At 37.8% G+C, this 72,089-nt stretch overlaps 2 protein-coding genes across 6 annotated transcripts; one reads left to right on the top strand and one right to left on the bottom strand.

The window, feature by feature from the left end:
- The first annotated feature begins 17,394 nt into the window (after positions 1-17,394).
- Positions 17,395-42,821, top strand: CSTF2 (cleavage stimulation factor subunit 2). 3 transcript variants are annotated; one of them, XM_081277852.1, is made up of 16 exons: positions 17,395-17,523; positions 18,726-18,804; positions 19,156-19,325; positions 19,911-20,047; positions 20,525-20,644; positions 20,931-21,068; positions 23,692-23,815; positions 27,701-27,760; positions 30,517-30,576; positions 30,760-30,846; positions 31,225-31,366; positions 32,701-32,876; positions 33,146-33,438; positions 36,885-36,980; positions 37,756-37,881; positions 40,097-42,821. In XM_081277852.1, the coding sequence occupies exons 1-15, from the start codon at positions 17,466-17,468 to the stop codon at positions 37,876-37,878; spliced, it is 1,863 nt and encodes a 620-aa protein (XP_081133978.1). In that variant the 5' UTR covers positions 17,395-17,465; the 3' UTR covers positions 37,879-37,881; positions 40,097-42,821. The 3 variants fall into 3 exon arrangements, with proteins under 3 accessions (XP_081133978.1, XP_081133979.1, XP_081133980.1); XM_081277853.1 differs by lacking the exon at positions 30,760-30,846; XM_081277854.1 differs by lacking the exons at positions 30,517-30,576; positions 30,760-30,846 and having other exon boundaries at positions 40,097-42,820.
- A 422-nt stretch (positions 42,822-43,243) lies between these two features.
- NOX1 (NADPH oxidase 1) lies at positions 43,244-66,505 on the bottom strand (the record flags this gene model as incomplete). Of its 3 annotated transcripts, XM_081278319.1 has the most annotated exons (13): positions 43,244-43,370; positions 45,549-45,673; positions 45,859-46,005; positions 46,433-46,595; positions 46,809-47,044; positions 55,035-55,127; positions 57,459-57,591; positions 57,676-57,857; positions 57,961-58,109; positions 58,418-58,502; positions 58,903-59,007; positions 64,132-64,227; positions 66,375-66,505. In XM_081278319.1, the coding sequence occupies 13 exons, from the start codon at positions 66,417-66,419 to the stop codon at positions 43,244-43,246; spliced, it is 1,686 nt and encodes a 561-aa protein (XP_081134445.1). The 3 variants fall into 3 exon arrangements, with proteins under 3 accessions (XP_081134445.1, XP_081134444.1, XP_081134443.1); XM_081278318.1 differs by lacking the exon at positions 45,859-46,005 and having other exon boundaries at positions 66,375-66,419; XM_081278317.1 differs by lacking the exon at positions 58,903-59,007 and having other exon boundaries at positions 66,375-66,419.
- Between the last annotated feature and the right edge of the window lie 5,584 nt (positions 66,506-72,089).

Below are 72,089 nucleotides of genomic sequence, written 5' to 3'. Positions count from 1 at the left end.
AGCTGTTCACAGCTGTGACCAAAAGACCTGACAAGAACAATTGAAGGAGGAAAATTTATTTGGGGACTGATGGTTTCAGAGTTCTCAGTCCATAGATGGGTGATTCCATTACTCTAGGCCAGAGGTAAGACAAAATATCATGGTGGAAGAGTGTAGTAGAAGAAAGAAGCTCATAACATGAAACCAGGAAGTAGAGACAGAGACTCCTCTCACCACTGACAAAATATATACCTCCAAAGCATGCCCCCAACAACCTACCTCCTGCAGTCATATCCCACCTGCCTATAGTTATCACTTAGTTAATCCACATCAGTGGATTAATGTGCTCATTAGATTAAGGTTCTCATAACCTGATCATTTCACCTCTAAGCTTTCTTGCATTGTCTCACACACAAGATTTGGGGTGACACCTCATATTTAAACCATACCATATACCCTTGCAATATGTTATAAAAACACTTGGTGTAATGCTTCCACTTTTGTGCTTTTTGGCCAATATTGACTTAAATATTCAGAGTCTTTTATCGTTCCTTTGGATTTTAGGATTTTTTTCTATTTCTGTGGAAAAAGTCATTAGAATTTGGCAGGGGTCACATTGAGACTGTAAATTCACTGGTTAATATGGATACATTTTTGTGGTGCAAGATATTGAACACAGGGCCTCATAAATGTTCTGTAAGTGCTTTACCACTGGGCCACACCCTCAGCTCAATGTGTACATTCTATCAATTTTATATGCATGTTCTTACTAATCCAGAAAAAAAAATCTAGGGACAGGCCAAATAACCACCATAATTTGAAGTAGGGATAAGCATAATTGATCTTTTGAGATACTATCAACAGCTATCATGTGATGTGAAAATATCTTTGCTCTGTGTTAGTGACAAAGTTGCTGTTTTTGTTAAAAAGACTGTGACACGTTGACTATATTTAGTTGGAAATTGATCAAAATAAAGATATATTTTTCCCACTAAAGTCCATAAGTTAACCTGAATTCTATCCATAAAACTCAAGGTTAAAAACATTATAACAGAGAGTTCATTAACAAGTAAAAGGGGGTTGGGGTTGTGGCTCAGTGGTAGAGTGCTTGCCTCATATGTGTGAGGCACTGGGTTCAATTCCCAGCACCACATATAAGCAAATGAATAAAATAAAGGTCCATCAACAACTAAAAAAATATTTTTAAAAATTAGTAAAAGGTGTGTAGGAAAAAATATTTAATTGGTGAAATCATGTTCCAAGTATGTGGAATAAGGGGCTGGTGGTGTAACTGAGTAGAAGAACTGTGCTTAACATGAACAAGGCCCTGGGCTCAGTCACCATCACTCCACCAAAACAAAGTGAAATGGCTAGAAATATTATACAGGTGCCTCCACCCTTGCCTGAATAGCATATAAAAATTTGACAAGTCAACCCATGTCTCAGCTTCCTTTGGAGTGCCATCTGGGTCTCAGATACCGTGTGGCCCTATGCCCAACCACGTGGTTTACACCTGCCAAATGATCACCCATAATAATAAATGTTGTGTTTAGCTAGAACAAGTTGGGGCAATTTGTAAGACAGCAAAAATAACTAATATGTGGAGGATTTTCTTGACCCAACCAGAAGTTAGGATGATCTGATACCATAAAATTAAGCTATTTCAGGTGAAACTTTCATGAAAAGAACTTATAGGAGTTCATAAAAATCAGGGAGCATGTACTTGACCCAGTTCATAAGAAGAAACTATATGACTGTTTTTGTCCCTGATTGCTATAAATTGTATGCATCATAAAATTTAGTTTGATAAAATAATGAAGGTAATTACTTTCATTTCAATATTCTACATAGTAAGAAGGTTGTGGAAGAAGTAATGTATAACCCTCACCAACTTCTAATCTTTAGAACCTACCCAAATTTATCAAAACTGAGTTTTGGTAAAGGCATTTGTGAAGGCCTGCAAGGCACTAGATAACCTGACCTATATAACTCTCTGAACTCCTTCCTAACAACCTATCCTCACTTCTCTACAACAAAACTGGTATTATTCCTTTACTATATTTCCAGACAACAAAGTACCACAGACTAAGTAGTTTAAACAACCAAAATGTGTTGACTCATATATCCCTCAAACATCCTGAGGGATGTGAGAAAGAATCTGTTCCAGATCCATCTCCTAGCTTTTGGTGGTTTTCTGTCAATCTTTGGCATTCCCTTGGCTTGTAAAAGTCTCTGTCTTCATTTTTGCATGGTGCTCTCCCAGTGTGCATGTCTGTATTCAAATGTTCCCCTTTTATAAGAATACCCAGCAGAGAATCCTGGGACAAGATACAGCCCAATGCTATACCCCCAGTGATATACCTTCCTCAGCCATTTCCACCTTCCCACACAGTCACCACCCAGTAAAGCATTCAAATTACTAATCCATCAAATGGATTAACCCACTGAGGAAGTTATCGCCATCATCATAGCCTAAAAGTCCCACCTCTGAACCTTGTTATATTGGGAATCATGCTGCAAACATAAGCTTTTGGGGGCATTCCAGATCCAAACTTTGCCCCGGACCCTCAAATGTCATGGCAATCTCAAACTGAAAACTACATTAAGTCCATATCCAAGAGTTCCCATATTTTAACAGTTCCAGCATTGCTCAAAAGTCCAAGTCCAAAGTCTCCTACAAGACTCAAAGCAAAGTCCTAGTTGTGACCTCCAGTATAAATCAAAAGTTACATGCTTCCAAAATACAATGGTACAGAGTAAGCACTGCCATTCCAAAAGGAAGGAATTGGGGCAAAGAAAAAATGAGACCAAAGCAAGACAGAAAATCAGCCAGGCAGGCGTGCCCTGTAGCTATTGGTCCAGCATCCAGGACACAAGGTGATCAAATGAGGTGTGGGCTTTGGCAGCCCTTCCCCTTTGGCTTTGCTGGCTGTAGCCCCCATGACTTCTTCTTTAGCCTGGCTCTGCTCACTTCTTGTAGCTTTCCCTGGCTGACAGTTCACATTCCTGGCATCTCTTAACTTGTGTAATCTGCATTGCAGCTTCACTTTTATTCTCACAATTTCACACATCACCCCTTCAGGGGCTGCTGTAGGGATCCTAATCCATATACATTTCACCTGACTTCTCAGGCCTTTCTTTCAAATCTGAGTGAAAGCTTCAGTGACACCCTAACCACAGCATTCTGCATTCTGGCATAATTAGCACGACATAGAAAATGTCAGGATCTGCCACCAGCTCAAGCAGTAGCTTGGCCCCCTTGAACAACTACTATAGTATGCACACAGCAAAACTCCCCTTCTCAGTATCAATTTTTTGTGTGTGTACCAGGGATTGAACCCAGAAGAGCTTTAGCACTGAGCTATTTTTATTTTTTATTTTGAGGTAGGGTCTCACTAAGTTGCTTAGGGCCTCACTAAGTTGCTGAGTCTGACTTTGAACTTGCAGTCCTTCTGCCTCAGTCTCCTGAGCTGCTGGGATTGCAGGAATGTGCCACCTCACCAAGTATCAATTTTTGTGTCAGTCAGCTTTGCATTGCTATGACTAAAACACCTGAGAAAAACAACTTAGGGAGGAAAAGTTTATTTTAGGATCATGGATTCAGAGGTCTCAGTTTATGGATGGCTGACTCATTGATCTGGACCTGAGTCAGATGAGAAAAACAACTTAGGGAGGAAAAGTTTATCTTAGGATCATGGTTTCAGAGGTCTCAGTTTATGGATGGCTGACTCCATTGCTCTGGACCTTCTGAGATGAGGCAGAACAACATGGTAGAAGGGCATGGTAGAGAAAAGCTGTCCAGCTCAGGCAGCCAGGGGAGGAAGAGGCTGACCAGATAAACCCTTCCCTGACATGCCCAAGTGACCTACTTCCTCCAACTAAGTCCCACCTCCAAATAGTTCATTCAACTACTAATGGATTAATCCAACAAATGGATTAATTCACTGATGAGGTCACTGATGAGCTCTAATTATTGCCTACAAGCTCCACCTACAAACCTTGCTGTATTGGGGACTTGCTTCCAACACATGAGCTTGGGAGCATTCCAGATCCAATCTATAACACATCTCATATGTCACTTCCTTGAAGAGGCCTTCCCTGATCACCCCATTTTATGTGTCTCTCTCAGAATGTAAGTTTCATGGTGACAAGAATCTTTTCCATCTTATTTACTTCTGTGTCAGTCCATAACCAGTGTCTGTTTCAGTTCAAATATTTAATAAATGTTTATTACATGTACAATTATGTATTAACCAAAGAAGATAGATGAACACAGATCATACAAGCTTTGTAAATACTTATATGATATACTCCTGTAGATATATATATATATATATATATATATATATATATATATATACACTATGTATATAAATTTATTGATTTTATAATATTGTTACTTCAATAAAATTTAAATTCCATGAAAAATTAAAGAATAAACATTTCTTGAATGTACAGTGATTGAATGCTCACTTTGTTCTCTGATTGAGTCTCTGGAAAGTACAATAGAATCAAGTTTTCCCTGAGGGAAATGGTGCTTATCTAAAACTCCTGAAGATACCCATTTCTCTCCCTCTTTGAATAATTCAATCTTATCTAAGGGACCAATTATAAAACAATAAAATAATTTTACTCCTTTCTCCAAAACTTACCTGTTTTCACTCTACTTGTACTACCAGGAAACCACCTGGCAGCAGCAGAAATAGGATCAATGGATCAGTTCCAAGGAGAGAGATGTTTTCAGGCTTTACTCAAAGATTGTCCATCACCTGCTGTCTCTTCTGCCTTGCTAGTTCTTTACAGGTCCAGGAGGTACACATCAATGGGCCTGACTCGACTACCTATTAGGAAAAAAGAGAATCCCTTCCATTGAATCAGTGGACTCAGAAAAGGCCAAGGAACTAAGAGGACTTCCATCTAAGATTTTAAAATGTAAGACCTTGAATCAAAGCAATGGTTATATTTTGTCTCTCATAAGTTTTTTGTTTTGTTTTGCTTTGTTTTTAAAGAGTTGTCCACTTTGAGTTCTGGCCTGCCTCAGAGTAGAGAGGTGAAACCTAAACACCTCCCAGCTCCAGCCTGTAGGACCTATGACAGGTGCTAAGATAAATTGATATCTTTTTTTAAATATTTTTTTAGTTGTCAATGGACCTCTATTTTGTTTATGTATATGTGGTGCTGAGAATCAAACCCAGTGCCTCACATGTACTAGGCAAGCACTCTGCCTCTGAGCCACAACTCTAGCCCTAAATTTATCTTTACAAAGTCTCTTGGCTTTTTTTCATTGGTGTTTGTTTTCCCATCTCCTTAACAAAGAGGTTTCTAACCGACATCTTTGATGTTTATCTAACTAAAATTGGGCCTTTCCTGTAATAAAATTGGAGAGATTGTTTGTGAAGATTCAAGCAAGGTGGAGAGGAAAGTTGATTTTAAAAAATCCCTCCCTTTAAAAGTAGGGAGGAAGTTTGATGTTTAAAAGCTACTTCCCTTCAAAGGCAAATCTTCTTAGCTGGATACAGTGGAGCATGCCTGTTATCCCAGCTACTTGGGAGGCTGAGGCAGGTGGATAACAAGTTCAATGTCAGCCTTGGCTGCTTAGCAAAAAATGTCTCAAAAAATAAAAAGGCTTGGGATGTAGTTCAGTTGTAGAATATTGTTGGGTCCAATCCCCAAAAGATAAAAAAAAGACAAATCTTCTAAATAAAGGGAAAAGGGAACTTAAACCATTTTTTGAGATCAGTTCCCAACTTTCTTCCATTGAGTCTCCCCAAACCTGTTTAAGTCAGTGGTTTTAAGTCCTTGTGGGTTGTGGACCCCTTAGAGCAATGCACATAAATCACCTGGTGATCCTGTTGAAATGACAGTTCTAAGTCAGTGGTTCTGGGGAGAGAATTGGGGTGAATCAAATGGGTCTTTACTCTTCCCCCTTTAGGCACTTACTTTGGCTCCAGTCCATTTCCCAATGCCCAACCCACTCCTCTTCTGCTGTTTTTCAGAGTGCTCTGCTGCAGCACCCTATTCTAACTACCTTTTTTGCCAGATGCATCTGTTACAGATCTTTATGGTTTTGCCTCACCTTCAAATTGACCTCTCCTAGCTTCCTTTCTCTCTGGACATGCGCTGTATGAAAATATGAGAATGGGTTGATGAATTACTTCCCTCTCTCTCTCCTGGACAGAAGAACAACTCCTCACCCCTTCACCACCATAAGGTAACAATCAGGAGTTGAGGAACAGAGACAGAGCTTGTCAGCACTAGAGCTGAAAGTAAAAGGATGCCATGAAGTCAAGTAGGGGTCAGGAAAAAGCAAGATGGTGAAGGAAAAGAAAAAATATAGAGAAGAGAGGGAAAGGAATCCATAGAAAGGAGAGAGGAAATCCACCTCAAAATATGCCCCATTTTTTCTTGTAGTATGTTGAGTTGGTTTCTGTTTTTTAAGTTACAGGGCACATTCTAGGGCTGTGGTGAGGAATATATACAATTAGCATCTTATAGTAACAAAAAAGATAAGGAATTGCTCAAACAACCAAAATTGTGGGGGCAGGCCATAGGGACATAAAAGACAAACTGAAAGAACTCCCAGTGATGTCTGAATAGTACATTATAGTTTTGTTATGTATTCTTTTACTTTTTCATTTTTGTTTTCTTTTTAATTTTTTCCTTTTTTCTTCTTTTTTTTCTTTTTTTCTTTTTTTACTCTCTGTATATATATTTTCCTCTCACTTATCTGTTTCCCCAGAGTCTCTTTCTCTCTTTTCTCCTGCTAAGAGTCAAATTCTTTTGATTTATCTTTCACACTTCTTATGATCTAATACCACTATATTCTCACCTCATACCTCATGAACATCCCATCCTACACCACCCCTGTTCTTGTCTACCATTAGAAATGGTAGATCCTTTTGCAAACCTACTGTTTATATTGTAGACAATAATTGAGCACATCATTTCTGTTTATTGTGACAAAACTGTAAATGTCTTAATAGGTGCTATTTGATTTAAGGCTGCATATTGTTTGCACTGGGTGCTGTTAATATTTATCTCCCCCTTAAAGGTGAGGTATTGGAAACCTACAGGGGCACTATAAGTCTATAGGGTAGAAACATTAATATCTCAGATCCACAATGCTAGATGGGAAGACACACAACAACATGAAAAAACAAGAGAATAAAGTGTCCCAAACAAACCAAGATGCTATAATAATACATTGACATTAGAATAAATGTCAGAGAAGGACTTCAGGATGTGCATACTTAAACTGATCTGCAAAGTAAAGAATGATGTAAGGGAACAAATACAGGTAGCAAAATATCAATTCAATAAAGAGATAGAGATTCTGAAAAAAACAAACAGAAATCCTTGAATGAAGGAAACAGTAAACCAAATTAAAAATTTAATGGACAGCATCATCAACAGACTAGATCACTTGGAAGACAGAGCCTCAGACAACAAAGACAAAATATATAATCTTGAAAATATAGGTGAGCACACAGTGAAGATGGTAAGAAACCATGAACCAAATATCCAGGAATTATGGGATAACATGAAAGGACCAAATGTAAGATTTATCGGGATAGAGGAAGGCACAGAGATACAAACCAAAGGAATTCACAATGTCTTCAATGAAATAATGTCAGAAAATTTCCCAACCCTGAAGAATAAAATGAAAAATCAAATATAAGAGGCTAACGGGACACCAAATGTACAAAATTACAACAGATCCACACCAAGTCACATTATAATGAAAATACCTGGGATACAGAATAAGGATACAATTTTAAAAGCTGCAAGAGAAAAGTACCAGATTAAATATAGGGGAAACCTCAAAACTAGGAGGTCCTGGAAAAACATATTTCAAGCTCTGAAATAAAATGAGTGCTAACCAAGAATCTATTATCCAGCAAAATTAAGCTTCATATTTGATGACAAAATAAAAACTTTCCATGATAAACAAAAGTTAAAAGACTTCACAGTTAGAAAGCCTGCACTATAGAACATACTTTGCAAAATATACCTTGAGGAGGAAATGGGGGAAAAAAGAAAACCAGCAAAGGGAAGAACTACACTAAAGGAAAGGACAATCAAAGAAGAAACTAAGTCTAGTTAAAAACCCAAAATAAACTAAAATGACCAGGAATACAAATCATATCTCAATAATAACCCTGAATGTTAATGGCCTAAATTCATCAATCAAAAGACATAGACTGGCAAATTGGATTTTTTAAAAAGACCCAACAATAAGCTGCCTTCAAGAGACTCATCTCACAGGAGAAGACATCCACAGACTAGCGGTGAAAGCATGGGGGTAAAAACATATCACTTGCATAGACTGTGTAAACAAGCAGAAGTTTCCATCCTCATATCAGATAAAGTGGACTTCAAGCCAAAGTTAGTCAGAAGGGATAAAGAAGGACATTTCATACTGCTTACAGGAATCATACATCAAGAAGACATAACAGGGCTGGGGATGTGGCTCAAGCGGTAGCGCTCGCCTGGCATGCGTGCGGCCCGGGTTCGATCCTCAGCACCACATACCAACAAAGATGTTGTGTCCGCCGAGAACTAAAAAATAAATATTAAAAATTCTCTCTCTCTCTCCTCTCTCACTCTCTCTTTAAAAAAAAAAAGAAGACATAACAATTGTAAATATTTATGCCCCAAACAATGGAATATCTATATACATCAAACAAACCCTTCTCAATTTCTAGAATCAAATGGATCATGACACAATAATAATGAGTGACTTTAACACAGCTCTCTTACCACTGGATAGATATTCCAAACAAAAACTAAACAAAGAACTATAGAACACAATAATACAATCAATAATTTAGACTTAATAGACATATATAGAATATTTCATCCATCAACAAAAGAATACACTTTCTTCTCAGCAGCACATGATCCTTCTCTAAAATAGACCACATGTAATGCAACAAAACAACTCTTAGCAAATACAGAAAAATAGAGATACTACCCTGCATTCTACCAGATCATAATGAAATGAAATTAGAAATCAATGACAAAATAAAAAATAGAAGCTACTCCAACACCCAGAGACTAAAAAATACACTATTGAATGACAAATGGATAATAGAAGAAATCAGGGATGAACTAAAGAAATACATAGAGGTAAATGAGGATAGTGATACAACATATCAAAATCTCTGGGACACCATGAAGGCACTGCTAAGAGGAAAGTTCATTGCATTGAGATCATTCATTAAAAGAATAAAAAGTCAAGATATAAATGACCTAACATTACATCTCAGAACCCTAGGTAAAAAAGAACAAATCAACACCAGAGTAGTAAACGACAGGAAATAATTAAAATTAGAGCTGAAATCAATAAAATTGAAACAAAAGAAACAATTCAAAAAGTGAACAAAATGAAAAATTTATTCTTTGAAAAAATAAATAAATTGATAAACCCTTAGCCACACTAACAAAGAGAAGGAAAGACAAAACTCAAATTACTAAAATTCATGATGCAAAAAAGAACTATCACAGCGGACACTATTGAAATACAAAAGATAATTAGAAACTATTTTGAAAATTTATACTCCAGTAAAATAGAAAATCTCAAAGACATCAACAAATTTTAGATACATATGATCTACCCAAACTGAATCAGGAGGACACCATAATTTAAACAGATCAATTTCAAGTAATGAAATAAAAGAAGCCATCAAAAGCCTACCAACCAAGAAAAGCCCAGGACCAGATGACTTCTCACCAGAGTTCTACAAGACCTTCAAAGTAGACCTAATATCAATTCTCCTCAAATTATTCCATGAAATAGAAAAGCAGGAAACCCTTCCAAACTCATTATATGATGCTAGTATGACCCTTGATACCAAAACCAGACAAAACACATCAACAAAAGAAAACTTCAGACCAATATCCCTGATGACTATAGATAAAAAAAATTCTCAGTAAAATTCTGGAAAATCACATATAAAACCATATTTAAAAGATAGTGCAGGGGCTGGAGTTGTGGCTCAGCAATAGGCACTTCCCTAGCATGCATGAGGCACTGGATTGTATCCTTGGTACTACATAAAAATAAAATAAAAAGTCATTGTGTCCACCTACAACTAAAAATTTTTTTTCTTTCTTTTTTTTATTTATTTCTTACATGCATGACAATAGTGGAGTGCATTACATTCATAATTATCCATTAACAGCACAAGTTGTTGTAACTCTGTATATAAAGTATGTTCATACCAAATTATGCCATTATACATGAGCGCTCTTATTTTTTGCATACAATTCTTAATACACCTTTATACCACCATTGATAAATGTTTACACCAAATTCACATCTTCATACATGTATTTTGTATAATGATGACCCTCTCCTTCCTCCACCCTAGCTATTCCCTTTCTCCCTCCCTTTCTCTCCCACCCCTATTCCCTAGCTAGAGGTAATTTTCCTCCCATGCTCTCCCTCCCTACCCCACTTTGAGTCACCCCCTTATATCAGAGAAAATATTCGGCATTTGTTTTTTTGAGATTGGCTAACTTCACTTAGCATAATCTTCTCTAATGCCATCCATTTCACTGCAAATGCTTAAAAAAAAAGATACTGCACCATGATCAAGTGGGGTTCATTCCAGGGATGCAAGGTTGGTTCGACATATGGAAATCAATAAACATAATTCATCACATCAATACACTTAAAGACAAGAATCTGATGATCATCTCAACAGATGCAGGAGAAGGGCTGGGATGTAGCTCAGTGGCAAAGCATCTGCCTTGCATTCGCAAAGCTCTGGGTTTGACCCCCAGTTCCAACAAAGACAAAAAAAATAGAACCCCACCCAAAAAAATAGTTGCAGAAAAAGCATTTGACAAAATACAGCACCCCTTCATGTTCAAAACTCTAGAAAAACTAGGGATATTAGGAACATACCTCAACATTGTAAAAGCTATCTACACTAAGTTCAAGGCCAACATCATTCCTCTAAAAACTGGAATAAGACAGGGATGCCCTCTTTCACCACTTCTATTTAACAAAGTTCTAGAAACTCTAGCCAAAGCAATTAGATGGATGAAAGAAATCAAAGAGATATGAATAGAAACAGAAGAACTCAAACTATCACTATTTACTGAAGACATGATTCTATATTTAGAGGATCCAAAAATTTCACCAGAAAACTTCTAGAACTAATAAATTCAGAAAAGTAGGAGGATATAAAATCAATACCCATAAATCAAATTCATTTCTATACATCAGTGATGAATTCTGTGAAAGAGAAATTAGAAAAACTACCCCCACTCACAATAGCCTCAAAAATAAAATGTTTGGGAATCAATCTAACAAAAGAAATGAAATACCTCTACAATGAAAACTATAGAATACTAAAGAAAGACATTGAAGAAGACCTTAGAAAATGGAAAGATCACCCATGTTCTCAGATAGGCAGAATTAATATTATCAAAATGGCCATACCACCAAAAACATTATACAGATTTAATGTAATTTCTATTAAAATCCCAATGGCATTCCTTATTGAAATAGAAAAAAAGCAATCATTAAATTCATTTGGAAAAATAAGAGACCCAGAATAGCCAAAGCAATCCTTAGCAAGAAGAGTGAAACAGGAGGCATCACAATACCAGCCCTTAAACTATACTACAGAGCACTAGTAACAAAAACAGCATGGTATTGACACCAAAATAGACATGTAGACCAATGGTACAGAATAGAAGATACAGAGACAAACCCACATATATACAGTTATCTTATAATAGACAAAGGCACCAAAAACATACTTTAGAGAAAAGATAGCCTTTCCAACAATGGTGCTGGGAAAACTGGAAATCCATATGTAGCAAAATGAAATTAAATCCCTCTCTCTCACCCTGCACAAAACTCAACTCAAAGTGGATCAACAACCTAGGAATTAAACCAGATATCCTGCACCTAATAAAAGAAAAAAGTAGGCCCAAATCTTCATCATGTCAGATTAGGCCCTGACTTCCTTAACAAGACTCATAGAGCACAAGAAATAAAATCAGGAATCAATAAATGGGATGGATTCAAACTAAAACCTTCTTCTCAGCAAAGAAAACAATCGATAATGTGAAGAGCGAGCCTACCAAATGAGAGAGAATTTTTACCACATGCTCATCAGATAGAGCACTAATCTCCAGGATATATAAAGAATTCAAAAAACTTAACACCAAAAAAACATAAAGCCCAATCAATTAATGGGCTAAGGAACTGAGCAGACACTTCACAGAAGATATACAATTGATCAACAAACATATGAAAAATGTTCAACATCTCTAGCAATTAGAGAAATGCAAATCAAAACTACTCTAGGATTTCATCTCACTCCAGTCAGAACGGCAATTATCAAGAATACAAGCAACAATAAACATTGGTGAGGTTGTACATTGCTGGTGGGACTGCAAATTGGTGCAAGCACTCTGGAAAGCAGTATGGAGATTCCTTAGAAAACTTGGATTGTTTTGACCCAGCTATCCCACTCCTTGGTTTATTCCCAAAGCACTTGAGATCAGCATACTACAGTGACACAGCCACATCAAAGTTTATAGCAGCTCAATTCACAATAGTTAAACTATGGAACCAACCAACTTAGATGTCCTGTAACAGATGGATGGATAAAGAAAATATGGTGTGTATATATATATATATATATATATATATATATATATATATATATATATTCACAATGGAATATTACTCAGCCTAAAATAAGAGTGAAATTATGGCATTTGCAGGTAAATGGGTTGAGTTGGAGAATATCATGCTAAGTGAAATAAGCCAATCCCAGAAAACCAAAGGCAAAATGTTTTCTCTGATATGAGGTTGCTGATCCTTAATTGGGCAGGGGAGCAAAAGAAGAAGGGAGGATCTTTGGATTGGGCAGAGAGAAGTAAGGGGAGGGGAGGAGGTATACATGTGTGAAGGATGGTGGAATGAGATGGACATTATTATCCTATGTACATGTATTATTACACAAACAGTGTGACTGCAACACATACAGCCAGAGAAATGAGCAGTTGTGCTCCATTTGTGTACAATGAGTTGAAATGCATTCTGCTGTCATATGTAACTAATTAAAACAAATTTTTAAAATTTTTAAAAAGAAATAACAAATATTGGCAGAGACGTCAACAAATTGGAACTTTTTGCACTGAACAGTGAAAAATAGTACAGCCACTTTTGAAAATGGTATGACAGTTCCTCAAAAATTAAAACATAAAATTACCATATGATCCAGCAGTTCTACTTCTGGATATAAACACAAAAGAATTCAAAGTAGAAACTCAAAGTACACCCATGTTCACAGCAGCTTTAATCACAATAGGTAGAAGTTGAACAAACAATGGATAAAATATATGGTACATACATATAATGAAATATTATTCAGTCTTTAAAAATAAATAAATTTCGACACATACTACAACATAGACACACTTTGAAGACATGCTCAGTGAAATAAGTCAACCATAAAAGGACAAATATTGTATGATTCCACTTATATGAGGTACCTAGAGTAGTCAAATTCACAGAAACAGAAGAAAGGTGGTATCAAGGAGGTAGGAGAAAGGAATGGAGAGTTAGTATTTAATGGGTATAGATTTTCATTTGGGGACAATTTTTTAAAGTTCTAGAGATGGATGATGGTGACAGGTGCACAACCTTGTGAATGTACCTCATTCCTAAAAATGGTTAAAACTGTAAATTTTAAGTTTGTGGGTGCATTTTACCACAATAAAAAAGATAATCCTACTAAAACTATCTCAAGGGTTTTGCAAGAATCAAATTCGATTCATGTAGATAAGACTTAATCTATACATCCTGTCACAAATGTTAGCTCTTAGTCATTATCACTCTCTTTTCCCCAACCTGATGACATTATCCACATGCTCTACCTAGCCATGCTTAACAAGCAACATACAGTTGGAGTTTGAGTGCTATCTGGTGATATTTACCTTCATTTTGCTAAACCCTGGATGCTATGTCCTAGGTAACAATATCCCAGAGTTCTGGTTCTGAAGCAGAACAAAATCATATACTCTACACTTTTCCCAAAAATGGTAATAAAATACGTTGAGTCATTTGCAGTTTCTTGGTTATACTTGACAATAGATACAGTAGTAAAGCAGCCTCTGGCACCAGAGCAACCTGTTTAAACCGTGCCTTAGCTGCTTGTTGTGGGGCAAAAAAAAAAAAAAAGGTACTTAAACTTCTTTAAATGTGTTAATCAGCAAAATATTAGTGGTAGGCAGAAGTTGAGATGGCCTCCAAGAGCTAGGCACGGTGGTGCAAACCTGTAATACCAGCAGCTTGGGAGGCTGAGACAGGAAGATAGCAAGTTCAAAGCCAGAGTCAGCAACAATGAGGCACTAAGCAGCTCAGTGAGACCTTATCTCTAAATTAAATACAAAATAGGGCTGGGGATGTGGCTCAGTGCCCCTGAGTTCAATCCCCAGTACCCAGAGAGAGAGAGAGAGAGAGAGAGAGAGAGAGGGCTTCCAAGATTTCCTGACCCCCTGATGTATTTGCATGCATAATTCCAAAAATCTCACATGATTATAATGGATTTTACTCTCATAATTTGGTTGATCTCAACAGATTATCTGGGCAGGCCTGACCTAAACACAAAAGCCCTTTAAAGGCAGAATACAGAGTTGATATGTACCTCAATGGTAGAGCACTTGCCTAGCATGTACAAAGCCCCCGGTTCAGTCCCTAGCACCACAAAAAACAAAACAAAATAAAATAAATAAAAGAGTATTCCCCAGTTGGTTACAGAAAAGGAAGCCAGAGATTCAAAGCATAAGGTTTCAATGTGCCATTGGTGGTTCTGAGATACAGTAGTAGCAGTCTGCATACAAGGACAGAGAGAACCTTCTAGGAGCTGAGAAACACTCCCCTTGAAAATAATCAGCAAGGAAACAAGAACCCCAGTTCCATGATTACAAATAACCAAATTCTGCCAATAAATATGAGGTTGTAAGCTAATTCTTTCTTCAGAGATTCCAGATAAGAGTCCAACACCCTGATTCTAGATTTGAGACCCTAAGCAGAGAACTAACCAAGTCTTCTGACTAGAACCCATACTTCCGATCTATAGAACGAAAACTAATAAATGAATGGTGTTGTAAGCCACTAAGTTTGTAGAACTACATTACAGAGCCATAGAAAACATATAATGATGCTGGGTGCAGTGGCACACACCTGTAATCCCAGTGGCTGGAGAGGCTAACGCAGGAGGATCACAAGTTCAAAGCCAGCCTCAGCAATAGCGTGGCACTAAGCAACTCGGTGAGACCCTTTCTCTAAATAAAAGAACAAAAAAGGGCTGAGGATGTGGCTCAGTAGTTGAGTGCCCCTGAGTTCAATCCCAGTACCAAAAAAAAAAAAAAAAAAAAAAATCTCATACAATGAGGATAGGACAAATGCTCAGTAATTTTTTTTTAATTGGGATCAGTTGTAAGCTAGTTAAAATACAGATTTTTCCATGCAAAATCTGGCAAAGCAAGAAGGCCTTCAGATCCAAGGTCCATTTTATCTAGTATGGCTTGATATTAACAGTGTTTTTCAAGGGGAGAGGACATTATTTGCATTTGATGGGGTTAAGAGGCTCATTAAGTAGGATCTGCCCTGGATCTTCCAGTCCACTTACCATCTCTGGAGAAGAGTTCCCAGTAAGAGTGCTCATCAATTCATTGCAACAACCCAAAACACCCTTCCAAACAAGGGATAGATCTGGACTGAGAACATTGAGAATTGCTGTAAGGGAAGTTTCCTTAAATGTGGTTGTCCTGGGCTGGGGTTTTGGCTCAGAGGTAGAGCACTAGCCTAGCATGTGTGAAGCACTGGGTTCAATCCTCAGCACCATATAAAATAAAATAAAGATATTGTGTCCACCTATAACTAAAAAATAACTATGGTTGTCCTAAATTTTACCATAAAAAATGTAGTTGTCCTAAATTTTACCACAAAGCTATCTCAGTAATTGCAATGCTACCAAATTGCTTGACTCTAAGAATCACCAGGGGCACCTATTTAAAACAAGGATTCCCAAGTTTCTTGCCTGGAATCATTCCACAAAACTCAGTTGGAACTACGCAGAAATCTCTAATTTTACTTAAACACCTCAGGCGAACCTTCTGTTCATCCAAGCTTAGAAAATACTGTTAGAAATATACTTAGCCATACATACATTTAGCAAAACACACACACACACACACACACACACACACACACACACACACACACATTGGAACAGTGACTCACACCAAAACTCTTTGAAGTCATGCCTTGTATAGAAATGTAAATCTCATACTGGACAATTCTATTATACAAGATGTTCTCTAGGTCTCACAGCAATTGTAAATGGTACCCAAGTCATGAAAATGGGAGTCCTCTTCCAAAACTTTCTTTACCAGAATTACTCCTTGAAATGATATGCTTATGCTCCATGGTGTAAAGCAGCACTTAGGTTTTTCAAAATATTTCTCACATTTGAAGCAAGAGCTTATATACACTCTTTTAATACGTGTGCAATAAAAACGTCAGTGCCTCAAATTTTACTATATCTGGCTTTCTCTTTTCGGAGAGTAAAATATAACTCTCTAAACTCTTTTTTCCTTCTCTATCTAACCCGGTTCTCATTAGGTATTCTACTCTGGATTTCCTCCAACCCCGGCAGGGTCTGTTTTTACCCAGATTGGTAACTACAGCAGTACACCATATCCCAAAAATATGGATGGGCACCAGAGTGTGATAACACCAGTCAATGTTTTCTGTTCTATTTCCAAACCCTGCCTTCTAATGTGGTCTCCTGCAGCGCTCCACCACTACAAACCCCAGGAACCCACAGGCCACATGAGAAATACAGGGGTCTGTTCTCTCTTAGCATCCCCATCTCCTCACTAATGTTGGCGCACAGACATTTGTGCCACGCTCATTCTCAAAATTCTCTTGGCTGGCGCAATGTTCATCTCAATCCGCAGTCACAACTTCTGCAAAATAATAGGACGAGCGCCTCTAGGGTACACGCCTCTGGGCAGACCGAGCATTACCCTCCACCAATAGGACGAAACTAAAATGAAAGTGTCAAGGATAAAAATGACTTCTCTGTTACCAAGGCAAAGCTGCTGCCTCTCTATTTATTATGGCCGACTAATACTTGTGTCAGCCAAACAAAAAACGAATAATAACAAAATTCTGCAGACTGAAAGCCTTCAAATTCGCCTAGACCCGCCCAAATTCCGTTTGGAACGTAGTTAATCACAGGACGCAGCCAAGCCCTACAGAAGGTTAGTCCTTTCGAGCAATTACGCCAGCCTGAGGCTGACAAAATGACGTCAGGGGCGTGGCTCTGCGTCCGCTTCATTCAGGCGCTTCCGGTTCACGCGTGGTACGGAAGCGTGGTCGGCGCTCGGCTCACGCGCTGTACGGAAGTGTGTTTAGGCGCACCGGAAGCCACCGGAAGAGAGCGATGGCGGGTTTGACTGTGAGAGACCCTGCGGTGGATCGTTCTCTACGTTCTGTATTCGGTGAGAGGAATTCGGTGGAACCAAGCATCTGGGAGGGACAGAAAGAGGCAGGGGAGCAGCAAAGAACCCTGCACCTCCCACCTCCTGGATCGCCACGAAAGCCGGCGTTGGGTCGGGCTTGCAGGGCTCTCTGCCTATCCAGTGGGGGGTCAATCTGATGGACCCGTGAGCAAAAAGATGCTTCCTTTTCTTTACGGTCTTGTAGATTTTCCACAATATCATTGAGGGAGTTAGACTAGCCTTCATCTTCTATGTTTTTCCTTTTTCATTATCAATTATTTTTTAGAAGCAGGCACATGGCAAAAGCGCCTCGGTGTTCTGTATTCTAGGATGGAGATACCAGAAAATAGAGTATATGCGGAGAGTATAGATTCCTGAGCCCACTTCCCGCCCTTTAATAAGGACTTAAATCCTTTGCTTTTTATCCATAACATTTTAGTTCATCCATAGTTCTAACGGCCACCTGGCATCTTGAGGTGGATTGCAAATGAATGAATGAATGATTAAGACTTTGTCCGAGGAATCTTAAAGAGGATTAAACTATTCTGAGTAATATTTTCTGCTGGAATAAGTTAATTTTAAAAAATACTTGTGGTGGGCTGGTGCTGTGGCTCAATGGTAGAGTGCTTGCCTAGCATGTGTGAGGTACTGGGTTCAATCCTCAGCACCACATAAAAATAAACAAATAAAATAAAGGCATTCTGTCCATCTACAGTTACAATTTTTTTTAATACGTTTGGTGATTTTAAAGCACCTTTTGAAAAGTACATGACAAAACAGTTCAGAATAATTTCCTCCACTCTATTCATGGTTATTCTCCTGTAAGTGTGTGTACATGTAGAAATATGGACATTACATACCTGTTTTAACATAATGTGTTTTTAGTAGTCACTGGTAAAAGTTGAAGACCGTCAGGTACATACCAGTCTTTAAGTATTTATTTTTGTCAAAGTTAAGGAATATCTAACACTGTTAGATCTGTTGGAGAACTCCTTGGGAGTATCTACACTTTTTGTATTTAGTTTCAGTGGTTCATTTCCCTTGTTAAGAGGTCTGAAGAAACACATGGAAGTGCATTTTTGGAGAACACTATTTTGAGCCAGTTGTTTTATATTCAGTGAAAGTAGAAATTCTACTGTTTACTTTCTCATTAAATATCTAGGCTACAAACTCAGAATTTTAATATGCTATCTGTTCCTTAGTGGGTAACATTCCTTATGAAGCTACTGAAGAGCAATTGAAGGACATCTTTTCTGAGGTTGGACCTGTTGTTAGTTTCAGGTGAGATCCTCTTCTTCTTGGTGAGAGAGTCTTATAAACCGCCACAAATTTGGCCTTTAGTAATAATGGCAAGGTTTTTTTTTTCTTTTTACTGGTAATTTTCACATGCATTTTATTTTTGTTAGCAACTTTATTGAGACATAATTTAGGTACCATATAATCCACATTCATTCTTACCTGAAAGATATGGATTTTCTTTTTTTTTATTTCAACTGTTTTAAATATACTTCAATGATGCAGTCTGTTATAAAGCTGTTTATCTTACAAAGGGCCAAATTAAAGCATGGCAGTATTAGCAAGAACCCTGTATGTGTGTAGCATTTGTGCCTGATACTTGGTTTTGCTCTCCAGATTGGTATATGATAGAGAGACAGGAAAACCAAAGGGTTATGGCTTCTGTGAATACCAAGACCAAGAGACGGCACTTAGTGCCATGCGGAACCTGAATGGGCGTGAATTCAGTGGGAGAGCACTTCGAGTGGACAATGCTGCCAGTGAAAAGAACAAAGAAGAGCTGAAGAGTGAGTATAATCCCAGGATGTATGCATTATGAATTAATACATACGTAGCAATGAAATTTTTTCCACTTATGATGTTTTAGAATATGCTAAAATGGTTAGCCACACAGCTTTGTTTGACCAGCCTGAGGTACTTGAATTAGGAAAGTACATATCTTTGAGAAACAAGGTAAAGTTGACTTTAGAAATCCTTCTGTTAATTTCCAGTTAAAGATGAATTCAGGTCCACCAAGATAATAATTGTGCTGTGTCATTACTTCTATGACCATGTTGTCAGATCTGTAACTGGTAGGGGTACTAAGGCTTTTTTTTTTTTTTTTTTTGGCTTTTTTATCTCTTTAAACCTTTTTTCTTTTGAAAGAGGTCAGTATGCCTGATTCCTTAACATTGACCATCTAAGTGATCATGGTCCCAGCTGTCTGTCCTCTGAGAACATAGAGAATATAGAAGAGATTTTTAAATCATTTATTTCTCAGCTCCAGAGAATTTATCTATTGGTTCTTGTAGCAACCATGGAAAATAAAAATAGATACTTAAAATGATTTAGCTGTTTTTCCCCTAACTTTCTTGTATTTTCTTCCTGATCAGGCCTTGGCACTGGTGCCCCTGTCATTGAATCACCTTATGGAGAGACCATTAGTCCTGAGGATGCCCCTGAGTCTATCAGCAAAGCAGTTGCCAGTCTTCCACCAGAGCAGATGTTTGAGCTGATGAAACAAATGAAGGTGGGAAGAAACATTAGGTTATGAATAAAGCAATTCACCTCAGATTTTTAAGGAGTTAATTGAAATTTAATGGAAATAGTTTCGGAGCTCAAATAGAATGTGTATGTAGATACAATTTTATGCATCTTCAATATGCCGTGTGAACAATATATTTTACATTTTGTACAGAGAGCTTTCTATTTATACAAAAAAAAAAAAAAACACCTACTCAAACAATCCAGCTTGTTTTTGTAGCCCCCGTAGATATCAGATATAGATATTAAAAATACAGCTTTATCCTAAATGATAGTATTATGGAATTTGAAATGCCTCTTCCTGCCATTGCTAAGATTTTTGTGTGCCATGTAAAAACGAATGATAACTTAAAGAGTCCCTTGAGTATTACATTTGTCAGATGTAATACACAAGCTCTAAATCACCATCGATTTCTAAGTAATTAAGTATTGAACTTGATAAGGAATCTGCTTATCTTTTCAGCTCTGTGTTCAGAATAGTCCCCAGGAAGCACGGAACATGTTGCTTCAGAACCCACAGCTGGCTTATGCTTTGCTGCAAGCACAGGTAGTGATGAGAATTGTGGACCCAGAGATTGCCTTGGTGAGTGCTTCTGATTCTTTTATAGAAATGGTAGGGTAGGTCTGGGGAATGTAGCTTAGTGGTAGAGGGTGAGTTTAGCATGCATGAGGCCCTGGATTTGATCCCCAGCACTGCAAAAGAAAGAAAGAAGGCTGGGGATGTGGCTCAGTGCTTAAGCAGCCCTGGGTTCAATCCCTGGTACCAAAAAGAAAGAAAAATCAATGGCATGATAAACCTTGAGTGGGGTAGGGACTGCCTGATTGCTTTATTAAACAGACAGCTCATAGGTTTGTCTTTTCATTTTTAGAAAATTCTGCATCGCCAGACAAATATCCCAACGCTGATTACAGGCAACCCTCAGCCAGTCCATGGTGCTGGTCCTGGCTCAGGATCCAATGTGTCAATGAACCAGCAGAATCCTCAGGCCCCTCAGGCCCAGACTTTGGTAGGGCTTTGTCCCTGTCCCTTTATTTTATCTGTCTTAGAATCTCATTTTTTTTTAGGAGAATATATTGAAAGAAGAATGGTCAGAAACCAGAGATGATAATTTTAACTTCCAGACATAAAAGCGGTTTCCAGGTTGCAGAAGCACATGGCATCTGACTGAATATAGATTTGGTTCCAAGTTTGTAAAACAAAGTGATTTTTCCTGTATGCCCTTTTCTTATAAGCTAATTTACAAGAAATGTGTATGTGCATGCCTGGCTTTGTGGTTGGCACTTTGTTGTTCCATATGCATTATCTCAATTAGTCCTCATAACAGTTGCATAAGGTAGGCACTCATATTTAAATATCTCTTTTTACTGATGAAAAAAGTAAAACTTTCTAACCATGATACAAAACCCTGAACCCATATGAAATTGATAATGTTTAAAAACTGAAAAAATTCTGTATAGAGGGAGAGAAGTAAATATCAAATACAAATGACAAAATAGAGGAAGAATTTGCCAAACATAATGGACAAGAGGCAGATTACTTGATTAAATTCCATAGTTGTGTTCAAAAATGTTCATTGCCACATTATACTAGTGAAAATTTGTAATATCCTAAATGTACATCTCTGGAAGAATGAAAAATATGTGGTATATTTATCCCATGGAATACTTTAAGCAGTTAAACTACATATTATAACATGAATGACTTTCAAGAATTTAAATCCATGTGGCATTAAGATGAACTAGAGCTGGGCACGGTGATGTACACCTATAATCCCAGTGGCTCGGGAGGCTGAGGCAGGAGGATTGCCAATCAAAGCCAGCCTCAGCAACTTAGCAAGGCACTAAGCACTTCGGCAAGACCCTATCTCTAAATAAAATACAAAAATGCCTGGGGATGTGGCTCAGTGGTTAAGAGCCCCTGGGTTCAATCCCTGTTACAAAAAAAAATTTAACTAGAACGTATGGTATTAACATAGATAACTCAAAAACTTAACAGTATAAAAGTGAAACTAAGTTAATGTGGAAACATTTCCAACATGTGGGATATATGTGTCTGCATAAATCCCAAGAATACATTGAGTGAGATTCAAAGAACATATTCAGAATATAATGATTCATATAAAATTTTAAAAAAATCTATGAGAATTCTTAGTGACTATCTAATGAGATGGGGATCTTGGGTATATTTGGGGAAGATCATATAGATTTTCTTAGTATATATAATTTATTTCCTAAGATGAGTGGTTATAGCTATAATTTTTATAATAAACCAAAAAGGACTCATGAGTTAGTGAGAAAATTGCAAATAATTCAGTAAGAAAATGGGCAGTGGACATAAACAGTTCACAAAACGGAAATCTAAATACATAAAAGTGTCTAATCTAAAAATAAGGTAAATGTAAATAGAAACTACAGGAAGGTACTATTTTTCACCTATCAGATTGACAGAGATAAACAACCTAGATGTGTCCTTCAAAGTTACAGTGCAGGGGATGGCAAAGAATTAATGTAAATGACTAGATAGCAAACATGTTTGACTTTATAGGCCATAGACTTTCTGTCACAACTACCATAATAGTGTGAAATCAGCCAAAGACAGTATGTAAACAAGTGTATGTTGTTGTGTTTCAGTAAGACTTTATTTAAAAAACCAGTTAGCCAGATTTGGCCCATGAGTCATAGTTGACCATCCCCTTCTCTAAATAAATAAATATATTTTCAGAGATGGGAAGGAAACGAACTAAGACTCAGAGAAGTTAAATGGTCAAAAAATAGAATTGTGTATGGCGAATGCAGGTTCTATACTTGGTCCTTTCTGACCTCGTAGCCTGTTTTCTCCTAACTACCTCCCTATATGGTTTCCTATCTTCTGTTTTAGACTTTTGTTTTCTAATTGTGTATGTGATTTTGTTTTTTGTAATTTCACTTTTATTCTTACTGAGTTCTTTCTGTTTCAAAGGAGGACTCAGTTCTCTAGGGAATTCATGGTGGAAAATTCATATTCCTCCCCCTGCCCCCAAACAAGAATTTTGTTTAAGGACAAGAGTAAACTTGGTCAAATGAAAATTATTTTCACTTTTTAAAAAATATTTTTAGCTGTAGATTGACATGATACCTTTATTTTATTTATTTATTTTTATGTGGTGCTGAGGATCAAGCCCAGTGCTTCCCATGTGCTAAGCAAGCACTGGGCTATAGCCCCAGGCCTATTTTCACTTTTAAAGTGTGGACTACCAGCAGTTGCTTTTTAAAAAAGTCCCAGCCCCTTCTTTGTCTTCATGGGTTCAAGACACTTTTTTTATTGTAACTCTTACTGGTAGGCCCCAGTGATGAAATCAAGAATAGTTGCTATATGCCGCCTTGCCACACAGATAACTTGTCAATCTCTACATCGAGGGTATGTTCCATTTTAACTGTATTCACATAACAAAACTCATGGCACATATCATAACTTGCTTCTATGGAATTGAAAGTGTACAAAAAATATAATGTCACACAAGACATGCTATACAAAAAGGATGTTTGATAGACTATTTAGGCCACCAATTTGAAGAGGTCTTTAAGATTGTAGACTAAAAGTCTTGAATCTCCATAGAGGCATGTACCTACTTTGATTTCTCTCTTGTTCAGGGTGGAATGCATGTCAATGGTGCACCTCCTCTGATGCAAGCTTCTATGCAAGGTGGAGTTCCAGCACCAGGACAGATGCCAACTGCTGTAACAGGACCTGGCCCTGGTTCCTTAGCTCCTGGAGGTAAGTCTCTAGACTTCACCATCTTGTTACCTTGCTAAAGTTTTATCTTACTGGGGCTGGGGTTGTAGTTCAGTGGTAGAGCGCTTGCCTAGCACGTGTGAGGCCCTGGGTTCAATCCTCAGCACCACATAAAAATAAATAAAATAAAGGTATTATGTCCAACTACACCTAAAAAATAGATACTTTTATAAAAAATTTTTGTCTTACTAAGTGCTGCAATATAGCCAATTATTTGATAACAGAATCATGATATCACACACACTGGGGTTTGAACCCAGAGTCTCGTACATGCCTAGGCAAGCTCTCTACCTCTAAGCTGCACTCCCAGCCTTAGGGGATTTCTTATATACAAATTCTATATTTGACTATGAGAGTAGGGAAGGGGCTACAAAAGTAGAAAGTACACTAAAACATCCAAAGTAAGGAGGAGAAAATGGAATGAATGGAAACAAATTCAAGGTGGCAAAAATAGAGAAAAGGAAAGACAATGTAAAGTAAATAATGAATGTAGAATAAGATGGAAGGAATAAAAAGTAGTGTAGTAGTATGGTCTTTATTCTGTCAAATACAAATGGACTGAATTCTCTCATTAAAGCCCAAAAACTTTTAGATTAGGTTCAACTCATAAAGAAAACAGGCATAAATTATATTCAAACCAAATAACAAAAAGAAGAAAGAAAATATAAGGGCTGGAAAGGTAGTTCAGTGGTAGAGCACTTGCCTAGTGTGTGTGATGCCCTGGGTTTCATCCTCAATACTGGAAAAGAAAGAAGTCTTGAAATAACTCATTCAATGAAGCACAAAGATTGGCAGTTGATAGAGTATGGCTATTACACTTGTAACTTCATTATTTAACAATCGCAACTAAAGACATTGAATGAAATAGTGATTCCCCACATGGAAACATATGAACACATAATGTTTCATCAGTAAAGTTTTTTATTAATTTTTTTGTTGTAAGTAGACATAATACCATTGCTTTATTTATTTTTATGTGGTACTGAGGATCGAATCCAGTGCCTCACATGTGCTATGCAAGTGCTGTACCACTGAGCCATAACCCCAGTCCTCAGTAAAGTTTTTTAGGCAAGTAAATTTATTATCTAATCTGGGATTGATTGACTGCAATAGTATTCCTAGAACTATTTAAATCTAAGTTCTTCTAAGAACTGAGTTGACAAGGAATGGGAAAAGATTTTTAAAGAAGTTTTAGCAAACTCAAAATTTTTTAATTATCCACTGTATCCTAATGCAGTTGTAGTTAGATTTTATTTCTGTGAAAGTAATGGGATCTGTATCTTACACATCTTTTTGTTATAGGTATCTAACTTACCTTAAAATATCACCAAAATTTAGGAATGTGGTGCTACTGCACATAAAAAGTTTGCAATCTAAGAAATAATCTCACTACCAAGAGTTGGACAACACTTAGACTAATCTATACTTTGTTTAGTGAGACAGGTAAATTGATCACACTCTTGGGTTATCACAGCAATGTCAGATGGCTCTAGAAATTTCTAAATGTCTGCTCTTTGTTTCTGTAGTTAACCTTATCATGAAGGGTTTACCATTGTGTTATAGATCAGCACCATTTGTGGACCACACTTAGAGTAGCGTTGTTCTATTAGACAAAAAATATATATATAATGCTTATTGAGAAATTAAATAATAAGCTTTTCTTAATACATAGAGGGAGACTTATTTCTTTTAACTACAAAAATACACTTCCTACTCCAAATGACCATAGAATCATTTTTTAATTCTTTTTTAAAATTTATTTATTTATTGTGGTGCTTGGGATTGAATCCAGGAGTGCTTCACCCGCTGCCCTTTGTGGGGTTTTATTTGTTTGTTTGTTTTTGTTTTTGTTTTGTTTTGTTTTTTGTTTTTTAGTTTGAGGTAAGGTCCCCCTAAGTTGCTGAGGATGTGCTCCTCCTGCCTCAGCCTCCCAGGCAACTGGGAGTACAGGCATGTGACACCACACCCACCTTGAAGAATGCTTTTGTTTGTTTTCTTTTGTTTTCTAAAAGAGCATGTATTTAGCCACAAAGAAAGACCTTAACAAATTTGAAGTGGAGAATTTACAGACCACATTCTCTAATTATAAGTTAATAAAATTAGAAACAAATAATTAAAAGGTTACTGAGGAAAATCTTAACTTACAAATTAAGGAACATACTGTTCCTGAATTAAAGAAGAAATAAAAAGAAATTTATAAATCATCTAAAGGAAAACAAAGTTATCTATATATACTTCATATAAAAAGCACAGAAATTGTAAACAGTGCTTAAAGGAAAATTAATATCCTTAAATGCCTATATTATTAAAAAATACAGAGATTCTAAGTACTAGTTAGGAATTTTTTTAAAAAGATACCAAGAAGAGATTAATAAAGATAAAAGTTGAATGTAAATGTTAAATAATTAAAATTTCACATTGTGTTTTTTTATGAATTTGTAGCCTTTATAATTTTGAACTTATTAAAACTTTGTGAAGATTTTTGAGATACCCTATACAGAGCTCTTTGGTAATTGATAAGAAGTGGGAAAACAACCTACAACCTAGTAGAAAAGTAGACAAAGTAAATGTGTAGGGAAAAAATGCATAGAAAAGAAGCACAAATGGCCAACAAAAAAAAAAAAACAGATTTATTTATAGTTAAAAGATTATAAATTAGGGGCTGGGGATGTGGCTCAAGCAGTAGCACACTCGCCTGGCATGCGTGCAGCCCAGGTTCAATCCTCAACACCACATACAAACAAAGATGTTGTGTCTGCTGAAAACTAAAAAAAATAAATAAATATTAAAAAATTCTCTTTCTTCTCTCTCTCTCTCTCTCTCTCTCTCTGTCTCTCTCTCTTAAAAAAAAAAAAAAAAAGATTACAAATTAACAATGAGATTGCCCTTAAACCCATCTGACTAGCAAATGTCAAATAGAGATGACACTTAATTTTGGTTGAGAAAGCGGTACTTACACATTGATGGTAGAACTGTGAAGTTCTATAATATTAAAGAAAAGTAAAAGGACATTAATATATAATAATTTAACGTGCAACTGTTCAGGCAGGTACACTAGAAAACAAAATGTAGTAGTCAGATGATTGCACCTATGCCATGAATGTAAAAACTTAAAATGTAGATAGATATAAGCATGGTTTTTTGGTTTGCTTTTTTGGGTGGGGGGTGGCAACTCAGAATGCCAAAAGGACTATTGACATTGGTAATATAACTTTCTGAAATAGGGAAAACTTATAATAAAATTCTGAAAATAAATTGTCGTACTCATAATTTACTCAGTAATTTCATTTCTGAAAAATTCATATATATATATTTCTGTGGCTCTAGGTTCAGGTAGCTATAAACAGTTTTTAAGTTGTGTGAATGGTCAGTGAGACATTTAAAAGATTTATAAGACACAGGATAATTCTCCATTTTGTGGTACTATCTCAAACATTGCAGGAAATCTAGTATCCCTGGCCCCTTCTCACTCAATACCAACTGTGTCCCCCCAAAAAATCTTTGTCACAACTGAAATAGTATACCCACACATTTACAGAATGCCCCAAGAAGTGTGCTGCCTCCCATGAGAGGAGGTCTATAGGTAAGTGGCACTGTTTTCCTGTATTACAGAAGAGCTTTTTGCAACAGTTTTGGTAACTAATGAGATGAAGCATTCTAACTGAACTCACCTTTCTGTCACTGAAGCAGGAAGTATACTAACTCCATCTTCTGTCTTGCTGCATTGTTGAGTGTTAGTTTTCCTGTTCCTTTGTAGGTTTCTTCTCGTAAGGCAGAATGAGAAAATTTGTAAACTCGGCCACTATTCTAATTTTTTTCCACTGTGCTAATTTATGCTTTCCTATCCTGCCCTTTTTCTTCTACCAGGAATGCAGGCCCAGGTTGGAATGCCAGGAAGTGGACCTGTGTCCATAGAACGGGGACAAGGTAAATAAATATTAATGCCTGATTGATATGGACTGGCCTTAGAAATGTTCCATATCTGTACTCTCTGATATGGCAACTGCTAATCACCAGTAGCTATTTAAATATTAAGTTAATTGAAATTAAGTAAAATTTAAAATTCAGTTTCTTAATCACCCTAGTCATATTCAGAGTACACAGTAGCCACATGTAGCCAGTGGATACTGCACGGGACATTGCAGATATAGAGCATTTCTATCAGAAACTTATAGTGAGCATTGCTAATCTGGACTTTCTACCCAGTAAGTCAGAACCCAACTCTACAAACATCATCAATTCTTAATAGTGTAATGAGTTTCCTAGTAATCTAATGAGTCCACTGACATGTTCTCTCTCCCTCTATGGGTGTCTGTTGACTTAGTAAAGAATTTTAAAAGCAAGCATAATATATGACTGAGTAGGTAGAAAACTAGATTTAAACCCCAGAGCAAACTGGAAGGGGGTTATAGGTCTATAAAGACTACTTGAGGGCTGGGGATGTGGCTCAAGCGGTAGTGCGCTCGCCTGGTATGCGTGCGGCACGGGTTCGATCCTCAGCACCACATACCAACAAAGATGTTGTGTCCGCCGAGAACTAAAAAAATAAATATTAAAAAAAATTCTCTCTCTCTCTCTCTCTCTCCTCTCTCACTAAAAAAAAAAAAAAAAAAAAAAAAAAAAACTACTTGAGAAGTGTCCGTTATACTGCAACAGGAACACTGATATCCACATTATTTCTCCATGTTACTGGAATTTGAAGAATAAAATGCAGCAGCTCAGTTGAAAACAAAGGTTAGGAGGAGAGAGGATTTAGAAAAGAGAAGGAACTGAGGGCATACTATATTTCGGGTACTTTGATTTTCATAAACATCCTTGTGAGTTGGGTGGCAGCATCTGAGTTTTACAGGTGAAGGGATGGAAATCAGAGTTTTAAAACTTAGGACAAGCTAAGTAAATGCTGATGTCTAGGTATTATGGACCAGATTTAGTACTCTCTTCCGCTGTTCCAATTAATAAGTGTCAGAGCTAAGATTGAGAAATATCTGACTTCAAATATCTGTCCTTTTTCTTTCATCTTATACTGCCTCTCTTAAATATTTTTCACTATATTATACTCTTATTCATTGGGTCACTGTGATGGGTAAAGATTGCTTTGTTCCGGCATAGAGAAGCTTAAGTTTTTTTCTTCTGAGCACGTGGTCTTTTAAAAAACAAAATGGTAAGATTCAAGCCAGTGGTTTGCTTGCTGGGATTGGTGGTTAAAGTGATATAACTAATAATTTGTTTCATTAGATACCATGTCTAACAGCAAATGAACTCCTGACCAAATGTTAAATCTTTTTTCTAAGCATCTCATGCTTTCGTGCTATTGTGTCTTCCCACCTCACCACTGTCTAGAGCATGTATGTACCCCAAGGTATTAATCAATCAATCAAGCTTTAGCTGTTTAATACATACTTCCACATGATGTGCCATCCTGTTACAGTTATCTTCATCTTTCTGGTAAAAAATTAACATAAGGAAATGACTCACATTTTAAAGATATTTCAAGGATATCTTCATGAAGAGACAAAGTGAGATGAGCTTTCTTTTATAGTTTCCTTCAGTGCCCAGCAGAGGAAGCAAGAATCTTATTTGTGTCCAGATTGTCTCACTTTTTTTTTTTTTTTTTTTTTTTTTTTTTTTTTTTTTTTGGTAATCCATGCTTTTTCTACACATTTGTAGTGGTGAAAGGAAAAAACAGATATTTGAGATGATACTTCTTCCTGTCCTACCATCTTTGTTTAGTATTGGTTGGTACTCTTCTCATCTCATTAGTCTTTGCTGTTGTCATGATGTTTATTATCAAAAAATTGCTGTAGCAGATCATTTCATATAGGGTGATATTCTCTTTCCTCATCTAAAATTCATGCACTGCAATTTCCCCATTTGATAATATTTTAATAGCAAAAATTTTTGTGCTTGAAGATATGACAAAAATAGTACTACCCACTTCTGTTATAGCTTCTCCAGAATAAATCTTGCCTTCCAGATTCTTTCATGTTTTACTTCTGAAAATATGTTTATGTTCTTTATGTTCTATGTTGCTTAACTAGAGGTTCAAAGCTATCCTTTTTATATTTTGTTTTGTTCTGCGTTAATCTTTTTTCTTTCTTTCTTTCTTTTTTTTTTCCTTTTATTTATTTTGTGTGTGTGTGTGTGTGTAATAGTGCCATAAGGAATGGGGGAAAATAGGGAATAGTAGGAGGAAGGAAAAATTAAAAATCACTGGTTGTTCCTAACCAGATAAAACCCAGTGACCCTGGGCTGGGGATGTGGTTCAAGTGGTAGCACGCTCGCCTGGCATGCATGCAGTCCAGGTTCGATCCTCAGCACCACATACAAACAAAGATGTTGTGTCTGCCGAAAAACTAAAAAAAAATAAATATTAAAAAATTCTCTCTCTCTCTCAAAAAAAAAAAAAAACAGTGACCCTTGGGTTTCCCTTTGGGAAGCTATCTGGTCAAAATGGTACTGTATAACATACCCAGAGGAACTAGTGTAGTTTAGGAAGATTTTGTAGCTTGGGGCAAGGCAAGTTAGTAAACTCTTGGCTTTTTAACTTACATGTGTAGATCTTTAGTCTGCTTTTATGTATGTTTGTGTGTGTGCGCGCGCGCGCGCGTGTGTGTGTGACACGCATGCACGCAAGCTATTTTAAGTGTCTGCTCTTTCTCCTTTTGAACTTACTGCTCACGTAGGAACCCTACAGCACTCGCCCGTGGGACCCGCCGGGCCTGCATCAATTGAGCGAGTTCAAGGTACCCATTGTATCTGCGGGTTTCCTTTTGCTTGTGGTGTTCAGGGTGGGACGTTAAGAGGAAAAGAGCTGCTTCGCAGTCATCCTCACGTTCAGAACCCAAAAGGGTAGTGTTTTTGGGTTTTTGTTTTTCTTAATTTTTTCCTGTTGAGGCCACAAGCCTAAGATTGACCTCTTCACACAGGGCAGAGAACATGGATGATATGGGCATCTGTCCGAGGCTGTACTCCCTCCCTACTGGTGTCAGGAGGCTTGGATGGAATAGCAGTCTGTAAGGAGACAGCAGGTTCTTGCAGAGCCATGGCAGTGTTCACATATGCCAAGACCCTACCTCTCTTTTGTGACTCTGGTCCTTGAACTAAGATTGATTTAGAAGGAAAACCAGGAGCATAAGTTTCTTCAGGTTGCAGTGCTAGTCCTTGGCAGGTTGCTCCCCAGTTTGCTCTTTATATAATTCCATCCATACCTCTGACATGGCACAGATTCTGCCTACACCCTGCTTCTGTTCTTGAACTGCAAGAGGATTCTGCTGTGGTGAGGTTTCACCCACTCTAAGGTGTCTGAATTATGTTGTCAGTGGTATATAGAGTCATTTCTTGTTTCCTTATGTGTCTTTCACAGCAGTAACTCCCATTTGTTTCCCTGTCAGTGCCGATGCAAGACCCCAGGGCAGCTATGCAGCGGGGATCCTTGCCTGCCAATGTCCCAACTCCTCGAGGTTTGTTAGGAGATGCTCCAAATGACCCACGGGGTGGCACTTTACTCTCTGTAACTGGAGAAGTAGAGCCTCGGTAAGTGTTGACATAGAAAAAAACAAATATGAAGCCAGGATTTCTCCTTGCTTTGAGAACAAACTCTTTCCACAACAGTTGTACTTGTTTGCCCACGTCAAAAGATAAATATCCATGGCCACTGTCCAAGACTAAGCACCTATCCTCAGGCAGAACTGTAGTTTAGTATGTCTTTTTGAACTAATCATGACTATTGTATATTCAAAAATTGAAAATTCTAGTACACATACCTGAGCAAGGAAAACTTATGGTGGTAGTAGTAATATTATTAATAACAATAATAATAGTAGTTGCTGTTAATAGGGATCATACTTATGACTCTGCTCTGAGTACTTTACTTAGGTCATCTCATTAAGCCCACACAACCCAAGCTGGGGATGTGTAGCATAGTGGTAGAGCAGATGCTTAGCATGCACAAGGCCCTGGGTTCATTTCTCATCCCTGCAATTAAATAATCCACATAACCCTAGAAGATGAATATGTTTAGTCCCATTTTATAGATGAAGAAAACAAGGCATACTGGTTTTTCTTTTAAGGAGATGATATTTGAAACTACAAAGAGTGTTTTTTTATTTTTATTTTTTTAGAAACTTAAAGTTTCATGTTGATGCTTCCGTGTTGAAAGACTTTTGATTTAAAACCTTTTGGGACTTACATCCTTGGCCTTGATGACTTGAAAAACTTCCCCCAAATTTTGAAGATTTAGAACTCATTTTCCTGATTATCTGCTTTCAGTAGCAGGAATGGGAATGTTTAATGAGCTAATGATAGGATAAGCATTTGGGGTAGTGTTTTTTTAACATATTTGTAAGTACTTGTGGAAATGTGTAGTTGACTAAAACCATATGTAGCTACAAAAGCCACTTTTGTAGTTCAGAGTATACAGGTTTTGTGTGAATTTAGCTTATTGTATTAAATTGCCCTTAGCTTAAAATAAGGATTAAAATTGCATTTAAAGAGATCACTGAGTGTCACTGTTTGTGAAACTGAACTTTTTGATTCCACTTACAAATAGTATCTATAAATCAGTACCTGGGAAAATTTTACTTTCTTAACCTATTGATGCAAGGAATAAAGTATAAAACATTAAACAGAAAAGTAAATGTGCCCGATATGACACATCTCATAAATGATAGAGCCTAGATTTGAACTGTAGGTCTGAATTCAGAACCTGTGTTCTTAAGCACTGTGTTAACATTATTCGTTATGCATATAATGAATATCCACTAAGGTTTGCATCCGTTCTTTGTTGAATATTTGCTTATTGGTCTTCTATTGACACTTTACTGTTGTTGTTATGTTTTGTTTTGAAATTAATTTCTTTCCATCTCTAGAGGTTACCTGGGACCTCCTCATCAGGGTCCTCCCATGCACCATGTTCCTGGCCATGAAGGTCGTGGACCACCCCCACATGAGATGAGAGGAGGGCCATTAGCTGAGCCCAGACCTCTAATGGCAGAGCCAAGAGGACCCATGCTAGATCAGAGGGGTCCACCCTTGGATGGCAGAGGTAAGGGGAGATAACATCACAAAGCCAACTGTTGGTCATGGATTAATAAAGAACTCAGCTGTCTCTGTCTCTAATCTGGGGTAAAGATTGCTGGGGCAATAGGGTTGGCAAGCATCTTTAAGGCTTACCAGCAAATCTGAGAAACTAGAGGGAGACAGCAGTCTCAGTTAAGGGGGGACATGAGTAGGGGAATAGATTTCTATCTTTTCTTGAATAGTTTTTACAATATAGGTGAATAACTGCACATTGATTTTCTTACAACTTTGTAGGTGGAAGAGACCCCCGAGGAATAGATGCACGAGGGATGGAGGCCCGAGCATTGGAAGCAAGAGGATTAGATGCTAGAGGATTGGAGGCCCGTGCCATGGAGGCTCGTGCCATGGAGGCCCGTGCCATGGAGGCCCGCGCCATGGAGGCCCGTGCCATGGAAGTCCGGGGAATGGAGGCCAGGGGCATGGATACCAGGGGCCCAGTGCCTGGCCCTAGAGGACCTATGCCTAGTGGAATCCAGGGTCCCAATCCAATGAACATGGGAGGGGTTGGCCCCCAGGGATCCAGACAGGTATGCATAATACTTCTAGCATCTGTGTGAAATCTTGATCTATTCAGAATTGGTTATTGAGCCTGATTATTATTGCCTTCTGGCTTGAACTTTTCCTTAGCTTGTTAGAAAGGGAAGACTAGGATCTCCCTTTATTTTGTCTGTTAGGCAAGTGATTTTTCTGGCCACCAGAATTGTAATCCAAAAGAACAACCTTGTCCTACCATTTCAATAACTATTTCATTTATAGCAGAGACCCTGAAAATTTAGGAGTCAGAGAACACTTCATTAGGGGTGAAAAACAATATCATATATAAGGCTTTTTCCAAAATATGCTTGCCTGAATCTCAGCCCAGGTCTAACTCTCAGCATGTCTACTAGTAGGATCTGGGCCTTGGATGACTTGAAAAACCTTTCCCAAATTCTGAAATGCAACCCTGACCAAGAACCACTGGGTTAAAGCATACGAAGAGCAGTGGTGATTTACTTATCTTCAGTTTGCAGAAACCTGTGTTAATTATTGTCATCACATAGCCCAAATAAATGGGCAATGCATTAGCAAAGGCAATTCACTAATGATCACCTTAAAATCTGTAGAACTGAAATCTGTCTCTTTCTTCTTTATTTGACTCTCTCCAGGTGTGTGTATGGTACTTCACAGTTATCTCTTTCCTCCCTTTTCATTCACATTTGATTGTGGGCAAGTGGTATATGTGTATCTTCCCTGAGTTTTTATATGCTATTTGCCTATAGCACCTGTACCTTTCTTTTTCTTCTTTCTTTTCTCTCTTTCCTCTTTCATATGTTTAAATGTCTTCCTCCATGTCTGTGTGTGAGAGAAAAAGAAGGAAAATATTAGAGCTAGAATAAACACAACTTCATGTAGTTCTCTCATTTTATAGGTTTGAAAACTGAGACCCAGAAATTCAGGTGACTTTACAAATTCACATAACTAAAAAATGGTAAGGAATAGAGCCTACTGGGGTTTTTTGCTGTTGTTGTTGTTTTTTGGTTTTTTGGTTTTTGGTTTTGTTTTTGTTTTTTGGTACCAGGGATTGAACTCAGGGGCACTCTACCACTGAGCCACATCCCCTGCCCTATTTTGTATTTTATTTAGGGACAGGGTCTCACTGAGTTATTTAGCGCCTCACTTTTGCTGAGCCTGGGTTTGAACTCTCAATCCTCCTGCCTCAGCCTCCCGAGTCCCTGGGGTTATAGGCGTGCACCACTGTGCCCAGCTGAGCCCACTGTTTTTTCCACTCCATTACTGTGTTCTGTTATCTGCACATTGGTATATCTGTATATGTGTGGCTATCTTATCTACACTTCTTTAATTTGAAATAAAATTTGTTTTCCTAATCTGTGGAGAATAAAAGTATTCTATTGCTTTTCAAGTTTTGCTTTTAAATGGGCCTTGATTTTTATTGTTCACTCTATGGTCAGTAGCCTCATAATAGAATTATTTTTATAATTCATTCAATTATTATCTGTTGAGCACCTACTATGTATGAAAGTTAGGTACTAAGGATATAGCAGTGTGAACAACAAAGTCCCTACCCCCATAGAGCTTATGTACTAGCTAGGGAGACAGTCAACAAATAACTACATAATGTACTTATTTATGTAGTTCTGCTGATAATTCTATAAAGATGTTGGAAAAAAACGGGTTGAAAGACCATTTCTGAGTAACATCTTTTTCTTTTCCACTAGTGCTTCAACTCATTATTCTGGAATACTAGGTTTTTTTGTTTTTATTTTTGTTATGTTTTGTAATGCTAGGTGTCAAACATAGGGCTTTGTATACACAAGGCAGTGTTCTACCACTAAGCTATATACCCCAGCTCAATATAGTTTGTATTAACAGAGCCAATGAAACCATTTAGATCCAAGGTAGAGACATTTTTATAAAGCATCTTCAAACTTTAAAAAAAATATTTTCACTTATAAATAAATATATGGAATACATTGACTTATCTATAAGAGATATACATTAAGAACCTCATCTCCTTTCCTGTGCCTCTCTTGCTTGTGATAATTGCTTTTATTAGAATGTTTAAGTAGCTTTCCAGAAAATATGAATGTAGATTTTTATTTTCTTCTTTTCACTGTTAAGTTTTAGAAAGATTATACTTATAGATGTTTCAGATCTATAGAAATCATTTACATTCAGACAGTCTCTGGATTCAGTATTAATAAAAAACAGAACAATGATAATATTTTAAGAGTCTGTACAAACCTGTACTGATGCTTCTTCCACCCATTATCTGGCAAATGAGTTATGCATGCATGTGAATGTTCCAGATGCTAGAACTGTTCACTAAATTTTAAAACTATTTGAATGAAAAACTATAAGGTATAGTTCATGCTTTCTTTATAATTAAACAAAATATAAAAACAGGGTATAATAAAGTATTATTTTTAATCATTTGTTTACTCAATGTCATCATTAAGTAGACCCATTATTTTACATAGTTAAGCCTGGGTGGTTTCTGGTCTCCTTCACTGTCAGGCTGTCACCTGGCTCTTCGCATTGATGCCATAAATTTGCTCCTAACAGTTGTTTATCTATATTTTTTATGTTTTGCTGCTTCTAAAATGCTGGGGAAGCAGGTAATGAGTTTATTAACAATCTGTGTTTAACAAGACTACTTAAGCTCTGGGTGAATGCCTGAATGTGAACATAAATTCTGGTATAGGGCCCATCTGATAGTTACACTAAGTCCTCAGAGGCCTTTTCCCTGGGTTCTGATAATCTTCCAAAGGGTTGAACTCACTGAAGATCTTAAATACCGATAAGTTTGCTATATCTTTTACTTTGTTCTTTTACTCAGGTCAGTTATATTTCTTGGTCTCTGTTAAGCAGGACAGCATATGCAGCATGTTCTCTATGGAACTCTGTAAAAAGCAATTGTTGGTCTAATAGCAGGCTTTCTCCCAGAGACCTCTCCATCTCCATTGTGCCTCTCTGGCATGTTTGTCTTTCCCTTAACTTGTGGGATAGGGCCCTTTGGGACGAACTACCTATGTCTGATTGAACCAGAGGTAGGCAGTAGCCCTGTGAATGTAGTTTCCCCAGTGGACCAGCACACATTATCTCTAGATTCTGTTGGCTTTCATTTGTTTCCACTGAGCACTAGTTTGCAGAATGCTAACAGTTTTTCCCCTGCTTATTTGGCTGAATTTTGCTTAGTGTGATGGTATCCAGTTGTGCTCTGTGATATTTGTTGATGATGCTAGAGCTATTGTAAGTATGTGTAACTTGCTAGTTGATTTCTGGCTAAACCCTGCCTTCTACCATTGTTAGTAGTAGAAACTGATTCAGAGTCATTTGCTTGTTTTTATTCCTATCAGTAGAGATATCCTAATTTTTCACACTTCCATTTCTGTATTTGGGTTCCCTATATGGCAGGAATTCTAAAAACAAATCTCTTCTCTCTCTCTCTCTCTCTCTCTCTCTGTGCACATAGGTCCCAGTCATGCAAGGAGCAAGCATGCAAGGTGGAACCCAGCCTGGTGGCTTTAGTCCTGGGCAGAACCAGGTCACACCACAGGATCATGAGAAGGTAAGCAACACAGTCTGACTTCTCCTTATGCACAAATCTAGTCTTTTTGATTCCTCTTTTCACAGTTACCGTGTTGTGATCCTGGGTCTTCAAAGTCACTTTGGAGGTGATGTTTACCCTAACTTAGAACTCTTTTATGACTTACTGACTGAAAATTTGTGGACCTGGTTCTAAAGTTTTTAAGTGTATATAAATGGCAGCTTATCTTACATTTCAGACTCATCTACCAATAACAGATTGTGCATGTGTGCGCACGTGTGTGTGTGTGTGTGTGTAGGCCACATTGAACTGGAAATCCAAACCCTGTTCTTCCTCCCCTTTCTACTTCATCCTTAAAATCAATAGCAGATTCCCCACAAGTGTATCTTTTTGTTTTTTATATTTGGTCATTGTGGAAAGCTCATATCTAATGGAAAAGCTAAAACATTTGAATTGGAGAGACTTTCAAAACACAATTAAAAACTGAAGAATTCCCAGGGCTCATAGATACCATCTTAGCATGCAGCAACTTTGAGTTCATGGAGGTGTCTCTTTTGAATTATCTAATCTTAGGTATTTTAATTTGTACTTGTTCTTTTCATTGTGCCTTTTCTCACTGATTTTTTTTTTTCCTTTTTGGCCTACTGTTTGTTTTCTGTGTGTTAAAGATCCTCCCTTTTTCCATTTGCTTCATATTCCATGGCGACAGTAGCTTTTTGGACAGAAGCTGATGATTTTTTGTTGTTGTTTTTTAGTTGCCATGACTGAAACTCACTACCTTCTTTCCTCTACACAGGCTGCTTTAATTATGCAAGTTCTTCAACTTACTGCAGACCAGATTGCCATGCTTCCTCCTGAGCAAAGGCAGAGTATTCTGATCTTAAAGGAACAAATACAGAAATCCACTGGAGCACCTTAAAAGGTGAGCAAAAACTTAATCCCACCCAAGCAGGATTAGCTCCTTGTATATTTGGAGTATATACTTTCAAACTTAACCAGAAATTGTTCTCTCTGGAGCCCTAAGTCCTCTTAACTATACTCTCCTTACCCTGTAGTAGTCAGTGCTGTGGGGATAGAGTAAGACTATTGAACATTACTCAGTTGTTGAATTGTTTAGAATATTTTTGAACCTTTCCAAATGAAAAAAAGTAATATATGATCAGTTTAACAAAATTAAATCAGATCGAGAAGTGTAGAAAAGGGTACAAAGCCCTGCTTCCTCAAAATCATTCCCCAAACAGAATTTCTTAATATAGCTTTGTGTGTATCCTTCCAAAAGCAGCTGTATTATTTCATTTTAAACTATGCCTTCAAAATGAAGGAAATATAAAATAGTTAAATAAAATGTAGAACTAGCCAGGACAGTGGCACATGCCTGTAATCCCAGCAGCTCAGGAGGCTGAGACAGGAGGATCACAAGTTCAAAGCCAGCCTTAGTAAAAAGTGAAGCACTAAACAACTCAGACCCTGTTTCTAAAATAAAATACAAAAAAATAGGACTGGGGATGTGGCTCAGTGGTTGAGTGCCGCTGAGTTCCATCCCTGGTACACCTCCCCACTCACACCCTCAAAAAAATGTTGAGCTATTTTAGTTTCTAGCATTTGGTTTCTAATGAATATTTTGGTATTAAAATATTACTGTACATTTAAGGTAATAAATGTCCACTAGCACCATCAGTTCTATACATTTTGGACATTGCTGTACACTATCACCCTTATTTGTCTTGCTCATCAATTAGGTAAAGAAGGTTCAGGTAAACTGCCTCATAAATGATCATGTGAACTAACCTGATATACAAGTATTGGTTTTGTGGTGTTTTTTTTTTTTTTTTTTAATTTTCCCCTATATCTTTGTATCATATATAAACGATTCTATTTCCAAAATAATTTAAAGATCTCATTGTATCAGTATCTGCTGGGATGTCTCCTTTAGAATTTCTACTTTTACCCCATTTGTATTATAATTTCTATCCATATATTATCATACAGTAGTGAACCCATTTATAATAAATCTATTTTAATTCACATTTGTAATATCTTTATAACATCTAAATAAACTGTAATAGGAGGCTATCATGTATAGCTGTCTAAATTTTTGGTATGACCTGCACTGTAACTTTTTTTCCATATACTGCAGACATTCTATTTTCTTCAGTGAAAACAGACTCTATTATATTCGGAGGAATTTACTTTTATAATTATGGCAAAGAAGGTATTCTCTGCAATGTGAGAAAATTGTCATTTTTGGCTAGTCAAGGTAGAAATATTTCTGGAAGTTCTTTCTTTATGTATTCTTGCTGATTAGATATCTAATTTAAAGCTTTGCACATTAAACACAGGGCAATTTTTGTCTGTTTTTTAACTTTTGAAATAATCATAGATTCACAGAAGTTAGAAAAAGAATGCCAAGAGCCTTGTGTACCAGCTTCCCCCAATGGTAACATCCTACCTTTTTGCTTTTAATCAAAACCAAGAAATTGATATTGGTACATTACTGTGAACTAGACTACAAACCTTATGCAGTGTTTGCCATGTTTTTTTAAAACCACAGTAATTTGTGTCCATGTGTGTATAACTGCGCTGTGCAATTTTACGTTGGCAAGGTTTTAATATCTGTGCAAAATGTGGCCAGAGCATTAGCTATCCTTTCATCCTATACCTAGCTTTGGTGATCTCTCTGTGCTGTCACTAATAGGCTTCTTTATTATTATTGTTAGAGATAAGCAGTTCTCAATCAGGGACAGTTTTGCCCCTGAATGGGCATTCTGGCAATGTCTTTAGACATTTTGGTTGTCAAATTTTAGGGAGTATTGTATGCCACTGGCATTCAGTGTGGGTAGAGACCAGAGATGCTCCTGACCATTCTATAATGCATAGGATATTTTCCTCACCTGCTAATATCAGAGAGTACTCTGGCACAAAATGTCAATATAGTGCTGAGGTTAAGAGACCCTGCTAAAAAGGATGATTGCTTTGGGAAGTGGGAAGCAGGAAACAAACACCCAGAAATTCTTCCCTGGGAATTTGATCTCATGCATATTGTCCTTCCCCCTAGCCTTTTTGTTTTTTTTCCTAATGTTTAGGGAAGATAACTTTGTCTCCACTTCTAATGGCTTTCTCTTGATTTTTTCTTACAGGTTTTTAAAAATGCCTGGCAACAAATGTGGAAATTAATTCCATGATTTTGTTGAAATGTTGAAAAAAGGTGACTTCTGCATCCTAACCCTTGAATGACTCAATTTGGTGCCAGGTGGAGGACTCCCATCACCTTCTCTCAGAACAAAATCAGTTCATTTTGTCTTAGTTTGTATATTTTCTGTGACTTGAAATAAACTTTGAACACAATTTTAGTACACTGCAAGTTGATATACATGACCTTTTTGCTTTTAAAAAGCTGATCACCAAGGGTGAAACCTTAGATATGTTTTCTACCCTTACTGCAGCATTGTACTTTATGTTATATTGTCATAACTGTTTTTTACTTTAGATTAATAACCATTTATTCTTCTTTATGATATTTGAGGATTTCTCAGAAGCACTGTTTTCTGGAACTTAGTTTTTGTTTCATTTGCTTCCAGCAAGAATAAGGCTTTGCCCTTTGAAAACTTTCTAGAACTTCTGAAATTCCTCGGAGAGAATAGCATGTGCATGGAGCTATAAAATGATCAGGAGGCCAACAAAGCAAAGGTCCTACAACAACTATATATTTAGTTTAGAAGAATGCAAATATAAAAATGCAATTTTTTTTGTCAGTAGCAGTTCTGAACATGCATAGTTTGGAGTTATGACAAAGATTGTGTTGACACTAGCTGGAGTGTGTGTGTCAGCAACACAAGGGATTGTTGACATTTACTTGTGTGTTCTAAAACTCTTCAGTCTAGGTAGTCAACTTTAAAAGTTTAAAAAGTCAATAGCTTTTCACATGTTCAGGATAAATTAAAAACTGAACAGAAAACAAATGAACAAAATACATTTCATCCTATTTTCCAGGAAATCACTGACCTTCAGTCCTACCCATAACCAAATTATTCTGGGAACTTAAAACATAGAAACCCCTAAAACTTTTACATTCTTCTCAATGATTTTAAGAGGACCAAATGTATAACACAAGCAGTCAGATTGCCCTTTAGGTCTGCCCTTGCTTGCTTCCTTGCAGATAAGTATGAACATAATTAGTGCCACTAGCTCTAACTTATGGGTCTCTCCTTGCCTGGTATTCTCTCTCTTATAATGGCAATGAGGAGGGGACATGGTTTCTCTCCATCAGGCCAACCTTGAGAGGTTAAGTGTTGCCTTAATAATTAGTAAAGTTCTACTGGAACTACTTTTGACCCTATTTATATTCTCAGAATCCTATCCTCTGGGTTAGGATTATGGTCAGGTGAATTAAAAGTCTGGCATAGGCTTAAAGAATGTAATAGCATATTGCTTACAGGTCAAGCAAAAGAGTGCAAAGATAATAACTTCATGAGAGACATTAAAATTGAGGGATTTTCTACTCTGATATATAAACACTTACAATGAAAATTTGCTGGATATTTCATATTTCAACCTCACAATGCAGCCGAGGAGATTTCTGGGTATCCTGCTTATCTCAAATTCAGCTTGAATGTTAGTTGTGCATAGAGTTTATTGTTTTCATTAACTTTTCTGCCTATTTCCATGAATATTTAGTCCTTGATGTGTTGGTTTTGGCAGCTGTCATCTCTTGAAGTGTCATATTTATATTTAGACATTGAGACCAAAAGTGAAACATTTCTTGTTAAGAACTCAGGTTTCAAAGAACTCAGATTTCGAATCAAGGTCATTGAAGATGAAATTATTTAGTAAGCAGTTATCAGGAAGCATATCTTCATGTTCCATTGTTCATGTTCCCAAATCCTTATTAATCTTAGACAGCTGAAATTCAGATGAACAAATTGGCAACAGTAGTGGCATTTCAATTTAGCCCTACAGAAACATTCATTGGTATATTTTACTGATGAATAACAATTTAGCTACCAAGAGTTATGACCTATTATTTCAGACTAGTGACTGAAAAAAAACAATCATTAATTCAAGCCATGGAGGTTCCTGGTAGTTAGAAACAACCTTTTGTTCATTCTTGATCAGTTAATGGTAGAAAAATAGGTGCTGTAGTGCTAATTTAGTAGAAACATCCTTATAAATCTATAATGAGTTGAATTGTCTTTGAGCACAATGAAGTGTGTATTTTTCCCCTCTTTGAGAGCCTGGGGCTTCTTTCCTCCTGGTTATTCACTGTGACAACTAACATCCCATAGCCAGTTGTGGTCATTGTACACTAAATTGGGTAGATGGGAGAAGTAACATTTTGGTAGGAGAAAGAAAGGCATTTTGCTTGTGTCATTAGGTGAATGATTCTTTAGTGAAAAGTAGGAGCCAAAAAAATTTTATCAAAATTATAAATTCTTTATTTTTACATTAGATGTTAATAAACATCCCTTAATAAAAATGGGGATAAAGAGCTTCTGCTGACTAAGTCATCCCATGATGGTGATCAAGTTTTCCCAATTATTTCTTAAATACAACAATACAAAATAATAATATAGCTAAATGAATTTATTATAATTCAACTATTATGTTTCAATGATGATTCACATTTTCAAAATTTTCTTTCCCAAATGGAAAGCCCAGAAAAAGTAACAGACACATTCTTTAAGCAAAAAAGAAAATCCTTCATTTTTGACCAGCAAAAATAAAAGTGTAAGTTGTTGTTCACACTGGATAAGATCATACTTAAAGTAACAATGTACCTAGTTGGCATTATATGGGGATGGGGTTCTTGGTAATTTTATGTTCATTGTTATTTATGGTTATTATGTTTTGTCATTCATTCAATAAATTTTTATTTAAAAAGTCACCCTACTTAGAAATCTTCTGTAAGGGCAGGAGGGAGGGGGGATTATGAACTAAAGTCCAGGAGATGGAAACACTTGGAATCAAAGTCACCTGGAGTTAAATAGTGTAACTGACAACCACCAAAGCTCTGCCATCAAGCTTTGCCATGGTCTTGGCTTTCTAGGATTGACAATTTCCCAAGAAAGGATCCATGTGCTTTGCAATTATTGACTTCTCAAGTTCTTAGATTGGTGAAGCTCAAGTATTAACAAAGTTAAATGTATTTCTTTTAATGACAGCGAGTCAAGTCAAGGCTTGAGAGGTACAGTATTATGAAGTGGCTGAACAAACCTGACCAGATGAAGTAAGTTGCTGAAAATCCAAAAGAGGGACAAAATGCAAACTACTGTGTTTACTCCTATAGTTCAGAAATTTTCTTGGTTGAAGTAGAATTGAACCTTCCGAGGATCCAGACTGGAGTATTGGTGACAACATTTGCGCAGGCTCTTTGCCAAAGTCAGAGGACCACATAGAAAAACCCCCACCACAGACCTATATGAATAGAACAAAGGCTGTTGATATAAAATGGAGAAATGGCCCTCTACTACTCCCATCAACACTAAACAAAAATTCCATCATTGACTCCCACATTCTTCATGGTAAGTGTTTTTAACCTTTTTGATTTGCAAGTCCCTCATGTGCTCTCAATCCAGATCACTCTCATCACTGAGCCATTTTTTATTGAGAACACAATACCCAAAAAAATATACAACACATCAGTAAGACTCTGGAGCCAATCTACCTGAGTTCAAATCCCACCTCTGACATTTAACCCACCTGCATAACTTAAGGCAAGTTTTAGCTTCCCTTCTGTAAAATGGGAATAAAAATAATACCTATAGGTTTGTTTTGAGAATCAAATGAAAACATACAATTAAAAAAATGCCTAGCACACAGCAAGTGCATATGTGTTAGCTGACATTAAAGCCATCCATTGTGAACTTATCCTCACCTCAAAATTTCTCACACTAAAGAGGAGATGTTCTTGCCAAAGCTAACTTTTCCAATTGTGCTCTGGGTCTCACCTGCCTTCTCTCTTTTTAAATCTAATTATGGTGCAATTCATATACCATAAAATTCACCCTTTTGAAGTGTGCATTTAGTGCTTTTTAGTATAGCCACAAAGTTGTGAAACCATCACCAATTAATTCCAAAACATTTTCATTATCCCCAAAGGAAACCCCATCCACATTAGCTAGTCACTCTCCATTTCTTCCCAACCACAACCTCTCTGCCCTAATCTACAGTCTCTATTTAGATCTGCCTATTTTAAACATTTCCTATAAGTAGAATCATACAATAAGTGGCTTTTTATGTCTTTCATTCAGTATAAGGTTTTCAAGCTTCATCCATGTGGTAGCTTGTGTCAATATGTCTTTCGTTTTTATAGCTAAATTATATTTCCATTATATGGATGTACATCTGTTAATGGAGACAGGTAGTTTCCACTTTTAGGTTATTGTGAATAATGTTGCTATGTATACTCATGCATAGGTTTTTGTGTGTGCATACATTTTCATTTCTCTTGGATATATATACCAAGGAATGGAATTACTGGGTCATGTTGAAACTGTTAACACTTTGAGGATTTGCCAAAGAGTTTTTCCCAAGTGCTATAATCTTATTCATTCTCACAGCTTTAACTATGTTCAACTCAAACAACATGATAATTAGCATAATCTCATTTGCTTGTATGCTGCTGTTTTACAATTTACAGAGCAATTTTCATATATTGTCTCATTTAATCTTCACAACAATCCTGCAAGTGAGTGCAGTAGGTATTTATTAATATATCCCCCATATTACAGATAAGGAATCTGAAGATCAGAGGGTTTTCTACCTCCAGGTCCCAGAGCTGGAAAGTATCAAAACCAACATTAGGGCCCAGGATCATCCAAATCCAAATAACTAAGGGCTCTTGCCACTCCCTTCACAAAGTCTTTCCCAAGCACTTCGTGTTTTTAAACCATAGGTGTCCATGCACTTGTTTCAAGGAATACATCATTCTACTTTGAATTGATTGTATGCATCTCTTATTCAAATGTGTGCTCCTTGAGAGCAAGAACCGTACCCAATAGGGTACGGTTTCAACTTCCAAAGTTCCTGTATTAGTGAATGTTGAGTTTATAGAAAGTAACCGATAATGTTTGTGCAGTTGAATTGATCTCACCTGCCAACTTGTTCAGGGAGTTTCCCTACCATGACCAACTTCTTCTCCTTCCCATTGGAATGGCTGGTTTCATAGCACTAGGTTTTCCTGTATGCTCTAACATGATTCAAAACCCTCCAAAAAGACTGAGATCAGTTGAACTAGATAATACATTCCAAACCCTTGTTTCTCCACCAAAAAAAAAAAAAAAAAAAACCCACACATTTAAATTGCTCCAGTTTTCTGTTTTATTTGGTAGTATAGCTCAGAACTGAGCCTCTTTGCCTCACTGTTTGAATGGAGGCTTGCTGGGGCAGCAGCATCTTCTCATCAATTACAAGATCATGACTCTTATTTTGCTAAAACCCCAGATAAAATTTCCTCCGTTTTAAACAAGAGTCTAGGATAGTTCAAATAGTTTCTACCCCAGAAATCTTTTCCTAAGAGTGTTCAACATACTATAGTACCTTTCCTAAATTCTAACTCCACAAACTCAATTAACTAGAGGAAAATATACCTACTTGGGGTGGGTGGTAGCTATTGTAGAAAACTCATTGTCCCACATTGGTCTTCCAAAGAAGGTTTTCTGTTTCAATCCTGTCAGGATGTCAGTAGCCTTGTCAAAGTTTAATGCCGCATGTCCAGCCTGAAGTCAGAAATAAGAAGTTAAAAAAAAAATCCTCATAACTGCCTTCAGTCACTTTTAAGCTTGAGTGTAAGGGTGAAGGCAGGTAGGAAATAATTATTTCTAATCAGCAGTGTTTCTAATCTATCTTTTGTCTGACATTCATCTGCACTTAACATGGGAATTAGTGTATTGTTTGAACTCACAATGTTGCTGTTCCATCCAGTGAGGAAAAGACGGTAGTTTAAAAAACCCACTTTGCCTGATTCTTCCATCTCCTGTTCCAGGGAAGTCAGTAGGTCCTTGAACCAGGCAAAAGCACCTGTTTCCCTGCAGATCCAGTAGAAATAAATCTGGAATCAGCAAAAGAGACCACAGCATTATTAAGTGCCCTTTACAATGTATTCTGTGTAATGGGATTATACACATGCACACACTATGTTTGTTGATTGAGTCAAAGGGTGATCTGATAAATCATGTATACAAAGTGGAACACCTTAGGCATCATGAATGTCAAAACTCCTGACAATTTCCCTAATGGAAATAGCCCTCCAAGGTCATCTTTCATTTGAGATGATTTTAAACGCCAGATTGAAAAGAAGACCATGCTTTTCTATTGAAACTGGAAGTAGATGCCTTGGCAGAGAGAAGTGATTGCTCACTCTATTTATAAACTCTCTAAAGAAAATTTACTCCCTTATCATCTGTGAAGACCTTAGCCTATGAGGGCACTAGAACTGTTAGGCACAGGTATATAAAAAGTGATATGCTGGAGGGTACCTTTTGTGTTTTGAGTTTGTGGTCCGAATGCTGCAATTTGAACCAGATGGATTTCAAGATGGAAGCAAAGGGAGTGACCCCAATTCCTGCCCCAACCAGCACAGCCACTTCATACTTAAAAACATCCTCACTGGCTGTGCCAAAGGGACCATCCACCTCAATCCTAGCAGAAGGGAGAAGACAACATTCAAGTGAAGTTTCACCTCCTCTCCCAACCTCAAACATCCTCCCACAACAACAGCTCCCACAGCTGACTTCTGCCTATTTGTTTCAATCACAATTCATCTTACCAGAGCAGAGCTTCAGTAAGGAATTGTTTCCTCTCTTCTGCCAGTCTATATTCTAGTCTGAGTCTCTGCTGATTTCAGAGACCTACCTGGGAATTAGTGAATTCTGTTGTTCAAACGCCCTTATGAGATTTTCTGTCCAATCCCCTGCTACTCGGATATGAATGGAGAAGAAATCTTCTTCTGGAGCAGAGGTCAGAGTAAAGGGATGCCACTCCAGGAAAGAGATTGAGGGGCAATTAACAAAGATATACTGTCCCACTTCCATGCTAAAGCCACGCTTCTTCATCTGCAATTCCAAAACTTTGGATGGGTGCATAACAACCTGTGAAGGAAGCACATAGACCAAAGGAGACAAACTCAAATGGTGACAAAGGCAGGCATTTAAAGTAGATGAGCAAAGCTGATGACAATGGTAAACTGAGACCAAGTCTTTTCTAAAGGGGGCAGCAGCAGCTACTTAGCTCCAGAGAATGCTTGCACCATGGAACTGTGACTCAGTGTTACTGGGTTTTCTGATTCCACAAGAGAAGTTAAAAAAAAAGCCTCTTTTTTAAAATGTTAAAGCCTCCATCCAGAGTTTTAAATAACAGCAACCAGTTCAATGTTTCTTTTTTCACAATGCTAGGGATCAAACCCAGGGCCGTGCACATGCTAGGGAGGTGCACCTCTGAGCTACACCTCCAGCTCCAAGTTAATTTTTATTTTTTTTAATTTTCTTTTTTTTTATTGTTGGTCGTTCAAAACATTACATAGTTCTTAATATATCATATTGCACAGTTTGATTCAAGTGGGTTATGAACTCCCATTTTTACCCCGTATACAGATTGCTGTATCACATCAGTTACACTTCCATTGATTTACATATTGCCTTTCTAGTGACTGATGTATTCTGCTGTCTCTCCTATTCTCTACTATCCCCCTTCCCCTCCCCTCCTCTCCCCTCCCCTCTTCTCTCTCTACCCCCTCTACTGTAAATCATTTCTTCCACTTGTATTATTCTTCTCTTACCCCTCCTTTCCTCTTATATGTAATTTTGTATAACCCTGAGGATCACCTTCCATTTCCATGCGATTTCCCTTCTCACTCCCTTTCCCTCCCACCTCTCATCCCTGTTTAATGTTAATCTTCTTCTCAAGCTCTTCGTCCCTACCCTGTCCTTGGTTACTCCCCTTATATCAAAGAAGTCATTTGGCATTTGTTTTTTAAGGATTGGCAAGCTTCACTTAGTATAATCAGCTCTAATGCCATCCATTTCCCTCCAAAGTCTATGATTTTGTCATTTTTTAAAGCAGAGTAATACTCCATTGTGTATAAATGCCACATTTTTTTAATCCATTCATCTATTGAAGGGCATCTAGGTTGGTTCCACAATCTTGCTATCGTGAATTGTGCTGCTATGAACATCGATGTAGCAGTGTCCCTGTAGCATGCTCTTATTAGGTCTTTAGGGAATAGACCGAGAAGGGCAATAGCAGGGTCAAATGGTGGTTCCATTCCCAGCTTTCCAAGAAATCTCCATACTGCTTTCCAAATTGGTTGCACCAATTTGCAGTCCCACCAACAATGAACAAGTGTACCCTTTTTCCCCGCATCCTCTCCAGCACTTGTTGTTGTTTGACTTCATAGTGGCTGCCAATCTTACTGGAGTGAGATGGTATCTTAGGGTGGTTTTGATTTGCATTTCCTTGACTGCTAGAGATGGTGAGCATTTTTTCATGTACTTATTGATTGATTGTATGTCCTCCTCTGAGAAGTGTCTGTTCAGGTCCTTGGCCCATTTGTTGATTGGGTTATTTGTTATCTTATTGTCTAATTTTTTTAGTTCTTTGTATACTCTGGATATTAGGGCTCTATCTGAAGTGTGTGGAGTAAAGATTTGTTCCCAGGATGTAGGCTCCCTGTTTATCTCTCTTATTGTTTCTTTTGCTGAGAAAAAACTTTTTAGTTTGAGTAAGTCCCATTTGTTGATTCTAGTTGTTAACTCTTGCGCTATGGGTGTCCTATTGAGGAATTTGGAGCCCGACCCCACAGTATGTAGATCATAGCCAACTTTTTCTTCTATCAGACGCCATGTCTCTGATTTAATATCAAGCTCCTTGATCCATTTTGAGTTAACTTTTGTGCATGGCGAGAGAAAGGGATTCAGTTTCATTTTGATGCAAATGGATTTCCAGTTTTCCCAGCACCATTTGTTGAAGATGCTATCCTTCCTCCATTGCATGCTTTTAGCCCCTTTATCAAATATAAGATAGTTGTAGTTTTGTGGATTGGTTACTGTGTCCTCTATTCTGTACCATTGGTCCACGCGCCTGTTTTGGTACCAGTACCATGCTGTTTTTGTTACTATTGCTCTGTAGTATAGTTTGAAGTCTGGTATCGCTATACCGCCTGATTCACACTTCCTGCTTAGCATTGTTTTTGCTATTCTGGGTCTTTTATTATTCCATATGAATTTCATGATTGTTTTATCTATTTCTACAAGAAATGCTGTTGGAATTTTGATTGGCATTGCATTGAACTTATAGAGAACTTTTGGTAATATCGCCATTTTGATGATGTTAGTTCTGCCTATCCATGAACAGGATATATTTTTCCATCTTCTGAGGTCTTCTTTTATATCTCTCTTTAGGGTTCTGTAGTTTTCATTGTATAAGTCTTTCACCTCTTTTGTTAGGTTGATTCCCAAGTATTTTATTTTGGGGGGGGGATATTGTGGATGGAGTAGTTGTCCTCATTTCCGTTTCAGAGGGTTTGTCGCTGATATACAGGAATGCATTTGATTTATGCGTGTTGATTTTTTATCCTGCCACTTTGCTGAATTCATTTATTAGCTCTAATAGTTTCTTTGTAGACCCTTTTGGGTCTGCTAGGTATAGAATCATGTCATCTGCAAATAGTGATAATTTAAGTTCTTCTTTTCCTATTTTTATGCCTTTAATTTCTTTCATCTGTCTAATTGCTCTGGCCAGTGTTTCGAGGACTATGTTGAACAGAAGTGGTGAGAGAGGGCATCCCTATCTTGTACCAGATCTTAGAGGGAATGCCTTCAATTTTTCTCCATTCAGAATGATGCTGGCCTGTGGCTTATCATAGATTGCTTTTACAATGTTGAGGTATGATCCTGTTATCCCTAATTTTTCTAGAGTTTTGAACATAAAGGGATGCTGTACTTTGTCGAATGCTTTTTCTGCATTTATCGAGATGATCATATGGTTCTTATTTTTAAGTCTATTGATGTGGTGAATAACATTTATTGATTTCCATATATTGAACCAGCCTTGCATCCCAGGGATGAATCCTACTTGATCATGGTGTATAATTTTTTTGATATGTTTTTTAATCCGATTCGCCAGAATTTTATTGAGGATTTTTGCATCTAGGTTCATTAGAGATATTGGTCTGTAGTTTTCTTTCTTTGAAGTGTCTCTGTCTGGTTTAGGCATCAGGATGATGTTGGCCTCGTAGAATGTATTTGGAAGTTCTCCCTCTTTTTCTATGTCCTGAAATAGCTTGAAAAGTATTGGTGTTAGTTCCTCTTTAAAGGTTTTGTAAAACTCTGCTGTATACCCATCCGGTCCTGGGCTTTTCTTAGTTGGTAATCTTTTGATGGTTTCTTCTATTTCCTCTATTGTTATTGGTCTGTTTAGGTTGTATATATCCTCCTGACTCAATCTGGGCAAATCATATGACTTAAGAAATTTATCGATGCCTTCACTATCTTCTATTTTATTGGAGTATAAGGATTCAAAATAATTTCTGATTATCTTCTGTACTTCTGAAATGTCTATTGTGATCTTGCCTTTTTCATCCCGTATGCTCGTAATTTGGGTTCTCTCTCTTCTTCTCTTCGTTAGCATGGCTAAGGGTCTGTCGATTTTATTTATTTTTTCAAAGAACCAACTTTTAGTTTTGTCAATTTTTTCAATTGTTTCTTTTGTTTTGATTTCATTAATTTCAGCTCTGATTTTAATTATTTCTTGCCTTCTACTTCTTTTGCTGTTGTTTTGCTCTTCTTTTTCTAGGATTTTGAGATGAAGTATGAGATCATTTATTTGTTGGTTTTTTCTTTTTTTAAGGAATGAGCTCCAAGCAATGAATTTTCCTGTTAGAACTGCTTTCAATGTGTCCCATAGATTCTGATATGTTGTGTCTGTGTTTTCATTTAACTCTAAGAAGTTTTTAATTTCTTCCTTGATGTCTTCTAAAACCCATTGATCATTCAGTAACCTATTGTTCATTCTCCAAGTGATGCATGATTTTTTCTTCCTTCTTTTATCGTTGATTTTCAGTTTCATTCCATTATGATCAGATAAGATGCATGGTATTATCTCTACTCCTTTATATTGTCTAAGAGTTGCCCTGTGACATAATATATGATCTATTTTTGAGAAGGATCCATGTGCTGCTGAGAAAAAAGTGTAACTACTTGATGTTGGGTGGTATATTCTATATATGTCAATTAAGTCTAGGTTGTTAATTGTGTTATTGAGTTCTATAGTTTCCTTATTTAACTTTTGTTTGGAAGATCTGTCCAGTGGTGAGAGAGGTGTGTTGAAGTCTCCCATGATTATTGTATGGTGGTCTATTAGACTCTTGAACTTGAGAGGAGTTTGCTTGATGAACATAGCTGCACCATTGTTTGGGGCATATATATTTATGATTTTTATGTCTTGTTGGTGTATGGTTCCCTTGAGCAGTATGTAGTGTCCCTCTTTATCCCTTTTGATTAACTTTGGCTTGAAATCTATTTTATTAAATATGAGTATGGACACTCCTGCTTGTTTCCGCAGTCCATATGAGTGGTATGATTTTTCCCAACCTTTCACCTTCAGTCTATGTATATCTTTTCGAATCAAATGCATCTCCTGTAGGCAGCATATTGTTGGGTCTTGTTTTGTGATCCATTCAACTAGCCTGTGTCTCTTAATTGGTGAGTTTAAGCCATTAACATTTAGGGTTGTTATTGAGATATGGTTTGTTCTTCCAGCCATATTTGTTTATTAATGTTACTAAACCTGATTTGTTTTCCTCTTTGATTACTTTCCCCCCTTTACTGTCCTACCTCCCACTGTTGGTTTTCAATGTTATTTTCCATTTCCTCTTCCTGTAATGTTTTGCCAAGGATTTTTTGAAGAGATGGTTTTCTAGCTGCGAATTCGTTTAACTTTTGTTTATCATGGAAGGTTTTAATTTCATCTTCCATCCTGAAGCTTAATTTCGCCGGATACACGATTCTTGGTTGGAACCCATTTTCTTTCAGTGTTTGAAATATGTTATTCCAGGATCTTCTAGCTTTCAGAGTCTGTGTTGAGAGATCAGCTGTTATCCTGATTGGTTTACCCCTAAATGTAATTTGCTTCCTTTCTCTTGTAGCTTTTAAAATTCTCTCCTTATTCTGTATGTTGGACATCTTCATTATAATGTGTCTAGGTGTGGATCTCTTAAGATTTTGCACATTCGGCGTCCTGTAGGCTTCTAGGATTTGGGATTCTGTTTCATTCTTCAAGTCTGGGAAGTTTTCTCGTATTATTTCGTTGAATAGATTGTTTATTCCTTTGGTTTGGAGCTCTGTGCCTTCCTGTATCCCAATGACTCTTAAGTTTGGTCTTTTAATGTTATCCCATATTTCTTGGATGTTCTGCTCATGGTTTCTTAGCAGACTTGCTGAGCTGTCTATGTTCTTTTCAAGTTGAAATACTTTGTCTTCATTGTCTGATGTTCTATCTTCTAAGTGATCTACTCTGCTGGTAGTATTCTCAATTGAGTTTTTAAGTTGGTTTATTGCTTCCTGCATTTCTCGGATTTCTATTTGTTTGTTTTTTATTACCTCTATCTCCCTGTGTAATTGATCTTTTACTTCCTGGATTTGTTTATGTAGTTCCTTGTCAAAGTGATCTTTCATTGTCTGATTTTGCTGTCTCATGTCTTCCTTGAGACTCCAGATCATCTGAAGCATGTATATCCTGAACTCTTTTTCTGACATTCCATCTGTTGCAGCTATTACCTCTTCTAAAGTTGAGTTGACCTGCATTGCTTGTGGTCCTTTCTTTCCTTGTCTTTTCATACTGCTCGCGTTTCTTTCTGCTTGGTGAAACTGTTGTGTTTTTGAAATTTTCCCCCTATTTATTTATATTGCTCTTGTATAGTTGGGAAATCTCCCTTGCAGGGCGGGTAGTGGCTGTGCTCCTCCTCTAATTCGGGTGATCTGTCTACCACGCTGGTCGGTCGCAGGTCTGCCCACCCTGCGGGCACGTGTGCAGCTCTGCTCTGCCCCCACTCCAATTGTGGTGACATAACTACCACGCCCTTGGGTCGTTGGTCCTGATCCGGATGTGGGCGGCGGCTCTGCTCGGCCCCCACTCCAATTGTTGTGACGTGTCTACCACGCTGGCAGGCCTCTAGGCCTGTTCCGCCGGTGGGTCGCAGGTCTGCCTACCTTGCGGGCTCGCGCGGCAGTTCTGCTCAGCCCCCACTCCCAGTGGGGGTACCTGACTGCCTCTCCAACGGGTCGCTGGGCCTTTTCCAGACACGGGCGGCGGCTCTGCTCCACCCCCACTCCAACCAGTGTGACGTGACTGCCTCGGTGCTACTTGTCCACCACGCTGGCAGGCTACCGGGCCTGTCCTGCCAGTGGGTCGCAGGTCTGCCTACCTTGCAGGCTCAGAGGGCGGCTCTGCACAGCCCCTACTCCAAATGGGGTGAGTTGGCTACCGCGCCGTCGGGTTGCTGGTCCTGTTCTAGGCGTGGGCGGCTACTCTCTTCGGCCCCAGCTGCAGTTGGGGTGTTGTGATACCACACCGGCGGGTCACTTGGCCTGCTCTGGGCGCAGGCGGCAGCTCCACTCTGCCCCCCTGGCCCCCACAGCACCCAGCAGGACCCGGACCGAGAAGCAGTCCCCGCAGGTTCCCCAGCCCTGGGCTAAAGCAGCTTCGGGAGCCAGAACCCGGCCGCTCCAAGCTCTCCCAGCTCGGTGCACGCTCGGCTGGGAGCAGGCTCCACGGAGCGACCCCCGCGGGTTCCCCAGCCCCAGGCCAAAGCAGCCCCGGGAGCCAGAGCCCGGCCGCTCCAAGCTCTCCCAGCTCGGTGCACGCTCCGCTGGGAGCAGGCTCAAAGACGCAGTCCCCGCGGGCTCCCCAGCCCCGGGCCAAAACTGTTCCGGGAGTCAGAGCCCAGCCGCCCCGAGCTCAGCGCACGCTCCACTTGGAGCTGGCCTCAACACGCAGTCTCCGCAGGTTCCCCAGCCCTGGGCCAAAGCAGCCCGGGGAACCAAAATCCAGCCGCTCAAAGCCCGGCGCACGCCTTGCCAGGAGCGAGCCCCAAGGAGTATTCTCCTCAGGTTCTCCAGCCCCGAGCCTGAGTGATCTGTCTGCGAGACGCAGGCAAATACCAGCCTGAAATCACCTGTTCCGTAGCTGAATGAGCTGAGATCAGTAGAAAACAGGGATGATTACATCAGCTCTCCAAGATGGCGGCTGCTGTCCTCCTCCGTGGTCCGACTGGTGTCGAGAACCGAACTGGACCGCTTCTCTCCTCTGTCTCAAAGCCAGAACTCAGCACTAAGCACGGCCATTGCACCACTGGCAGGAGCCCCCAGAATCCGCATCGCTGCACTCCCGCTCCGGCACCTCGCCACTTCCCAGCGCGTGCCGCAGACTCCAGCTTCGGGGCGGTCCGCCGATCAGGCACTGCGACCCTCCGTGCGGAGAAATCGCCCGCGACCGAGCCCCCGCAGCCGAACCTTGCGCGATGGAAATCCGTCCACTAGATTCTGGAGCACCTCAATTTCACTGGAAATTCCCAACAAGATAGCCTTCAGCTATTTCACCTCGTCTTTCTCCCGCACAGTGACGTGGCGCTCTGGGGTGATGCACTCCCTTCACCGCCATCTTCCGGAGCCTCCAAGTTAATTTTTAAACAAACATTTTTAGGCCAAACAATATATATCTGAATGGGAGAGGGAGTGTAGCTCAGTGGTGAAATGCTTGCCTAGCATGTTCAAGGTCCTGGCTTCAATCCCCAGAAGAAGATACACACACACACACACACACACACACACACACACACATCTCCACTGGCTAGATCTTCCCAGGCCACCTGTTTGCATCCTCTGACATAGACCCATCCTGGTGGTTTCTGTCAAATTCATCTTCCCCTCTTTCCCATAGTTCTGTGCAGCACTAGAAAAACACATATTGCCTCCACGTGTTCTTTTTTATTCCTTCCAGTGTGACATGACCATTTAGTTCTATGCTCAAAATACCACATTTATCACAGCAAGATGAATGTGCATATTTAGTTATTTATTTATTTACCTTGGTGATCACAACCTTCTGCTGGGAGCGATAAAACCGGAGAAACCTTTCAAAGATATATAGAACAACTGGTGCAAGGGTCCATTTCCAAGACTGCACAGAGAGATTAAAGAATGAGATTCCCTTTTAATCTCTCATTTAGAACTTTCTTTGTGTAGCAGTTCATTGCTTCATTCAGTAAATTTGTCAAGCTATTGATGTGTATCATTACTAAGCCACTAATTTTACCAAATCCTGAAGACGGAAGTAGAAATGAATATACTGCAATAGTTTTGCTTGCTAATATCTTACTCATAAATTAGTCCATTCTTTGAAAATTTGCATTTCTGATAGGAAGCAAAAGCAACAGTAATAAAATACACGGTACTATATGTATACATATTTATATTCTTAAATAATATAAAATTTGATTTCAAAAATCTAAAACTATCTTCCAGGACAACTTATCCAATCTAAAAAACCAATAGAAATGGTAAATGTGAAATAGAAGCAAATGATTTAAAACAAAACAAACAAAAAAGGAAAAATATTGGCTGATGTTTTGGGTAACAATATATAAAGCTTGATATTAATTCACTGTTTTCTCAGGTGTTCAAAACATTTAGCATAATCATGATTTTTTAAATTATTTAAATTATAAATTTAATTTAATAATTAAATTATAATTATTAGCACATATTACTTGTTTAAAATAATATTTTTCTTTGTGACATTTTATAATACATATTATATAATTTGTATCCACCTTCCCTATCATCCTGCCTTACCCATGCCCACCCTTCCTCTTTCCCTTCCCTAATATCCCCCTTCTACTTTCATGTCATCTTTTAGTAGTTTGTTTTTATCTTGTCTACATATATATTTTTTTAAAGCAGACTTTCTATCCCCCAATATCTTCTCAAGATAGCAGATAACTTCAATATGCACAGGATCTACTAAAAATATATTTCCTAGTGATACTAAGTCATGTCCCTTCTTGCACAATTGGTCAAGTATGATATATTGGAGCTATGTAGAATGAGGTTTCTTATGCTGTTGCAGGTCAATAACTTCCTTGGATATCTCTGGGGAAGGAAGTAACAGAGATCTGGCTAGTGTTAGAGTAGACATTATACAATTTAGTGTTATTTGTTATTTGAGAAAAATCCCCAGCTGTATTCAGAATACATGAAAAAAAACATACTTAAGGAATGGGTAATAACAATGTGATAAAAGTATTGGCCTCAGAAATAGAGAAATGAGGGGCTGGGGATGTGGCTCAAGCGGTAGCACGCTCACCTAGCATGCGCTGGGTGCTGGGTTCGATCCTCAGCACCACATAAAAATAAAATAAAGATGTTGTGTCCACTGAAAACTAAAAAATAAATATTGAAAAATTCTCTCTCTCTCTTAAAAAAAGAAATAGAGAAATGAATATTAACAAGATAGCATTTTAGTCTCTCAAACTTTGAGCAATAATTCCCAGAATTAACTAGGATTCAGGGAAATGGGCGTACTCCCACATATAGCTAATGGAGGTACAAATTAGCAGCATCTTCCCAGAAAGCAATCTGGCAGTACATCTCAACAGTTTCAGAAGCATTCCTTCTCTTTGACCTAGGAATTTCACTTCTAGGAAATGGAGATAAAGAAATAATTAAGGTATGCACAGAGTACATGGCACACTTATGGCCCCAATATTTACTACCTTCCTTTTTCTTTCCTTCCTTCTTTCCTTCCTTCCTTCCTTCCTTCCTTCCTTCCTTCCTTCCTTCCTTCCTTCCTTCCTTCCTTCCTTTGATGGGCTAGGGATCAAACTCAGGGCCTTGCACATGTTAGGCAAACACTCTTCCACCAAGCTATATCCCCAGTCAAGAACTCAGTTTCTTAGTCATCCACTGTCTAGCAGTTTCCAAGCATAACACCAAAGAAAACCTACTTCAATAATGCTTTTTTTTTTCACAAGAAAATTTGATTGGGATTTCATAGCTGAGTTTTTGGATGGTACAACTGTCAAGACTCTGTAAAGCCTGGGCTTGAATTTAATCTTTTGGAATCCTAGTCGTTTTGTCCCCAAATGGAGACAAAAGAAGTACTTACCCAAGAGGTTATTGCTATATATAAATGAGATTAATCAATATTATGCTGCAAGGCTGAGACATGGTAAAAAATATCAATAATGTGGACCAACATTATTATCTTTTCAGGGGGTCATACAATATGCAATGACTTTTAGACCTTCTTTTTCAATATTCCCTATTAATTGTCATTTTACCAGTGATGCTGGAAGTTCCTTGAAGATAGAAATCTTGTAGGTATCCTTTATAGGACCCAGCACATGGCTGAGCTAATAATGATGATAATAACAATAATAAGAGTAATATTAACAATGATAATAGTAACAGCACATAACAAGAGACTGTCCTTGTCCATAAGGGTTCTTACCTCAGGGGGATGTCCCTCAAATTGTGGCTCCTTGCAGTCAGGGTCATGATCATCCCACTTTTCAAAAGACTGTGCACACTTATGGGGATGACTCTCATTCATGCTCTTCTCTGTTTGACCCCGGACAATTCCACTGAAACAAAGAAAGATAGTTTAAGGTAAAGAATTATGCAAGGTTGAGAGCTGGAACCTGAGAATGAGGGTTTGAAGACCTTACCCCATGCCATGAATCAATAAACAGATGATATAGATGCTAAATAGGTGGTGTGTATACCAGAAGAGCTCAAAATAATGCCTCCGAATAAACTCCATAGATGAAGTTACCATGAGAATCAAGGCTATGGTGATGATCACTCCAGAGAGACCAGCAATAGTGGTGAATGTCACATACAAGACCGTCTGTGAACAGAGAAATGTCAGCCTGACATGATGTCCAACAAGGATATTTTGGTCTTCCTGCTCATGACCAGATCCCAGAGGCTTTGCCATTGAGTCAACTCACCATGTCTGGCGACTGTATGGGATTTAGCCAAAAACCCCCCTCTTTGTCATGATGTAGGCTGGAGAGAACAGAGGCAAGGGTTATAGTTGTGACATGATGGCTTCTACTGTAGCGTTCAAAGTTAAACAGGTGTGCAATGATGTGGATAGCTAAAAAGAAAGAAATGTCTCAGGAACATTATGTCAGGCACAACTCACTAAAATAGGAGAATCCTACATACAATGCTAGTAGAATTTTGAGTCCATAGAAGGTGCCCTGTAATGCAGGGAGATCAAAGATCTTATATCTAATCACTTCCCAAAGGAATAGAATATAAGCTCCAGGGATATAGGCCTACAACACTGCATGAAAAATAGTCCCAGGTGCTCAATATTTTTTGAATGTTTATATTCATGGGTAAATGAAACTAGACTCTGAATACCCTTGAATTTTCAGTTTCATGGTTTTACTAAGTTACCTGTGAATATGCAGATCATATATGCCACCAGCTTATGGAAGGTGAGGTTGTGATCCAATGTCTTTCTCAGTGTGCGACTGCAAAACTACAAATATAAAGTGATCATGGTCAGGTGTCACCATCCTGCCTTATGAAATTCACTAACCTATAGCCAACTTGTCTTAAATATAGCATGCCAATCAGTACCCACCCATCCTTACCTACACCCTTAGTCACCAAAAGAGACCACTAGCTCCCATTCCTAGGGACTTAGTATTGGACTAACATCAAAGATATCAGGGTCTCTTTTTTTTTAAGAGAGAGAGAATTTTAATATTTATTTTTTAGTTTTCAGCGGACACAACATCTTTGTTTGTATGTGGTGCTGAGGATCGAACCCAGGCCGCACGCATGCCAGGCAAGCACGCTACTGCTTGAGCCACATCCCCAGCCCCAGGGTCTCTTTCTTTAATGTGAAAGTTGACCTAGTTGTAGCTAGGACTCACGGATCCTCTCAAGAAGGACAGCAAATTGCGACACACAGGAATCAGGATCAGCATGCTGTTAAAATTCAAGCAGAAAGCAGAGGCTCGGGCCACAGCCAACGCTGTCTAGAGTAGAGAAGAAAAGAGTCAGACTGCTGCTTCATGTTACCATCTAACAGGTGAGCAATGACCCAATCCATTTGTCTGAGATCTGCAAATGGACAGAAGTGCAGCTGCTTCCCCTCTCTCTCAGTAATTAGCACCATCAGGCCAGTCTCTATTTGTAAAAGGCAGAAAATGTGCTGAACTTAACACTGATTTGCGAAATTCCCATGAGAGTGGTTTAGAAATATATTTTTAAAATATTTATTTTGTTAGTTGTAGGTGGAAACAATTATTATTTCATTTTTATGTGGTGCCTCACGCATGCTAAGCGAGCGCTCTACCGCAGAGCCACAACCCCAGCCCAGAAATATTTAACTATACGTGAAATAACATGAAAGAGAACAGGATTTAATGATTCCATGTTAGCAAATACATTCCATGGATATAATATTTTGAATAAGTATTTCTGTTTAATACACTTAATTATGATTTTATTATTTTTCATTCATAAGACAGTCTTGAAGATCATATATACTATTTTTCGTACTGGGATGGAATCCGGGGGTACTTAACTACTGAGCCTCTTTTATTTTTTTTATTTTGAGTCAGGATCTCACTAAGTTGCTTAGGGCCTCACTAATTTGCTGAGGCTGGCCTCAAACTTGTGATCTTCCCAGCCTCAGCCTCCCAAGTTGCTGGGATTATAGGTGTGCACCACCACTCCTGGCTCATATATAATTTTATATGCATTTTAAATAAAGCCCATATTTAAAGGTATAATTACAGATGGTGACTATTTTATTCTCTTTTCTTTTTTTTTAGAATTACAACTAGCATGTTTTTTTTTGAATTTTTAATATTTATTTAGTTTTTTTAGTTCTCGGTGGACACAACATCTTTGTATGTGGTGCTGAGGATCGAACCTGGGCCGCACGCATGCCAGACGAGTGCGCTACCGCTTGAGCCACATCCCCAGCCCTTATTCTCTTTTCTGTATTTTCTAATGTTGACATTATAAGCATATAATTGATAATAATAATTAAAAATTTAATCACATATTTAAGATATATTTAACAATTGATTAAAACTTAAGCAAGATTAGCAAACTCCTTGGAGTAAAATTCTTAAACTTAGGTAGAGATTTAAGAATGGATAACTTTCTTTTTGGGGGTGGGGACAGTGCTGGGGATTAAACCCAGGGCCTTGCACATATTAGGCAAGCACTCTACTACTGAGCTATAACCTCAATTCTGAGAGGGGAGAACTTCTAAAAGCAGAATTTCAAGCTGAATTCCTAAGGTGGCCAGGTGTCATAAATCAAGAACAACCTACAGTAGAAGCTTCTGGAAAAGGAGACAAGAAGTCAGTGATCTACAGAAGTTTTTAGCCCAGCAACAGGCCTAATTAGTTATAGAATGGACAGAATATGCTCAACTTCATGGCAGCTAAGCTTCACTACTCAACTCTGTGCCACTGGTTTCTAAGTCTGTGTCATTTACTTGAGACTGTAGGCTATAGAGTGTGACAATCTTGTAGTAGTAGTGGAGGTGGTAGCAGCAGCCAGGCAATTCTTGTTGCACATCAGTTGACTGGCCAGCCTTACATGTATGTCTGTCAAAGACTTGCTAAAAATACAAGTATGGGTTAGAGTTAAAAATTTCTCAGTCATTTCCTAATAATATTTAAGGTACAAATGATCTTTCCATACAACCTAAACCCAGAACAATGTGACATCAGTTTGATAAGTGAGGTCGGGATTTGCCTAGGGTCCATAATGGCTTATAATGTAGGCAGTGCAATGAACAAGAGCTGCCCTACTGTTTTCCATTTCTGGATCTCCCATATGACCTGTGTTTTCTCTCTCTGCTGAGTCACACTCTGACTATTTTAGGTGGAGACAGCCTGTTCCATTTCAGAGTAAATTTTCTCTGTTCATCTCAGATATCCTGCATTTCCACATTGGTTCCCGCAGCTTGCTTATTTGAGTCACAGAGGTTTCTTAAAGCTAAAATTGGCAAGTAAATTGAAAATGTAGGACTATAATTTCACAGCTCCATATTCTGGGGCAGCTATCTATATGGAATGAATTCTTTTTAGATAAAATGTTTTTTTTCCCTCCATTGCAGCACATTGAAATATCCCAATGTATATTCATTTCTCTATATCAACTCTCACTGATGTTATAATTGAAATTCTGCTATCATTAATGCCTCATTGACTGTGTATTTAAACTCCTTCCTCTGCTACTTATTTTCTCTGGTTCATAGTGAATTAAATTGCTTTCTGTGTTATCCCAAGGTGAGCATGAATTTAAGAAATACCCTATGGAATGAATAAATCAATTATGGCACATTAATGTGATAAACTGTTACCCTCTTCAAAGGCTGAGAACTACCTGCAGTAGTACAGTGGCAGTAAATGTTTTAACAACCAGCTTTTTTGGAGGGTGGCAGGGAGATTCCCAATTTCCAGCATTTGCCTATTGTGATGATGTAACTACTCCCACTAGAGCAGATTTCAAGACACCAACTTGATATCACCGAACATCACTGCATGCAGAGTTGGGAAGAGATTCACACAACTCAATATTGCAAGTTAGTATGAGCTAGTTCCAGGTCTCACATGGAAAGATATTTGAGATACATTAAGCATGGGAAGCATTTTGAGTTAAGATCTACAATATGATCCCTTTTTTGATTTAAAAAAATATCCTATCTTTGTTTATCAAAACTCATAGCATGGTCAATTGCAGTGGTACACACCTGTAATCCCAGTGGCTCAGGAGGCTGAGGCAGGAGGATCGTGAGTTCAAAGCCAGCCTCAGCAAAAGCAAGGAGCTAAGCAACTCAGTGAGATCCTGTCTCTAAATAAAATACAAAATAGGGCTAGGGATGTGGCTCTGTAGTCAAGTCCCACTGTGTTCAATCCCCGGTACCAAAAAAAAAAAAAAAAAAAAAAAAACTCATAACATGGCCAGAGGTGGTGGCACATGCCTGAAATCCCAGCAGCTTGGGAGGCTGAGGCAGGAGGATTGCAAAGTCAAAGCCAGCCTCAGCAATTTAGTGAGGTCCTAAACAACTTAGAGAGACCCTGTCTCTTAAAAAAAGAAAAAAAATATATAGCACAACAAAAAAGCGAATTTCATTCTGTGGAAATTAAAAGCAATAGTACCTACCTTAAAAACAAAAACAAAACCTATGCGATGTGTTTGTGAGTGTATGTCAGCATATCTATACACACACCAAACTATTAATGGTGGTTATCTCTGGGGAGAGGGATTGGAGGGGAATTTTCACATTTTACTTATACTTCTGTGTGGCTTGGTCTCATTGAAAGTAGTATTATTTATAATTAATTTATTTTTAAAAAAAGGCTTTCAAAATAAAATGTCCACAGGATATCAGTATGATTCATTTTATGCTGCTGATTTTTTGTCATGAAGTAATCAAGTTCTTAATAACTAGTCACATTTATTGCATCATTCTCTTAATAAAAAGCTATTTTTAAAACAAATTAACACTTCCTTTGGAGTTTTAGTTTCTAAACAGGGATGAGGGATGAACATTTAAAATTAAAAACAGCAGGGTGAAATAAGCCATGTACAGAACATTCAAATCCGTTGTGATCTCAACATGGATCCTTTGATTATGGAGAGAAAAGGATTTTTTAAAAGAACAAGCTGTCTTTAAATATGTATATTGAGTGGGCCTTTGTGTAAAGCTATTGAAAGAAAGCACTGTCAGGATGAAAGTGATTTAATCAAATCTCTAAACTGTTACTGCATAATAGAGATGGCAATCAAATTTGTTGTTCTAAACTGGTAGGGTCCAGGTGCATTAGCTTGGGACAAAAACAGCCTCACCTCCATATTACCTCCACACTAAGTGCCAACCCACCTCCTTCCTCTTCCATAGTTAATATTCTACTTTCCCAGTCTGCTCCATTTGGTACCTTAACCTGACCCACCTTTCTGCAAGCCTAGGGTTCTGCACCACCCATCTCCCAGACCCCATATCCTGGGGATAGCAAGGTGACATTAATCCACAAGACTGGTTTTCAAATGTCTTTCTTTCTTCTTTCTTTCTTTCTTTCTTTCTTTCTTTCTTTCTTTCTTTCTTTCTTTCTTTCTTTCTTTCTTTCTTTCTTTCTTTCTTTCATTCCTCCTCCTCCTCCTCCTCCTCCTCCTCCTTCTTCTTCTTCTCCTCTCTCTCTCTCTCTCTCTCTCTCTCTCTCTCTCTCTCTCTCTCTCTCTCTCTCTCTCTCTCCTTCTCTACCTTCTTCCTTTGTTTCCAAACTCTTTCTTAAAATAATAATCAGGCATTTGTAAGACAGGTAAAGGCTGCTCTGACTGAAATAAAAGCAAGAGTCAGGAACATTGCCCAGTTAGACTTCCTCTCACACCTTATAGGAGTACCTGAGTTTCTGGAACCAGTTTGAAAACCACTGCCTAATAGTTTTCTCTATTGTATGTTTTCTTTATACATCCTATGGAGTGTGCCCTAGATAGGGTTTTCATATTTACTAATAAAAATTAGAGGCCAGGTATGGTGACACATGCCTATAATCTCAGCAGCTCAGGAGGCTGAGGCAGGAGGATTGCGAGTTCATAAGCGAGCCCCAGCAACTTAGTGAGGCCCTAAGCACCTCAGCAATACTCTGTCTCTACATAAAATATTAAAAAGAGCTGGAGATGTGGCTCAGGGATTAATTGCCCCTGGTTCAATACCTGGCACCAATCAATCAATCAATCAATCAATTATAGGCTATCCAGCTAAATTTGAATTTCAGAAATAAAAATAAATATTTTTATACACCTATACTCCATGTGATATTTGGAACATGCTTATATAAAAAAATGATTCCTTGTTTTTCTGAAATTCATATTTAGGTGGGCATCCTACATTTTTTTCTGGCAATCCTAGCCCTAGAAGAAATCAGAGAATTGGGTCACAAAAGAGCCAGAATCATATACCATGCATATTTACATCTATATCTACATATTTCAGGTGTAGTGGCACATGCCTGTAATCCCAGCTACTTAGGCTGAGGCAGAAGGATTTCAAGTTCAAGGCCAGCCTGGGCAAGTTAGTGAAACCCCCATCTAAAAGAAATAATCATTTATCACATCACAACTGTGATACTCACCCCAAGAATTTCTCTTGTGTAGTAGTATTTGTCGTCCTTCTCATATTTCAGGAAGATATGTACAAACAGGAAAACATTCAGTCCCAACCAAGCAACCTACATGAAGAAAAAAGAAGTAAGGAAAACAGTGGGATTTAGAAAGAAGCAGGTAAGGTATAGGAAGCAGTATCACCATTTTGATTACTTTGTGTTTATCTGTTTTTGTTTTAAATGTGTAAAATCCTGCCAGTATCTAATCTATTTTTCAGAGTAAGCCAACACTTTGAGACATGCATTAGACACTAATGATCAGGGTCAGCATTCTAAGGTCCATGAACTAAATCTGGTTTGTTACCTGTTTTTCACAACCTGCAAGCTCAAATTTTTTGTTTTCATTTTTTACTTTTTTAAAATTTTTTGCATTGCTGAGGATTGAATCCAGGCCTATGTGCATGCCAGGCAAATACTTTACCATTGACTGTTTTGACAGTTCTAAACAGTTAAAAATAGAAAAAGAAGAAGAAGATTTCATGACATGAAAATTTTATGAAATTCAAATTTTAGTGACCATAAATAAAGTGGTATTGGCACTAAGCCACACCTATTCATTTCTGTAATGTTTATGGCTGTTTTTGTGATAGGATGGCAAAGTTGAGTAGCTGGGACAGAAGCCATATGGCTCACAAAGCCTAAAATATATACTATCTAGATTTTACTGAAACATTTGCCAATTCTTGGACTAGAGCTTTCAAACTATTGCACCTAAAAAATGGCAATAAGTGAATAAGTGAATTTCTGAAGAAACAAAGAATAAATTTAGCATCTATAACAATACTCATTTGAAAAGGGCTAATCCATTCCCAGATGGCCCTGCCTCTTTAATTACATCCTGACATACATTTTCCTGTTTTTAGATTGTGAGTCTTTTTTAAAATTAACCTATTGTTACTTCTACTCATTTTAGCCCTTAATACTGCTTTTGCCTGTCCAAAGCTCTGACTTCATTGGCTAAGAGGGCAATTTTGAACCCACTGCTCATTGCCTTAGACACCAACCAATTGAGCTCTAGCCCAGGTTTGGAAGTGCTGGTCTGTAATTCAACAGGTCTCTATGGTACTGGGATGCCTCTAGAATATATTCTTGGCATCAGGATGGATAAGAACCATCTCAGCCTACAGGTAAAAGGCCTTTAGCCTAGGGCATAGCTATTTCAGATTCACTGGATCTGGACCACTTGTAGACCTCTAGCAGAAAAGCATAGTGATTCCAAGTGTGATATTGGAATCATACTCCAATTTCTAACACCACCACTTACTAGCTCTATGATTTAAGCTCTGCGATTTAAGTTCTCTGAACATCAATTTCTTCACCCATAAAAATGAGGATAAGCCAGGCACACTGGCACATGCCTGTGTAATCCCAACAGCTGGGATACTGAGACAGGAAGATCTCAAGTTCAAAGCCAGCCTCAGCAACGACAAGGCACTAAGCAACTCAGTGAGACCCTGTCTCTAAATAAAATACAAAATAGGACTGGGGATGTGGCTCAATGGTTGAGTGCCCCTGAGTTCAATCCCTGGTACAAAAAAAAATGAGGAAAACAGGGCTGGGCATGGTGGAGAACAGCAGTAAGTCCAACAGCTGGGGAGGCCGAAGCAGGAAGATTGCAAGTTCAAAGCCAGCCTCAGCAATTTAGTGAGATTCTGTCTCAAAATAAAAAATAAAAATTGCTGGGGATGTAGCTCAGTGGTAAAGCATACCTGGGCTCAATCCCCAGTATCAAAAAAAAAATATTTCACCTCATTTACCTTTTTTAGTGCAGTTACTAGAAAAATTAGCAATTACATGAGTGGGTCGCAATATAGTTTTAGTGGGAACTGCTGGGTCAAGATGATCTCTAATATCACTTCCCTCTCAAACATTTAATTATTTTATGAAATCTTGATGACAGTGATATGAAAAGGAGAGAAACCAAATGCTCCATGGCAACAGATAGAAGTGGGATGGTAGAGAAAAATAAGTCAGAGAATGAAAACAAATTGAAATTCCAAGTATGGCAACATGAACAATTGCCTATATGTTTTTTTTGTCTCTGTTCTCTCATCTGGCCTAGAGTTCAAGTTTCTAAATGATAACTGGCCTTGATGAGCCAAATAATTGCCATAGACTCTTTCACTTTTGAGTAATTTTACAAATATTAACAAACTAGATGTCTCCTGTGTTAACTAACATTCCGAACTAATAGGAAGTGAAACATCACTTACCAGAAACAAAACTGCCAACCAGTGGTTAACCACCCAGTTCCCCATTGTCAAGAAGTGGTTTGGAGTCTCTCTAGGTGCAGAGCAGATTCAGAAATCTGGATTCTGAAGAGGTTCTTCAGGGTTGGGACCTCTGTCCAGTTCTGAGTCTCTTGAGCCTTTAAGACGTGAATAGTGCACACCTACCCAGAAATGACTAAATGTATTCTGCCTTCCTCCTTTGGAAGGAACTGTTATCAGCTTAGGTAGACCAGCCCTACATAGGAGAACCACAGGGGTTTTCCCTGTTAGGGATTTTACACCTTCAGGAAATAGCAGTCTTCTTGGGTGAAAATATTCTTGGTCATCATCTTATCAACATGACCTAAGGTGAAGCATTACTTTCCTTGATAAGAGATTTGCTATGGTTTCTCATGAGAAAAAATAATTAGGCTGGGATTATACTCAGATTACCTCAGGAGAAGCAGGGAAGGAAGTGTGTGTTTTAAAGAAGCTGCTTTGAGTTGAGCTTTTGGTAGAATTCTCCTATTTGCCAGCTGTCAGTTGGGCCTCAGCTTGGCTAGCTCAGAAATTTCAGTATACTAGTTTCTATGGAGGATGATCCATGATTGATGGATATGATAATAGCTCTTGACTGACTGAAAGGACAAACAGAATAAGAGAAAAAATAACAGTATAAATGTACACCTTGGTTCAAAACAGGGACAGGGCCTTCAAAACAAGGGAGATATTTGTCTTCTAGTGTGATAGATTAGCTAGAGTTGTGTTTTCAGGTCTGGGCATATATTTTTTTTCCTTTTTTTAAATGGTGAAATACACATGGTGGGCTGGGGATGTGGCTGAAGCGGTAGCGCGCTCGCCTGGCATGCGTGCGGCCCACGTTCGATCCTCAGCACCACAAACAAACAAAGATGTTGTGTCCCCCGAAAACTGAAAAATAAATACTGAAATTCTCTCTCTCTCTCTCACTCTCTCTCCTCTCTCACTCTCTTTTTTTAAAAAAAAAGAAATACACATGGAAGTGTATATAAAGCATATATATGCACTTTAAATAATAATTTTAAGGAATGAACTTAGAAAACTCGGAATGGAACCACCATTTGACCCAGCTATCCCACTCCTTGGTCCATACCCAAAGGACTTAAAATCATCATACTATAGTAACACAGCCTCATCAGTGTTTATAGCAGCTCAATTCACAATAGCTAAACTGTGGAACCAACCTAGATGTCTTTCAATAGATGAATGGATAAAGAAACTGTGGTATATATACACAATGGAATATTACTCAGCATGAAAAGAGAATAAAATTATGACATTTGCAGGTAAATGGATGGAGTTGGAGAATATCATGCTAAGCAAAGTCAATCCCAAAACACCAAAGGCTGAATGTTCTCTCTGATAAGTGGATGCTGATCCATAATGGGGGGGGCATGGGAAAAATTGAGGAACTTTGGTAAAGGGGAGGGAGGGGCGGGGAGGAGTATGGGGTCAGGAAAGATGGTGGAATGATTTGGTCATTATTATCCAAAGTACATGTGTGAAGACACGAATCGGTGTGAATATACTTTTATTACCCTAGGTACATGTATGACTGCACATATGGTGTGATGCTACATTGTGTAAAACCAGAGAAATGAAAATTTTACTGCAGTTATATACAATGAATCAAAATGCATTCTGATGTCATATATATACCTAATTAAAATTAATTAATTAATTTAAAAAATAATTTTAAAGAATGAATATTTATGTTCTCACCACCAGGTTTTCCAGTGTTTTAAAGATCCCAGTGTGAGCTCAGTGTAGTGGTGCACACCTGTTATCCCAGCTACTAGGAAGGCTGAGGCAGGAGGAGCCAGCCTCAGTAACTTAGCAATGCCCTAAGCAACTTGAAGAGACCCTGTCTCAGAAAAATAAAGAGGGCTTGGGATTTGCTCAGTGGTTAAGCGCCCCTGAGTTCAATCCTTTGTGAAAGAAAAAATGAGAGAGAGAGAGAGAGAGAGAAAGACAGATCAATGTGTCCCTCTTCTTTGCCTCTCCCTCCCCCATCAGAAGCAACCTAAACTTTGAGTTAATCATTCCCTTGCTTTTCTTTATAGTTTTACTAGCTATAAACGCATCTTTAGACAATACTGTTTAATTTTTCCTGTTTTGAACTTTTTGTAAGTGGAATTCCACTTAACAAAAATGTTTGTATGTTTGTAATTTGTTTCTTTCAACATTCCTTTTTTGAGATTCATACATGTTGGCACATGTAGTTGCAGTTCATTTACATTGCTATTTAAAATGTCACTGCATGAATATACCTTAATTTATTTATTCATTCTACTACTGAAAGGTATGACGATGGAATAATGTTGATTGAATGACACATTTGTGATATAGTTTGTCTAAGGTATATACCTAGGAGTGGAATTCTCGGGTCCTGAGATTTGCACATGTGCAACTTTATCACATAATGCCAAAGTCTGTTCCAAAGTGTTCACATAAATGAACACCCCAATGAGTTTTGGATGAGAGTTGCACTTCCTGCACATGCTTACCAACACCTGGTATTTTCTAGATTGTATTAGTTTTATTTACTTTTTACTTTTTTATTTTTGTTGTAGATATACACAATACCTTTATTTTATTTATTTATTTTTCTCTGGTGCTGAGGACAGAACCCAGTGCCTCACACATGCTAAGCAAGTGCTCTACCACCAAGCTACAAGCCCAGCCCAAGATCTTATTAGTTTTATAGCAAGCCTAAATACTATTTTATTATTATTTTAAATTGCATTTCCCTGATTATGAATGGGTATCTTTCATTTCAACTACTGGCCATTTGAATTTTTTTCTTTTAATAAATGCCTTTCTAGGTTATGACCTTTATTTCTATTGGTCTAGTCCATAAACTAGAAAAGGGACTTATTAAAAGAGAAAACATGGGCTGGGTTTATGGCTCAGTGGCAGAGCGCTTGCCTAGCACATGTGAGGCACTGGGGTCGATCCTCAGCACTACATAAAAATAAATAAAAGTATTGTGTCGGGCTGGGGATGTGGCTCAAGCGGTAGCGCGCTAGCCTGGCATGCGTGCGGCCCGGGTTCGATCCTCAGCACCACATACCAACAAAGATGTTGTGTCCGCCGAGAACTAAAAAATAAATATTAAAAATTCTCTCTCTCTCTCCCTCCTCTCTCACTCTCTCTTTAAAAAAAAAAAAAGTATTGTGTCTATCTACAACTAAAAAATTTATTTAAAAAGAGAAAACATAACCTTTAGTGGTTATTTTTATGACTTTTCTTTTCACTTTTAATACTATTTTAATAAATGGAAGTTCTTAGTTTTAATATAATCTGATTACCAATATTTTCCTTTATCTATGACATATACTTTGTGTCTTGTTTCAGAAATTCATTACTATCCAGAGATCAAGATAGTATCTTATATTTTATTCTAATTTTTTTTATTTTTGATTTTTCACATTTATGTTTTGAATTCACCTGGGTTTTTTATGTATGATATGAAAGTTTCAATGTACTATTTTTCACATGGAAAAACTAATCATCTCAGCACTATTTTTGAAAAGTACACTTTCTTCATTAATGTAAAATGTCATTTCTATCACATATCCAATGTCCACATACATGTAATCTTATTTTTGAGCTCTCTTTTCAGTTTTCTCGTTCCACTGCCTTAGTTCATATTAATTACTATGGTTTTATAATAAGTCTTAACATCTGAGTCAGCATATTTTCCCACCTTGCTCTTTGAGAGTTCCTTGGATATTCTTGGCTTTTTGTTCTTTCCTGTAATTTTAATTCCTAAATACTGTGTACATTTTTATGCAATTTTAAATCCTATATTTTTACTTTAATTGGGCTGTTATATAAAGATGCAACTGGTTTTTATATATTGATTTTTGTTTCCAGCAACATTTCTAAACTCATTTGTCAATTCTAACAATATTTCTATATTTAAACTTTAGGATTTTCTATAACCACAGTCATAGTTTTGGCTCTAATCACGGTTTTCTTCCTTCCCTATTCTTCCACCTTTTATTTGTTTTTCTTGGGTTACTGGGTTGCTGGATTCAGTATAAAGTCTAGTACAATGTTGAACAAAGACAGTAATAGTGATCCCTTATCTAATTCTCAGTCTCAAAGAGGATTCTTTCTTCTACCTTTAAGTAGAATGTTACCGTGTGGGTTTGTGTAGATACCCAACTACAAATTCTTACTTTACTTTGTGTTAATCACAAAAGAGAATATCAAAAAAATAAAATAAATCATAGCATATTTTTAACAATTTTATTACAGTACAATTTATATTCCATGAATGTCTTTCATTGTAAAAGTACAGCTCAATGTACAACACATTTTGTAGTTATTTTTAAAAGCTGGAAAAATCCCTTTAATATCACAAACCCTATAAAATAACATTTCATTAGCTACCTAACACACCTACAGCATAGTGTCACACAATGTTGAATGAAATTGACACAGCAAGTGATAGGAGCATTTCTGGAAGCCATTCTTACACTAAAGTAGCTAGAAATCAGTTAACTATACAAAGAAGTGTCAGAGAACCACACAGGGTATATTCTCCTAAACCCAAACTAAATGTACCACCAACCCAACTTCCTTCAGGTGTCTTCTGAAATGCTTGTGACCATTCCAGGATCACTAGATGTGAAGGGAAGTGTAACAGGGAATTTAGAGTGGAAAGAGGCAGTCATTTTAACCACTTGTCATGAAAACATCTTACTTTTGAAAATTTTATTAAAACACATGTTATGGCAAAGACCATACCTTTTAAAAGAAACTAAAGGTTTTCTGTGGGAGGGTGACCAGGATGGTATAGTGATTTAAAAGCATCTGTATTAGAAAGAGTTAAATATTTGGGAGAATTTGGCCTGGAGAAAAGATTTGTCATGGACAAATGACAAATCATGGACACTTTTTCAGAGGTTTAGATTGTGTTGTATGTGGACCCAAGGAATCTACTTAAGAATTGAGGCTCTACAATATCAAGCCCTTTCAAACAGAAGCATGGGAAGAAGAAGGCATCTATGACCAAACTCTCAGGTTCCATTGGGGAGGTAATGGCCAGCCAAGACAATTCATTCAGCCAACCCAGAAGTTTTACCAAATTCCACAAGCTCAGGAATAATAAGAGAAGAGTCTTTGTGAAGAAAGGACTGAAACATCCTGGTCAAAATCTGCTGATACACCATCTACTTTCTCTGCAGATTAAGATGCAGCCATGGTGGATATTTTGATTTAGAAAGAAAAAACAGATTTTTAGGGGAGAAAACTTCAGCCTATAAAGAATGGGGGGAAATACTGAGTTAAATGACACAACTAACTTTTACAAGTGAAAGGAAGAATTTTTTTCTTCTGCCATCAATAAAACCATTGTGATATTATATAAAAAACAGATGCTCTAAAGTAACACATTTTGTTCAATATAAAACAATTTTCTAAAACAGATGTTCAAAGAAGTAAAGATAGGGACTTTCCTCTTACTGGAGATGTCTAAGGAAAAATGGACAATCCCTTGCTAGCTGTTTTAGAGTAGAAATATCATCACCAAATGGACAGTTAATTAAATATCTTTTAAGTATACTCCAACCTTGAGATCCTGTAATTCATAAGAGAATGACATATAATCCAGATGAAACTTTATATTTTATCTAAAGGATTATAAATACCATGCTGAAATGGATCTTT

This window comes from Spermophilus citellus, assembly GCF_964194105.1.
Source record: "Spermophilus citellus genome assembly, chromosome: X".
NCBI classification, from domain to species: Eukaryota; Metazoa; Chordata; class Mammalia; order Rodentia; family Sciuridae; genus Spermophilus; species Spermophilus citellus.
This window is presented reverse-complemented; position numbering and strand designations above follow the sequence as displayed.

Coding starts and splice junctions, on each gene's coding strand:
- CSTF2 (XM_081277852.1), top strand. CDS start 17,466: ATGGCGGGTTTGACTGTGAGAGACCCTGCGGTGGATCGTTCTCTACGT. Junction 18,805..19,155: donor GGACCTGTTGTTAGTTTCAG/GTGAGATCCTCT, acceptor TTTGCTCTCCAG/ATTGGTATATGATAGAGAGA. Junction 31,367..32,700: donor ACTGGAGAAGTAGAGCCTCG/GTAAGTGTTGAC, acceptor TTCCATCTCTAG/AGGTTACCTGGGACCTCCTC.